The 72,089-nt window shown below is 38.4% G+C and overlaps 3 non-coding genes across 3 annotated transcripts; 2 read left to right on the plus strand and 1 right to left on the minus strand.

The window, feature by feature from the left end:
• Positions 1 to 31,245: 31,245 nt before the first annotated feature.
• Trnas-cga (transfer RNA serine (anticodon CGA)) lies at positions 31,246 to 31,320 on the minus strand. Its single transcript has one exon. It is a non-coding gene; the product is annotated as a tRNA-Ser (tRNA).
• Positions 31,321 to 31,634: 314 nt separating this feature from the next.
• On the plus strand, positions 31,635 to 31,709 carry Trnas-cga (transfer RNA serine (anticodon CGA)). Its single transcript has one exon. It is a non-coding gene; the product is annotated as a tRNA-Ser (tRNA).
• Positions 31,710 to 31,934: 225 nt separating this feature from the next.
• Trnas-cga (transfer RNA serine (anticodon CGA)) lies at positions 31,935 to 32,009 on the plus strand. Its single transcript has one exon. It is a non-coding gene; the product is annotated as a tRNA-Ser (tRNA).
• The last annotated feature ends 40,080 nt before the right edge of the window (positions 32,010 to 72,089 follow it).

Raw genomic sequence — 72,089 nt, forward strand, 5'->3', positions numbered from 1 at the left:
TTGCAGATAATATTAATAGTAAAATCAGGCTTTTTGCAGATAATGAAGTTATCTATAATGAAGTACTATCTCAATGAAGTTGCATAAATGTTCAGTCAGATCTTGATAAGATTTCAAAGTGGTGCAGAGATTGGAAACTTGTTCTAAATGCTGATAAATGTAAAATTTTGCACTTCACAAATTGAAAAAATGTAGTATTGTATGACCATAATATCAATGAGTCACTGTTGGAATTGGCAAACTTGTACAAATACATAGGTGTAACACTTTGTAGGGATATTAAATGGAATAATCACATAGGTTCAGTCATGGATAAAGCAGGTGGTAGACTTCGATTTATTGGTGGAATACTGGGGAAGTGCAATAAATATACAAAGGAGATTTCTTACAAATCACTCGTGCGGCTGGTTCTAGACTATTGCTCAAGTCTGTGGGAACCATACCAGATAGGGCTAACAGGTGATATTGAATATATACAGAGAAGGGCAGCATGAATGTTCACAGGACTGTTTAATCCATGGGAGAGTGTCACAGAGATACTGAAGGAACTGAACTGAAACACTCTTGAAGACAGATGTAAACTATCCTGAGAAAATCCATTAAAAATATTTCAAGAACTGGTGTTAAATGATTACTCTAGGAATATAATACAACCCCCTACATATTGCCCAAATGAGGATCATGAGGATAAGATTAGAATAATTACTGCACACATAGAGGCATTCAATCAGTTTGCAACCAGTACTGTTTCCATGATAGATCACCATGGCCACTACCACACCCCTGCAGCCACACTATGGGTGGTGAATTGCAGACTTCCTGACCACATTGCCTATTAGACCCACCTGTCACCATAGTGGCTGTACTCTCTTACAACTACAAGTAGTGAGGGAAGTGGTTGCTAACATCTCTGTTTTGTGAGCCACAACTTACAGCATCAACATGCAGTAAGGTGAGTGCACTGACCTTGTATTTACAGCAAATGGCATGGAAAATAACCTGGTTTTCTACCAGAGTTATATTGTGTTTTTGTGTGAAGTATGCAAAAGTAAACTAAGGTGGTGTGCTGAGGATTGTAAGAAAAAAAGTACGGTAATTTATTGTATTTGGTATTCTTTGCTGTTGTGAACAGGAGTATGATAGCTTGTTATTAAGTGTGTGAAGTTGTAATTATGAGAAGAGGAATTAATAAGAAGTATTATATGGTATTACTTTTAAATGTATTTTCTGTTGTATTTTGTTCTCTTGATATTCTTTGTTTTTGTGTACTTGATACAAGATGCACCAAGTCTGAGACAGAAACACAAATAGTTACTCTTGAGAAAATGACGTGGAATTTAGCAATTTTATTAAATGAGTATACAATACAAACATGCATGACCAGATGAATGCTATGGAATGTAACAGGCCTGTGTGCAGTGAACCTGTTCCTGCTTAAAGATGAGACAAAAAATGGGACGAGTAGTTTACTGGACACAAAGAATAACTTGTTGATCAAGGGATAAGAAATATTAAGCATGTACAGAGGCTTGAAAGATTAAATCATAGCAATATCTTTGTGGAAGCAGAAAGTCAGGGGAAATACGTCAATAGTGTGAATTTAATTGATGCAGAGATAGTAAGATTATGAAGATTGTGGGATTATCAGCTTCAGTATCTTGCAAATATTCACAGTCTGAATCAGCTGTAGTGCCAAATGATGTAAATGAGTGCCATACTAAAGTAAATGACAGTGTGAGTAGCAACAGGGGTGGTACTGATTTAGGTTCAGTAGTACCTATCCCATTAAGGGATAATGGATACTATATACATGCCACATGTGAACTTGGTTTGGCATCTACAAGAAATTATATGTGCTAAATGTACTAATGATTTCTGTGCTATACAGAGTGTAGTTGCAGAGAGAAATTTTCCTGTAGATACTATTAAGGATGCACAGGAAATTTTTGATGATGTTAATTATGTTACAAATACTGTGGATGATAAATTGGTACAGGTGCATTTATTCCTAATGGATACTGATTTGTTGCCAACTGTCATGATGTCATTCCTTCTGAAAGGGAGAGGGGGTAAGACAAGAAAGAAGAAAAGTGCTTGAAAGACTAGTGATCAGTCTGAAAAGGATAAATCATTTCAGGAATGTGTGCTAGCAGAAAGTTGATGATACTTGCAACATATGAGGCACAGTCAAATGAAAACCAACAACCACCACAACAGTACCATGGAAAGGTTACATTCACCACACACGTTAAGACATTTATCCCAATGGAAGATGAGATGATCAATTCCTGTTTCATAGAATACAATCAGGCATTGACAGATTCACAACTCCACCCTCTCTTCCTCTTTGTCATCCAACTGAAACTGATGTCTGCACATGTCTTACTTCAGGTTGTCAAAGATGTGAAAATCACATGTGGAGGATGTGTGGAGGATGTTGCAATGTTTCCCAAACAAACTGCTAATGTGCAGCTTCTGTCTGATTGGCAGACTGGGGATAGGCATTATTGACAACAGGATGATTTTGTCCACCAGCATTCCAACAGCCTAAGGTCAAATGGCCAATGATGGACACTTTCCACATTTCCCCCACCAAAGAAAGTCAAAGCTATGCACACAAGTTCCAGTAAGGTCTTGATGACCTTCTTCTTTCACTGCAAGTGCCTCTACTCATTGAGTTCCTTGAGCATGGAACCATAATCAGTGCACATTGCTTTGAAAAAGCAGAAGATGTGATGCAACATGAAGTCAGAATACCTAATGCTGTTGGATTTAATCACAATAATAATGCCCACCCCCACACTACTAATCAGGCAAAGGCTACACTCCAGTGATTTGATTGGGAAACAATGCAACATTCTCTTACAGCCCAGGTCTTTCTCGATGCAATTTTCACATATTCGGTGACTTGAAGAAAGACATACATGGACATCAGTTTCAGTTGGACAAGGAAATACAAGAGTGGGTACAGTTTTGGATCCATCAGCAGCTAACAGTGTACTGTGAAAGATTGATTGATCATCTTATCTCAAAATGAGATAAATGTCCTAACATATGTGGTGATTACTTTTGAATGGGATGTCCTGTAGTGGTGGGTGTTCAGTTTTCATATGACCACCTTTATTATACGAGAACATAAGAGCAAATGTGTTGTGAAAATTGATTTTTCTCAGTGTCTAGTGGAACTTAGTGGGACATTCTTCTGCCTGGGGAGACAGCTGCCAATGATGTACTGTCACAAGCTTCTCCTATCAAGAGGGATGAAACAATTAACCTTTGTACAAAGTCTTTAACAATTAATTTGTGTGATGCAATGCTGGAAGGGACAAAGAAGTACAGCATTGTAAGAAGGATTCAATCTGTAATAAGCTCTGAAGTAAGGGGAATAAGCAGAACCACTGGTAAAATTTTGTATGTGGTAACATAACGGGCAGTCAAATGGAAATGACACAGATGGAGAAAAGTAAGAGATCAGTTTATTTTTCCAAAAGTTTTCACAGTAACTGTTAATACATTTAGATAGTTAATGTCATCATGGAAAAATGTTTGCAGCTGACAAGAGAAAGAAGCTTGCACTTAGGTGTGCACCTCTTCATCTGATGCGAATTGACAGCCATTAATGTCTTTATTTGGACCTCCAAAAACATGGAATTCAAATGACGAATGTATGGAGGATGTGTGAGGGCTTCCCCACAAAACTTCTGCAGGCATAGCTGAAACAACCTTGTTGATGTGAGGACCCACCTACATCTCGCCAAGGTTGTTTTGAGTATGCTGCAGAAGTTTGATGGAAGGCCCTTACACGCGCTCCATTAAGTCTCAGTATCTCCTCAGGTAATTTACATTGTTTAGAGCCTTGAAGAAAGAACATTCAGTCTTCAGCACTCATACCTGAAAAATTAGGTGGTAAGTGATAAGATAGAAAATGAGGAAGTTCTCCAAAAAATCAGTGAGAAGATGTTCATGTGGAATGACAAGAAGATGGGAGAGGGTGATAGGGCGTATGTTAGGATATCAGGAAATAGAACTGGAAGGAGTTACAGAGAGGGTAAAAATTGTGGAGGAAGACACAGGTTGGAATACATATGTGACAAATTAAAATTTGTACCAAGGCTGGTATTTGAACCTGGGTTTCCTGCTCATTAGGCAGATGTGTTAACTACTGCACCACCTTAGCACAGTCGCTTTTGACAACTAAACAAACTGCCCTAACATGCCCCCCTCCTCAAACCAAATTCCCTTTCAAGCCTTGGACCACTCAGTATTCCATCTGAACTTGAATAGGACTACAGAGGCTCTTCAACTGTGTTGGAACAGCACTGCAGCATTTAACAAGATAGGGGATCCTATCTGAAACCCAGGCATAGTTGCTTTAATAAAATGGAACCATAAGGGTCATGAGACCCTTTAAAGTCTCAAACATCTATGATGTATATATGCAGACTGAAGTGACAAATGAAAATTTGTATCAAGGCTGGGATTCAAACCTACCTCTGCTGACTAGGCAGGTGTACTAAACACTAAGCCACCCTGGCTCAATGGCTTTGCACAACTAGATGGACTACACTGTAAAGCCTCCCTCCTCAGTCCAAGTTCCCATTCATGCCTCTGTCCATTTGATATTTCCCCTAAACAATTGGAGAGCCTCTGCAGTGCTGTTTGAGTTTAGGAGGAATACCCAGTGGGCTGAGGCATGAATGGGAATTTTGGTTGAGTAGGGAGATGTGCTATGGTAGTCCATTGTAGTTGTGTAAAGCCGCTGACCAGGGTGGCTTAGTAGTCTGTGCATCTCCCATGTCAGCAGGAGACCTGGGTTCTAATCCTGGCCTTTGTACAAATTCTCATTCATTGCACCAGTCTGCACATACACATCATAGATGTTTGAGACTTATAAAGATCCCTGGAACTATATAGTTTCATTGATTAAAGCACCTATGCCTGGGTTTCAGCCAGGTTTCCCCATTTTGTTTGAGGTCAAGGTGCTATTCCAATATAGCTCGAGAGCCTCTGCAATCCAGTTGAAGTTTAAGGGGAATACCAAATGGGCTGAGGTGTGAATGGGAAGTTGGATAGAGCAAGGAGGCATGCTAGGATAGTCCATGTAGTTGTGCGATGCTACTGTGCCAGGGAGGCGAATTGGTTAGTGCATCTGCCTAGTGAGAAGAAGATCCGGGTTCTAATCCTGCCTTTAGTACAAATTTTTGTTCATTACTTCAATCTTCATATACAGGGTGGTCCATTGATAGTGACCAGGCCAAATATCTCATGAAATAAGCATCAAACGAAAAAACTACAAAGAACAAAACTCTTCTAGCTTGAAGGGGGAAACCAGATGGTGCTATGGTTGGCCGCACGAGATGGCACTGCCATAGGTCAAATGGATATCACCTGCGCTTTTTAAGTAGGAACCCCCATTTTTATTTTACATATTCATTTAGTATGTAAATAAATATGAATGTTTTGGTTGGACCACTTTTTTTCGCTTTGTGATTGATAGCACTGTAATAGCCACAAACATTTAAGTACATGTATCGTGTAACATTCCGCCAGTGTGGACAGTATTTGCTTTGTGATACATTATCCATGTTAAAATGGACCGTTTACCAATTGCAGAAAAGGTTGATATCGTGTTGCTGTATGGCTATTGTGATCAAAATGCCCAATGGACGTGTGCTGTGTATGATGCTCTGTATCCTGGATGACATCATTATTTAAGGAAACAGGAAGTGTTCAGCACCATGTGAAATGTTAACCATGACTTACAACAAATGGTGATGCCCAAATAGGTGTTTTAGCGGCCGTTGCAGCTAATCCTCACATCAGTAGCACAAAATTGCATGAGAATCAGGAATCTCAAAAATATCAGTGTTGAGAATGCTACATCAACATCGATTGCACCTGTACCATATTTCTATGCACCAGGAATTGCATGGCGATGACTTTGAATATCATGTAGAGTTCTGCCACTGGGCACAAGAGAAATTACGGGACAATGACAGATTTTTTGCATGCGTTCTATTTAGTGGTGAAGCGTCATTCACCAACAGCGGTAAAGTAAACTGACATAATATGCACTATTGGGCAACGGAAAATCCACGATGGCTGCAACAAGTGGAACATCAGCAACCTTGGCAGGTTAATGTGTGGTGCACCATTATGGGAGGAAAGATAATTGGCCCCCACTTTATTGATGGAAATCGAAATGGTGCAATGTATGCTGATTTCCTACGTAATATTCTACCAATGTTACTACAAGATGTTGCACTACATGACAGAAAGGTGATGTACTTCCAACATGATGGATGTCTGGCACATAGCTTGCATGTGGTTGAAGCGGTATATAATAGCATATTTCATGACAGGTGGATTGCTCGTCGAAGCACCATACCATGGCCCACATGTTCACTGGATCTGACATCCCCGGATTTCTTTCTGTGGGGAAAGGTGAAGGATATTTGCTATCGTGATCCACCGACAGTGCCTGACAACATGCATCAGCACATTTCAATTCATGTGTGAACATTACAGAAGGCAAACTACTCACTGTTGAGAGGAATGTCATTACACGTATTGCTAAATGCATTGAGGTTGATGGACATCATTTTGAGCATTTATTGCATTAATGTGGCATTTACAGGTAGTCACGCTGTAACAGCATGCATTCTCAGTAATGATACGTTCACAAAGGTACAAGTATCACACTGGAACAACCAAAATAAAGTGTTCAAATTTACCTATGTTCTGCATTTTAATTTATAAAACCTACCTGTTACCAACTATTCTACTAAAATTGTGAGCCATATGTTTGTGACTCTTACAGCGCCATCTATCTCAAAGCGAAAAAAGTGGTCCAACTAAAACATTCATATTTCTGTATGTACTCAATGAATATGTAATAAAAATGGGGGTTCCTATTTAAAAAAACACAGCTGATATCCGTTTGACCTAAGGCAGTGCCATCTAGCGGGCCAACCATAGCGCCATCTGGTTTCCCCCTTCAAGCTAGACAATTTTCGCTCTTTTTAGTTTTTTCGTTTGACACTTACTTTGTTAGATATTTGACCTGGTCATGATCAATGGACCACCCTGTATACATCATTGACTATAGTCAACATATAATTGAATATGTAGGGAACACGTGCTACAATGAGATGAAGAGGAGACACAGGTTATGCAAAAAAAGAGTATAAGTTTTTTCCCATTTTTTTATCTCCAGCCAAGATTTTACGTCACTATATTTACATTTAATTTGGTAGTACTATTGGTTATTAACATCCTCAGTCTATGAGAAATATGGCATGCAAATTATTTTTAAACTTCCCTCTTCAATAGAGTCATGACTCTTTAAAGTACTCTTTTATTACAGAAATCTGTGTAACTTTTCAGTCATTCGTGGAAAATGTATATTTCTAACCATATGTATTTGGTACCCTGTCTTTCATAATAAGAGACAATTTTTCAGTTTATCTTTTGTGATTCAATAATAGTAAGTTTTTTGTATTTAATTCATCTTACAAGAAGTTAAGACTTACCTGTAAAGTTTGTATTGATGTAAACAATTCTGAGTCATCATGCTGATAAGGACTTGTCCAGCCAACAGGGCCATATGAGCTTCTCTCCTGCAATACCACATGAAAAAAGCACAGTGCATACAACAACCTGCTGAACTCTTTGTACCGACCACCAGAACTCTCAAAAACATGTGGGTCTCTTAACATTTCTGACATATATAAGTGATAAAGATTTCGTTTAACACCCACTGGAGGATCATATGTGAGTTTAATTCCATTCTGCAAAACAGATTCTGGGAACTGAAACAGATATTTCATGTTTATATAATTAATAAGCATTTAGCACAAGATTGGAAAAGAGTATGAGTTATTTTACAGTGTAAGTATATGTAAATGCTAGTAGTGTTTCATTTATTACAAGTGCAACCTTGACACAAGTAGGAACATCATATGCAAGCACGTATCTTGTGAGAGTCAAAACAATGATTTTTAGGCAATCTAAAATTTTCTAATTCTGCAGTGTGTTAATAAAATACTTGAGATACTGTGATTACTTGTTCTATTGTATGACATGCATTCCAAATAACCAAAATAACAAAATAAATTATCTCAATCTTTGTGAATACACCCCAATATTTCCTCGTAGATTTTTCTTATAGTAAACTTAGCGTGTAAATAATGCTTTTTATGGATGTTGTAAAAATTAATGTTGACTTTCAATTTATGCTGTGTTCTGAATTTCTAAAAACTGTAAATAAATTAATACACTGGGACTTTTCAGGACACAGAACTGTGAAATAATGTTTTTTAGGAATGTATGGTGATTCATAGTTAGATGCACCCAGATAGCCACATACATTACCACACTGTTTCTGAAAATTGGGAAGATATGTCACCCCCGATCAAGTCTGATGGGCAGATTAACGAGGGCTGGTGTGCTGGCCAGCCTTGGTGTGGTTTCAGGCAATTTACCACATATGACTATGTGAATACTGGGATGATACCCATGTCCCATCGCTGTTAAACATTTTGACAATGTTCTCACACTTTCATATGGGGTAACTCTACACACAAACAGATGGGGTACAGGAATTCCATCCCGGGGGCAAAGGGGTGATGACGAGAAGAGTATCTCAACACCCTCTACAACTAACATTGCCAAATCTTGATTAACAAGCTGACCCCATTGAGATACAAGGTAAGGCCAGGAAAAAGAATAAAAATGTGGTTCATAGTTAATTGGAAACTGAAGAAAATGGCCACATGAAACTTACTACAATACTCTTTCCTGTTGATTCGGAAGAAGCGGGATGTAGATACATGGTGCTCACCACTGAGGAGGGTAAGATGCTCTAGAATAATTGCAAATCAGTTAATACTAGTGAACCCACTGTCAACCCCCACCTGGATTCCTTACAGAACTGAACTCCCACACACAAAACACTATCAAATGACTGACTGCTTTGATTTTTCCTTTTATTATAACTTTTTCATGTATTGTGGGCAAGGGGGTGGGGGGTGGGGGTGAGTAGGGGGGGGGGGGGGGGGGGGGAGAGAGGTGCTAGTGAGAAAACGTTTTGAAAACGCTTGTGAAGTTTGATGCAAGTCACTATGTGCTCTTACTTTTAAATACTGACTGAATATAGACTAGGTAATTTGCACTCAATGAGTTACATTGCCTCAAGACATGCACACCATTTTTAACATAAATATTTGACTTAATGTGTAAAACCTTTAATGTAAGATTATAGATCTTTATGTGCAGATAATGAGAGTATTTAATTTTTTTAAAATTCAATCAATTATTATATGAAATACTTGGAAGCCATTAGATAGACAACCTGAAACTGGGGCTAGATGTTTTTAGTTGTTTAATGATATAAATATGTAAGATTAGACATGTCTGTGGACAGCAGTTAGCCAGGTGCTAGCAGGCATGAGTTTCAGGCATAATTACCCATTTATGATAGAAATGTGTTGGATCTAAGAGCAAGAAACAGACCTGACCACTTTGATGATTTCCTTGTTGAAAATGATCTAAGTGGCCATGAGGCTCTTGTAGCAAGAGTGATTAGCAATTTGTCCAGCAAACTAGATAAAGAGGCAGTAATTTTACATCTTATTGAGCAACTTATAACACTTGGTTCAGGACAGGAGCAAAGAGAAGAACTGTGACTCAGGTTTAAAAAAATGTGACCATACACTGGTTAGATATCAACATTGTAGAACAGTTCATGAGAGGAGGGAGCATCCGTGATATACTATCACTTGAAGAAACTCCTAACAAGAGACAGCTTTCTGCGTAGTAGGTGCAAAACAGAATGTGAGGCTATAGATCCATAGTGCTCACCACTGAGGGTAAGACACTCTGGAATAATTGTGAATCAGTGTGATTCAGTAGGTGTAAGACAGAATATAAGGCTATAGACATAGAGATGATGACTGAAACATGTTTAGGTGTCAAGAGGGCAATATGTGACAATATATCAATGATTACTGCAGCAGACTATAATTCAAGATCCCTAACAAAAACCGAGCGAGGTGGCGCAGTGGTTAGCACACTGGACTCGCATTCGGGAGGACGACGGTTCAATCCCGTCTCCGGCCATCCTGATTTAGGTTTTCCGTGATTTCCCTAAATCGCTTCAGGCAAATGCCGGGATGGTTCCTTTGAAAGGGCACGGCCGATTTCCTGCGCCATCCTTCCCTCACCCGAGCTTGCGCTCCGTCTCTAATGACCTCGTTGTCGACGGGACGTTAAACACTAAGATCCTCCTCCTCCTCCCTAACAAAAACAAAAAATTCAGGTCACAACTATAGGTTGTTAGTGGCACCAAAGTTAGTGTCATGGATGAGAGAGGAAGGAGGAGCAAAGCAAAATCAGAAATTATGAGCTCCATTTTCAAATGTTCCTTTACAATGGAAAACCTGGAGCACTACCACAGTATAATTTCCAGCCTACTATGTAGGTGAATGATATAGATGTTAATATCAGTGGCATTGAGAAAGAAGTAAAATCAATAACGTTGAACAAAGATCCTGTCACTGATGGAATCCCTTTCAGATTCTTTGCAGAATTTGCAGGGCTGAGTTAGACCATCCTTTAACTATAAAGTATCATTGATGTTTTCAACAAAAACTGTGACCCATGGTTTGAAGAAAGCATAGGTCCCACTTGTCTACAAACAGTACAGCAGAAGTGATCCACAAAGTTACCATTAAGTCTCCTACAGATCAGTCTCTTGCAAAAACTCAGAAAATATTTTGAGCTCAAATGTAATGAGGTATCTTGAGCAGAATAACCTCCTCCACACCTCTGAGCATGGATACCAAAAACACTGGCCATACAAAACCCAATTTAAGTTATTTTGATTTATGAAATGAAAATGACTCAGTATCACACATATGGTATTAATGTAACTATGATCCTATGCAATATCAAGTGAAATTTGTGACTGGATTGAGGACTTCTTGGTAGAGAGGACATAGTATGTTATCTTGGGTGGAAATTCATCAACAAATGTAGAAGTAACTTCAGGAGTATCCCATGGGACAGTGTTGAGACCCTTGCTGTTCGCCTTGTATATAATGAAGAACCCCAAAATCATAGGCATGGAAATGGAGCAGCATTTTTCACACCTTCCATTGGTAACATAATCAGGGCAATACACAACCACTGATTGGAAAGCTAACTAGGAAGGACTGCTTATGTGTGTGTAATGTGGCCACAAGATGGAGGTAATTGCTCCACATTATAAGACTTAGGTATCCAGAAACCCAGTACTGCAGAATGACATCATAGGTAAGGCTGGATGCTTCCATTGTGTTGACAACACAGAGTTAAGTAATGAACCATAAGAGGGACACAGAATGATTATTCACAGAACTGATGTTGCAGAATATGTCCAACACTGCATCTCACAGGAGAAATTAAGACATCTTTCAGCTACAGTCAAAGCATCCAGAAAGCCAAACAGTCAAGACAAACAGGGCAAGTTAAATCACACACCTTACAATAGCAACACAGGTGAGTCAGTTCCAGTACAAATATTAATCCTATCCAGTGGCTTTATCTACTTGTACTCATTTTGCAACTGATCAACCTGAGGGTAGGACCTGTGTCGGTCCATCCCATATTTGTGTAGGCCATCTTTGAATTCTGATGGAGTGGTGAATCCTGTCAAGAGGGCATTGCCACTGCTAGCTACAGTGCTGCCATTCAAGTCAAGACTGACGTGTAGCTTTGGGCAACATTCACCGTTAGGCCTTATGGACGCCTAACTGAGGGCCATGGAGCAGGCAAAATCATCAACATGGAGGGATGTGCTACAACTGCCACCTGCCTTCCATTCCTGTAGACATACTCCAATGCTGTGGGCCTTACTCCATCTCGGAAGCCACAGTGTGATCCAGTCCAAAGTCATACACTTTGAGCAGGACAAATGGGTGCGTATTTGCTACGAGGTCAACAAGAGTGCTCTGATAACTCACTGCACAACACTGATAACACCAAACAATGCAGACACTATTAGCTCAGCTGTGGCCAATGTGCCACATAGTAGTATGGTGCTGAGAGAACAAGCCCCCCACAATTGCAACAACCGAGAGGATGGGGAATGTGTGTGTGTCAGCACATTCCAGCATGGCTAGCAGACTGCTGTTTGCCTCCATTGCATGAAGAAACAGCGTACTTTGGAACAATAAATGCTTGTTTGTCAACAGTGTTTTATCAGCAGCTTTAAGTGCAGAGCAGACCATCTCCCACCAAGCCACAGCTCACTCATGCCCGAGAAGTGGCAGTCTAGCCTGTTCCTGTATTGACATCCTAACACCTTCACCTAATTCACTGGGTGGTTACAGTTAATAACCAAGCAGGCAATATTAATAGTAAACACGGACTTTTGCAGGTATGCAGTTGTCAACAAAGAGATACTGTCTGATAAAAGTTGCACAAATATTCATTTAGATTTCAATAAGATTTCAGTGATTTCAGTGATTCAAACATTCATAAAGGTAAAACAGTGCACTTCAAAATATGAAAAAAAAAATTGTATTCTATGCCTGGACTAAGAATGAGTCCCAATTGGGTTTGCTCAACTCATACAAATACCTGGGTATAGCTTTTCTTTCTTTTTTTTTGTTTTGGGATCCATGTTGGAGTGACAACACAGGCTAAGTTGTAGTAAAGCAGGTGGCACATTTTTCATCACTGGTGGGATACTTGGAAAATATAATTCAAATATGAAAGAGATTACTCATACAACATATGTGGAACCCTTTCTAGAAAACTTCTCACATAGGAGAATATTACACAGATGCTGATAACCTCAGCTGGCTAATGCTTGAAGACAGGCACCAATTATTTTTGAAAACCTACTCACAAAGTTTCAAGAAACATTTTTAAGCAGAGAATAAAGGCATATAGTGTAGCCCCTAACATATTGTTCCTGAGAGATCATGAAGACAAGATTAGGCTGATTACAGTTCACACAATGCATTTAAGCAGTCATTCTGCCTGGACTCAATACATGAATAGAATGTATGAGGACCTACGGTACTAACTGGTACATTTGGAAGTGTCCTATACTATGCACTTCAGAGTAGTTTGCACAGTATATATGTTGATGTAGATATCAATTACCTTATTCCATGTGCACAATCCTGAGAAATGTATAAGGAACTCCATTGGATTAGTGAAGACCTTGTTGTCCCAAACCATTATAATCAAAAAGTCAATAACTTGTGAGGAAAATCAGCTAGACATGTAAAAAGCAGTTCCAGCACAAGTTTTATTTAAGTGTGACAATACATTTACGTTATTGTGGCCATAGTATTCTAGTTAAGTTGTGTCACTGTCCTCTTGTCATTATTACCCAAGATATGGTCCCTTACCTATTCATAATTGCAACACACATGTCATTGGGTTAATGGAACAATCAGTAGGATTATTTTCCTACTGCCTCGCTCTATTTGTTTGCAATATTGATGAAATTTACAGCAACCAAAAATTAACTTTGTTACTCATTAAACTGGTTAAACAATTAAAATCCTTACTACAGATATTCAGCCTTAAAATAAAAAAGTTACCAATGCCACCTGAATAATCTGGATAAATTCTTGATGGGAAAACAGAAGGGCCAGATAGTATGCATTCTCAGTCCCTTGAATTGTTTGATGAAGAACAGGTAGAATTCTTGACAAAACTTTTCAATGAAATTTATAATTAGGTTACTATTCCTCAAAAATGACATCGGGTCAGAGGCTGTAATCATGTTAAAAAGCAGGAAGAGCTGAAAACATAGTGATTTCAAAAGAATAAGTCTGATGAATGATCTGAAACTATTTTTGTAACACTGTGTACAAAATTTGTGAAGACCAACCTACACAGTTTGGTTTAAGTGATTTCACTACTCAAGAGTCTCTATTATACTTTCAAATCTTATTCCAGCAGTGTAAAGACATGAACTGATATGCCTATGTGATTCTTGAGTTTCTCCCGGCGTATTTGATAATCAAAATATCCATGGGTGTACTGCCGGTCTATTGTGTCCAACGGGCCCGTTGGACACTATAGACCGGCACTACACCCGTGGATATTTTGATGATGATATGTCTATGGTTGTTTTATTGGATATCAAAAAGTTTTTGTTATTGTGTAACATTACAAGATCGCTGCAGTACTAAAAACATATGGTGGGTGACAAAGGCCTCTGGATCATAATTAATCTATATTGAAATCAATATGTTTCTGTGAAAGTAGAAAATGAGAAACCTGAGACATTGAAGATATGCCAAGGAGTGAGACTCTGCTGTATGTAATCTCTATTTTGACCTTAAAAGAAGTCCTTGAAAATGTGAAAGAAGGACTCATCTTGAACTGAGTGAAGCTGAACAATATCTGCTACAATGGTGATACTGTAATATTTGCTGAGAGCTTAAATAGTCTTCATCATCTTGTATCCTGCATCAGCAAAAGTACTGAGCTGTATGTTTGAGAAATCAAAACAAGTGAAACAATATACACATATCTGGATAGTAACATTAACAAACAATGGGAACATTTGCAAGAAATTAATTTTCCCATTGAGGAAACCATAGCTGCAAATTATAAAATGGCTAAAGTGTTCAAGTGCCATTTTATTTGTTTATTTATTGTTCCTTGGGACCAAATTAAGGAGAAGTCTCCATGCTGATGGAACAAGTCAATACATGAAATTATAACATGATATTAGAAACAGATAAAATGAAATATAAAAAACATATTCAGGTGACAAGTAAGTTTAAATAAAGAAAATCAATAGTGTAACACTGGAATTTGCTTAATTTTTTAGATCTTCCAGGAGCTCCTCAACAGAATAGAAGGAGTGAGCCATGAGGAAACTCTTCAGTTTAGACTTAAAAGAGTTTGGGCTACTGCTAAGATTTTTGAGTTCTTGTGGTAGCTTATTGAAAATGGATGCAGCAGAATACTGCACTCCTTTCTGCACAAGAGTCAAGGAAGTGCATTCCACATGCAGATTGGATTTCTGCCTAGTATTAACTGAGTGAAAGCTGCTAACTCTTGGGAATAGGCTAATATTGCAAACAACAAATGACATTAAAGAAAATATATACTGTGAGGGCAATGTCAGAATTCCCAGACTATTGAATAGGGGTCGACAAGACGTTCTCGAACTTACACCACATATAGCTCGAACAGCCCATTTTGAGCCAAATATACCCTCTTTGAATCAGAAGAAATACCCCAAAAAATAATACCATATGACATAAGCGGATGAAAATATGCGAAGTAGACTACTTTTCGTGTTGCAGTGTCACTTATTTCAGATACTGTTCTAATGGTAAATAAAGCAGCATTTAGTTTTTGAACAAGATCCTGGACATGGGATTTCCACAACAGCTTACTCTCTATCCGAACGCCTAGGAACTTGAACTGTTCCATCTCACTTATAATATGCCCATTCTGTCTGATCAAAATATCGGTTCTTGTTGAATTGTGAGTTAGAAACTGTAAAAACTGAGTCTTACTGTGATTTAACATCAAATTATTTTCCACAAGCCACGAACTTATTTCATGAACTACATTATTTGATACTGTTTCAATATTACACACAAGATCCTTCACTACCAAGCTGGTGTCATCAGCAAACAGAAATATTTTTGAATCACCTGTAATGCTAGAAGGCATATCGTTTATATAAATAAGAAACAGCCTTGGAACCAGCACCGACCCTTGGGGAATGCCCCACTTAACAGTGCCCCGTTGGGACTGAACATCACTACCACTCTCAATATTGCGGAGAATTACCTACTGCTTTCTATTCTTAAAGTAAGAGGTGAACCAATTGTAAGCTACTTCCCTTACTCCATAATGGTCCAACTTCTGCAGTAATATTATGTGGTCAACACATTCAAAAGCCTTCGTTAAATCAAAGAAAACTCCTAGCATTCACAACCTTTTATTTAATCCAACCAAAACCTCACAGAGAAAAGAGAATATAGCATTTTCAGTTGTTAAACCATTTCTAAAACCGAACTGAACATTTGACAGCAAATTATGTGAATTTAAATGCTCCAGTAACCTTGTATATACAACCTTCTCAATAACTTTAGCAAACACTGATGACATAGAAAATAGGTCTATAATTGTCAATATTGTTCCTGTCTCCCTCTTTATAAAGTGGCTTCTCTACCGAGTACTTTAATCGGTCAGGAAACCGACCACTCCTAAAGGAAAAGTTACAGATATGGCTAAGTACTGGGGTAACATGCATAGAACAATACTTCAGTATTCTGCTATATACCCCATCATATCCATGATAGTTCTTGGTCTTTAGTGATTTAATTATTAACTCAATCTCCCTCTTGTCAGTATCATGGAGGAGCATTTCAGGTAACAGTCTCGGAACACTTTTTTCTAAGAGCGCTATATGATTCCCTGTTGGGAGTAGGTTTCTATTTAGTTCACCTGCTATATTCAGAAAGTGATTATTAAATACTGTACATATATGTGATTTATCAGTAACATGGACATTCCCACTACGCACTGATTCTATATCCTCAACCTGTCTCTGCAGACCAGCCACTTCCTTTACGACTGACCATATGGTTTTAATTTTATCTTGAGACTTAGCTATTCTATCTGCATACCACATACTTTTTGCCTTCCTAATAACATTTTTAAGCACCTTACAAAACTGTTTGTAATGGGCTGCTGCATTTAGATTCTGACTGTTTCTAACGTATTGATATAATTGCCACTTTGTTCTACAAGATATTCTTATCCCTCTAGTCAGCCACCCAGACTGCCTGTTTGTGCAAGTACCCTGTTTTGAACGTTCTAATGGAAAGCAACTTTCAAAGAGCACGAGAAAAGTCTTGAGGAAAGCATTATATTTATCGTCTACTGTATCAGCGCTATAAACATCTTGCCACTCTTGTTCCTTGATAAGGTTTACAAAGGTCTCTACAGCAACTGGATCAGCTTTCCTAAACAGCTGATGACTATATTTAACACGTGTTGCAGCACAAAAATCTTTTAGAGTTAAAATTTGTGCATCATGATCTGAAAGGCCATTCACCTTTTTGCTAACAGAATGCCCTTCTAGTAATGAGGAATAAACAAAAATGTTGTCTACGGTTGTTCTACTGTTCCCTTGCACTCTTGTTGGAAAGAATAGGGTTTGCATAAGATTATATGAATTAAGGAGGTCTACCAGCATCCTCTTCCTTGCACAATCACTTATACAATTAATATTGAAGTCGCCACATATAACTAACTTTTTGTATTTCCTATAAAGTGAACCAAGAACCTCCTCTAGCTTTAGCAAAAATGTTGTGAAATCAGAGTCAGGGGGTCTATTAATAACAACAATTAGAAGTTTAGTTCCTTTAAATTTAACCACACCTGCACAAGATTCAAACACCTTTTCAGTGCAGTACTTTGAAACATCAATTGACTCAAATGGGATTCCGTTTTTCACATACATGGCTACTCCCCCACACCGCAAAGAGCGCCTCAAAAAGCTGCTAGCCAACCTGTATCCTGGTAAAGGAAGCCTCTGAATTATCTCCTTATTTAAGAAGTGTTCAGATACACCAATAATTTCAGAGTCAACATCTATAAGCAATTCACTAACTTTATCTCTAATACCTCGTATATTTTGATGAAATTTACTAATTCCCTCATTACTTGGATACCTAAGCTTTGTCAAAAGTGGTTCCTTTGTAAGAGAGACTTCCCTTAAGCAGGAATACCTATCAGCTGACTTCAATCTAAAAAAAGGTGCAGCTCTAACACCCATTACTGCAGGAATTTTCCCATGAGCGATCCCACCGACCCCACCTATGCTGTCACCTATAAGCTTTGCTAACCTTCCCTTCCCATACCTGTTGAGGTGCAGGCCATGTCTAGTGAAACCCATCCTGCTGATAGACTCCACCGACACCACTGAAATGTGACCCATGCTTTCTGTCATCAGCGCACCCCCAAGTCTCATGTCACCTGACGGCTGTAGTAAGATGAGGCCAATCGTGACGCTCAAACAGTTCCACGAAATGCACATTCGTGTTGCCAGTGTGAGTGGCTATCTTTTCAAGGTCACCATCTATGTCATACTCCCAATCCCTATCAATACTATTACCAGCCCCACCCACAACCACTACCTGATCCTCTTTAGTAAAATTCCTTCATAACCCCCCTATGTTAACAGTCACCTGAGCCAATCCTGCATTAGGCTTCACAACGCTGGTGACCTGATACTCACTCCCCAGCACTTCCTGCAACTGCTGGCCTACACCTCTGCCATGAGAACTACCTAATAGCAGAACATTCTTTTTCCTCTTCAACTTTGCAACTGTTCTAATCACCGTAACTACTGAGGTGTGCTGCATACTTCCTACGTCTACAGCTACTAGAGATTCCTCTCCACTACACTCTGACAGTTGGTCATATCTATTGTAAACACCAATAGTAAAACTATCTGAAAATCTTCTTCTCCTAGCAGATCTCTTGCCAACAGCCAGCTCCCATTCACAAACCCCCTTCTCGCTCCTCATCCTATCTACCTCCTCCTGTACATTTTTCAACTGACCTGAAGGGCACAGATCTTACGCTCCTGCTCCTCTATCAACTTACTCCTGATACATAACCTACAGTTCCAGGAGAGGATCTCACCAGAATGTCCACTGGCTTCCCCACTGCACAGTGAAAATACTTCAAACAAGTCTCACACCGCAATCCACTACTCACAAACCTCCGGCAAAGCCCACACTTCTCACTTATGTTAAAATTTTACTTTTTTTAAGTTCCGCTACTATAATATTAAGAGGTTAAAACCTGACTACAATAATCACAAACTTACTCTACAAGGGAAGTAACTACTATTATTAACAGTATTAATAAACAACAAATGTGGATATAACGAAAGACTAATACAGAAAGAGAATCAAACGTCTAATGACACAGTAACGAAGCTGAAAACAGTTGCCAAAAGGTTCTTCTGAAATTATTTCACGAGAAAACACAAAAACGCCTGCTGAAGACTACTAAAGTTCCTAAATAAACCTCTATACCCAAAGAATTAATCAGTACTTAGGTTTCAATGCGCAGCTACAGCTGCAACTGATCAGCTCGGAATGTAAACACAGCTAAGAGGTTACGTTGCTCAATACAAAACACTCACAAATATCACATCACAACACAAGAAAGGCAGAGGCTAATGAAGAAACCACTAATAAGTCACTTATATAGTAAATATTATCACAAAAACCGTTAAAATATGTATCTGAAATGTAAAAATATATAAAAACTTAGAGAGCGATCACAAACTTACTCTACAAGGGAAGTAACTACTATTATTAACAGTATTAATAAACAACAAATGTGAATATAACAAAAGACTAATACAGAAAGAGAATCAAACGTCTAATGATGGGTAAACAATTTGAGGCGTTTAATATGTGGCTGCACAGGAGAATGCTAGGAGTGCCATGGACACATGAAATACACATAACAGTGGCACTCTACAAAAATGGAAGAAAGAAAAGGAAGCCCTAAACACAGAAACATGCAGAAAACAACAATATCTTGACCATTGAATGGAAACAAATATAATAAACTGTTGCAGAACATTCTTTAAGGAAAAATATTGGGTAAAAGAGGACAAGGAAGAAGAACAACATCTTTGCTCAGAAACGTAAGAACATAGAATTCACACAAATGTGAAGAACTTTTCCAAGCAAGCAAAAGTATGGTCATAAAGATCTGGAATGGCTAGGTACTAGAATAAGAAGAAGAGGAAGAAAATTATGTGAACCACTATTTGTATAATTATGTAGTTATACAGTGAATTTGTCTGTAGTACATTTTAAGCCAATAGAGTTCACACCCCCCCCCCCCCCCCCCCCCCAAATTTTTTTATGATGTAAAATGATTATTTGGTATTACTCACATAATGGTTATACCTACAGTTTCTATTTTAAATTAAGTGCTTTACCAGCATCTATGATAGCAATATAAACATTTCCTTTGTGGAGCTACAGTCAGAAATCCTTACATTCTCTACATAATTGATGTCCATAAATCATTAATGTATAAATGAAAAATAGTTACCCCCTCTGAAGGTTCAGTTGTGAGCCAGAGCCTAAATCCAGGACTAGAATTGTTGTTGTCTATTGTTTCCCATATCCTCTGCAGTGTTGGCATCCAGGAGCATGCAAGATGACAATTTTGTAAGCAGACCCAGCTGCCATCAGCTTGTGCTGCTCGTATTGTATTCTGAGCAATTTCACCCTGGAACAAACGACAGCTATCTTTATCTTTCCTAATAATTCTAATGAACTTATCCTGATAATTAAAGTAATTGATGAAGCTTTCAGTAGCTGTGGACATACCATTCATGAAGGGGAGAGAGAGAGAGAGAGAGAGAGAGAGAGAGAGAGAGAGAGAGAGAGAGAGAGAGAGAGAGAGAGAAATAGTTTATTTTTTAAAGTGATTCATAGTTATGTGATTCACACACCTGTACCATCAGTACTACATTTAAAGATATTCTGCTGAAAACACATGGCAAATCTTCACTTTGCAACGACCTTTATGCTATGAGATATTAAATAAAGATCTAATAAGGTTGTTTAGTATGCTACAATATGACACTGAATGTGTGAAAGCATTTGAAACACATCTTTATTCAATGGTGTATTAATAAAACAAATGAAAACACTAAAAATAAATTGACCCTGTTTAATGAAGTACAAATGGCGATGTTCTCTCAATTAAGTAGACTCTTCTGAGAAGTGGACTGAAAGGAGAGACTCCATAATACAGAAACATAATTGTCATTTTATTCATCTGTATCTCTATGGGCAGCTGTTCCCTCTTTTTACAATGAGCATAAACATATATCTTGCTCAGCACACTGAATTAGCAAAAACTGCCGAAAAATAACTAATTTTCACGTCATGGTGAACTGTTGTTGTTTATCTAACAGTGAATACTGCACACATCTGTCAAAGGAAAATTCAATGTATCATGGCTCATGCTAGATTGTCTTATATTACCCAACATGATATCAAAAACAAAGATTCCAAGACTTACCAAGCGGGAAAGCGCCGGCAGACAGGCACATGAACAAAACACACAAACACACACACAGAATTACGAGCTTTCGCAACTGGCAGTTGCTTCGTCAGGAAGGAAGGAAGGAGAGGGAAAAATGAAAGGATGTGGGTTTTAAGGGAGAGGGTAAGGAGTCATTCCAATCCCGGGAGCGGAAAGACTTCCCTTAGGGGAAAAAAAGGACAGGTGTACACTCGCACACACACACACACACACACACACACATATCCATCTGCACATACACAGACACAAGCAGACATATTTAAAGGCCTTTAAATATGTCTGCTTGTGTCTGTGTATGTGCAGATGGATATGTGTGTGTGTGTGTGTGTGTGTGTGTGCGAGTGTACACCTGTCCTTTTTTTCCCCTAAGGGAAGTCTTTCCGCTCCCGGGATTGGAATGACTCCTTACCCTCTCCCTTAAAACCCACATCCTTTCATTTTTCCCTCTCCTTCCTTCCTTCCTGACGAAGCAACTGCCAGTTGCGAAAGCTCGTAATTCTGTGTGTGTGTTTGTGTGTTTTGTTCATGTGCCTGTCTGCCGGCGCTTTCCCGCTTGGTAAGTCTTGGAATCTTTGTTTTTAATATATTTTTCCCATGTGGAAGTTTCTTTCTGTTTTATTTACACCAACATGATATCAGGGATACAGGGATCCAAGATACATATGTACAAAGAGTTTAGAGAGGTATCACCCAATAAAGTATAATTTTAATTTATCTTACAATTTTGGTGATTCCTGGTTTCCTATTTTTTTTTTTTTTTTTTTTTTTTTTTTTTTTTTTTTTTTTTTTTTTTGGGGGGGGGGGGGGGGCAGACAGTTAGTCTGAGGATAAATGTTGCAGTGTATGACTCTCACAACAAAAGTGTGCTCGAAGATGTTTTTTCATTCTTTAATTGACTTAATTTCAATGAAATACACATTATCACTAAAAATAACACCAATCAACAAAAACAAATTGTTCTTGATATTTTGTTTCCAGTATTGATGTCAGTAAAATATAAAATATCACTAAGTGGAAAGCCAGCTGTCCTATTTGCTTTATTTAGTTAACCAATGTGTAGAATCCAATTTTTGTTTGTTCTTTATCTGGATGTAACAGAAAAGTTCCACATAAAGTTTCAGGTAATATATAAATATTGCTGCTTATTTCAGGAAAAGCCAGTACCATTTGCTCCGAATTTTCTACTGGAACTCTTTCTAAGACCAAAATTTGTTTGTTGGCATATTACAAAAGGCAAACCTGTTCAGCTGCAGCTACCCTGACATACAGAAGTCTTTATGTGTGTTGGTTTCTTGATCTTGAACTTTGCTATTGCACTTTGACTAGTTTAATGAAAATCAATCATCATAGTGGCAGTGTTCACAGAACTTGTATTGTATTGTATTGTATTGTATTGATCCAGGCAATCATAGTATTGTACAGCTGTACATATGATATTGGACAGGTCAAGAGAGCTATTTACAAGTAATTTTTACAAATCGATTTTACATTATTTTGTAGCAAGGAAATTATCTATATTAAACAAAACAGTTAATACAAATCATAGAATTGTACGTTTGTACATATGATATTGGACAGGTCAAGAGAAGATATTTGCAAGTAATTTTTAACAAATTGATTTTACATTATTATGTAATGAGGAAGTTAGCTATCTTTAACAAAACAGTAAATACAAATGTGGAAAGTAAAATATAAACAGCCAATACAAATGTAATAGTAAAATAATCCAGTATATTTCATAGACATGCACAGTAAATAATAATCCAGTATATTTCATAGGGATGCACAGTATATAATTTTCAGACCTAATTGAACATTTATCATAAAATTGTTTACAATTTTAACCCCTTTCAAAAAAATGATCAACTGCATAAAAGCAATGGTCCAGGGGATATTTTTTTAATTTATGTGTGAAGGCTCTTGGGTTCTTTGTTGCTTTAATTTCATTTGGTAAATTATTATACATTTGTATCCCAACATTTAAAACACTTTTTTGGTACCAGGTAGTTCTGGACTGAGTCATATGTAGGTCAGATTGCTGCCTTGTTGCATAGTTATGAATATCTCCATTGAATTTTAATGTGCAGTCATTGTTTAACAGGTATGACTTGACAAACGAGACAATATTATAAATGTAAGCTGAGGGCAGTGTCATAATGCCATCTGTTTTGAAATGTTGCCTTCATGATTCGTTATGTCTTAGGTTACATATTATGCGTATTGCCTTTTTTTGCATTTTGAAAATATATCTACTTCCAGGTGAGTTCCTCCAAAATATGATTACATACTGTAACGTAGAGTGGAAGTAAGCATAATATACATGTATGAGAACAGATTTTGTGACTGATTTTTGAGTGTCCTCAAAATTTAACACATAGTTGATAACTTTTTTAAGATATAATTTGTGTGAGTCTCCCACTTACGATTTTCTTCAAGCCATATGCCAAGAAATTTGACAGAGTCCAGACACATAAGCTCTTGGTTATTTAGAATCACATTGGGCATTTCTTGTATTTGGGATGAGAGTCTGAAGCTGATGTACATCGTTTTCTGTATGTTTATAATCAGTTTGTTCTCATTGAACCATTTGCTGAGTGACGACATAAGCGATTTAATTTTTTCGTTGTGGTCCTCTGTATCAGTACCTGTTATTAGTATATTTGTATTATCGGCAAATAGTGAGGTATGTCCTGTAGCAAGCTTCATGTTAATGTCATGAATGTATAGCAGAAACAGTATGGGTCCCAGGATTGAGACTTGTGGCACACCATATCTAATAGGCATTGTGTCAGAGGGGTGGACAGTAGATTGATGGGTGGTTGTATTCTTGTTTTCAAAATTTATTTCAGCTTTTAGAAATCTGTTTGACAGGTAAGATTCTAACCATTTGTTTGCAATTCCTCTTATACCTTTATTTGCTAACTTCTTAAGAAGTATGGTATGGCCAGTTACTTCAAATGCTTTGGATGAATCTAAAAAGATACCAGTAGTGATTTCCTTATTATACAGTGCTTTTAAGGTTTTGTTGAGATACTCATAAATAGCTGTGGTAGTTGTCTTTTGCTCTATAAAACCATGCTGGTGTTTTGTTAATAAGGACAGTTTATTAGTAAAGTCTTCCAATCTGGCGTAAAATAATTTTTCAAATGTTTTTGAGAATGAGCTGAGTTGTGTTAAGGGCCTGTAATTGGCTACATCATTTTGGGGCCCTTTTTGTGAAGTGGGATAATTTTAGAAGTCCTTTGTAGGTCAGGGAAAACTCCATTTGTAAAGGACGCATTTATTATGTGGGTTAGGGGTTCTACTTACTACAGACATGTTATTGCTCTCCACCAGAAAACAAAAATAGCATATTTTATCAGTCTCATGGAAAACAATATGTAAAAATGATTTAACATTTGAAAATTCAGGATGGAATAATGATAATATTATAAAAAGTGTAGATTGCTATTCACCATATAGAGGAGGTGTTGAGTCACAGATAGGCACAACAAAAAAGATTGTCAAACAAGTAAGCTTTCAACAAAAAGGCCTTCTCCTGAACTAGACAACGTACACACACACATAAACACTGTCATGCAAATGCAGCTGACACACACATGACCAGTGTTTCTGGCTGCTCAACCTCGTTGTTAATGACTTTCGTGGTGAACCAACTATAGTTGTGTATATGTGATCACCACAATGCAGACATATGTGAACTTAAATGGGTCCTAATTTAAAAACAACCAAAGTTACTAAACATATTTAATAAGTAGACAACTTTGCAAATTCAATGTTTTTTCTTTTGTTTAAAAAATAATAAATAGACCCATTTTCCAATAGAGTGGTATAACACATTACAGGCAAGCAGTTCAAGATTGAAGATAGTCATGCAGTAATATACTATCACCAATAGCTACATAATAAAGGAAGTAAATTGATTTCTTTTTCATAAAAGTAACATTTTATGGTCTGGAATTATTATTTACAGATCCTTTATTAGAATATTAGTATCACCAATGAATTCTTTTTTTGCAGTTAACCATTACATATACTAAAAGAACCTAAGACTTTGGAGATCACATGTTTTTTGTCCCCAACTTCCAGTTTAATATGACACTTGAAAAACATGAGGGGATTAAAAACTTTGGAACCACTCACTATATAGCACAGTTACTGATTAGGACATAGGTACAGAAACATTTTATTTATTTTTATGTGCTTCCTTTGCAGTGCCATTTATACAGCGAGTGCTGAATCAGGACTTGTTTCAGGCTTCTCGAACATCACACAGAGCAATGTGATTAGCACACTGGCCTCGTATTTGGCAGGACAATGCTTCAAATCCCCATCCAGATTCAAATTATCCACGATTTCCCTACACTGCTCAAAGCAAATGCTGGGATGGTTCCTTTGAAAGGGCACCGATGATCTCCTCCCCCATCCTTCCCTAATCTGAACTTGTTCTCCATCTCCAATGACCTCATTGCTGATGAGATATAAACACTAATCTTCCTTCTTTCCAGTTTCATTTCAAACCAATGATTGTTGTATATACAATATTACTACAATGGAGCTGCCACTCACAAAGACAATTTAAAGCTACAGCTAGTTTCCCATGGAGGAGAATCCTTGTACCCCTTCTGTCTATTGCTAGTGTGCACTGCATGGGCAAATGTGGCAAAGTTTTCAAACTATAAGCATATACTGTAACTGAGGTGCAATGTGAAAACCAGCCTAGTACTTACCTTCAATTATGTGGAAAACCCTCTGCTAACCACATCCAGGCTGGTCAGCATGCTAGTCCATAACTTACCCTGCAAAGCAGGGGTGATGTGGGGCTAGCACACCTCCCCATTTACCAGAAGTGAGTGCTCTAATATGTCTGACTCTCCAAATGGGTTTATTTTTATGTACACAGCATTAATTGCACAATTTATTTTGTTTGAGAACCATTTTAAGAAGGTTGACACATGTTGACGCATCATCCTCTTATCTGTGCTGTGGTAGCTGTACCATCTGCCACTACTGCCCTTACAATATGATGATCCTGCTGGGCATCTGTTCTGTGTGTACTCCAGAAACTCATCTACGAGTCTGATACTAGAATTGTTGCACAACTGATGCAGCATGTCCAACTTGTGTGGCAATTCTGAAAAGGATATCCTGCCACTCAGAAGGTTACAATTTGAACCCTTTCGAACTTTCTCAGTTGGCTGTAGGAAACATGAGCATGTCTCCATGGCATGGTTACCAGCTTGCTTCACATGACTGCACCATACTGAGCTTTCTGGCTGTGAGCATTCCCTATTAAAGGGTAGACACAGATGATGCTCTGGTAGCTATGCCACTAAGCTATATTTTGCCAAATGACGTTGAATTGCAGAGTGCCTGTCATCAACATGAAATATCCAGTGCTGAGGGTGAAGGTTTGGAGCACAAATGGAAACAAATTCAAAAGCATCATGCAATATGCCTTAGACAAATATGTTTTGAGGAAGGTCTTAAGGATGAGGAAGACCCACAATGGTTCAATCCTCAAGTTATGAGATGTGGTCTCTCAGACTGCGCATAAATTTCTGATCTCACTCTCCAATGTAAATTTTGGTGGAGTGTTTCTGTACTCAAACTACCCTCCTTAAATCACCAACTACATAACATTTTATTGGCGGCTCACTATAACATTTTTCATATGTTGCCAACTTGCACTTCTGACACATGTTGGGATCTCTTAGACCATGTTTTGTGAAGTGTGTACCTGTTTTCTTAGTAGCACAAAATGTATTTATAGAGATGTGTCGATTTTAATGATCTTAAGTTTGATGAAGTTATTAGTTGCTGAATAACAACAGACATCAGTCATATAGATGAAGAATTAGATAAAAAAGACAATAGCTACTGATCACAATTCTGCTGATGAATGGGAGTATCATATCATTCAGAGGAAGAACTTCAAGGGCAATGGTGTTGGGAACCTTGTTTTTCCAATATAATACCTACAGTGTTAATTAACATCAAATGTGCACTGAGTAGTGTAAAAGAAAACATACATCCCATCAGAGAATGTCAGTTTTGCAGACTTTCTTTTTGTCCTATCGAGTGTAATGTTTATGTGCAAATTTAAACCCTGGAATTTAGGTTTATGCACAAATTTACGTGCTGTAGAGATACTCTAATTTTTAAAACTGTAAAATACAGTTCTCTAACAGTCACGTTCACTGAATGTGAAGGGACATTAAAAGTGGTTTGCAGTGGATATTTCTACTGCGTATAACTTATGAATGTTTGTATATGTATCGGTATCAGAAAAATGTGGTGGACAATCACTCAACTTGAACATTATATTGCATGTTAAGCAAATCAAGTGTCTTTAATATAAGTCTCTCAGGTGAGTAATAAAGGAGTAACAGAAGGACTGATCAATTTTTCTATTTATTTAAATGCACTGCTATTGTAGTTATAATTTATTGTGAGAAAGAAAACAGAACTGCATATATTTACAGCAGAGCATGGCACAGCATTTTCTTTTTTGCAGTTGGTTTTAACAGAAAACCTGTATTTTTTTGACAAGTAAAAACCTGAAGCAAATCAGTCATGAAATTTTTGGCACCAACATTTCCCCTTTGTATCCTACATACATATTTATGTATTATATATACACTGCCAGAAAAAAATCAGTAAACCTTGAAAGACAACATCAGTTTATATCTGATGATGGCATAAGTGTAGCGCCTCAAGAATTTCAGTGTAAATTCTAGAGACACTTGGCTTTCCCCTGTCTCGAACACCCAGTATCTTAAGTATGAGGGTGAGAGAATGTAGATGTGTCTACCTTGCCGCCAGTTTCTGTGTGTGCAAGATGTAGGTGTATTGGGAGAATACGGCAATAGTGATGGTCGATCGGTGCGGACAAGTGTTTGCAGCACGCGCCTGAGAAGCTGTATGTTCAGTACACAAGCATGCTCTGTTCCTTGATGATGTAACAGCTGTATTGTTGTGAACAAATGAATTACGTATTGAAAAAAAGACTTTTACGTTTGACTTTTGGGTGTTGGACTTGCTAGCAGCAAGAACTGGTTTTATACTGGTTATTAAACCAGACACGTTATAATTGTATCTGTTAGTTTCTAATGGCCCAAGACAGGGCTGACTCATGAGAGTTTAATGCTTATGTGAAATTTGTGAAGTTGTTTTATTGTGGAGATGAAAATATAACAGAATTGAACAAAAGTACCCTGAGAGTACAGAATCATTTCAAGTGTAGAAAAGAAGTCTATTTTGAAATTCCCTTAACCAGCTAGAGTCTTAAGAGAAGAAGAGTTTGTGAAGATCGATGCAGCCGTCTGACCCGAGAAGAGGATCAGCTGCACACAATACGTGAGTCAACTGCGAGAAATGTGTCAGTCTTTCACCCCAGTACCACACAGTCTCTTGTCGTTCAAAGACCTTTAGAACATGGTGACCTAAGTGACAGGACCAGAAGAAAATGGGAATTTTCTTCACAGAAACGGGAAGAAGATATTACAAGTTGCCATAGATACCGGACATAACAAGTTACGAGAACTGTTTCCAATAGTTGTATTGAGTCCAATAAACCAGTGGAAGAAAGTTGCAGGTACATTCCAGTAAAAAATTTGAGAAAGTAATAGTGAAGAAAACTGGAGAGAAAGCCTCAATTTTTCAACTAAGAAGATCGGGTGTGGAAAATAAGCATTATTCACATATGTACATCGCACTGATGCTGACACAGTTAGCAGTCACCAACGCTGACTGCACCAGCTGCTGCTCACCAGTGCTGACTCCGTGTCTGCTTGCTGATGTCACATAAACCAATGTTCAATGCTGCTGGTGCCAGCGATGTCCACCAGCGCTGATTACACATTCGCTCACCTACGCAGTGAGAAGTCTACACTGGGTGAGCGTGAAATAAAAACTTTATTATTTCTAGTAAGACATGTGACAAAATATGGGGGGAGGGGGGGGGGCTTTTACTGTGTAATTGGTATAATTGAAATTAGCATTAGATGCTCACAAGAGCTAAAGTCTATAGAAGCATGGACAGTATACAACAAGTTTGAGAGACATCAGAACCAGCCATGGCTATGAGAATTGCTAAAGAAGGGCCTGACTGGTTTGAAGTAGTGAATTTAATCAAAGCTTAAAATGCCCACATGGTAACCTTGAGACAAGAATTAAATGTTAGATTAGAAGAGCAAAGTGCTAAGTTTGATGACAGAAGGCTTATTCAGCCACTCTAAGTAAAATATTAGATGCTCAGAGTGAAATTTTAAGTAATCAAAGTGAAACCTTGAACAGTCAAGCAGCCAATATAGTTTTATTAAAGACTGAATTTGACTCTTTAAATAATAAGGTAGAAGATATGAAATTAGATTTAAAGACTTAAATCACTAATTCTTTGAATACTCATGTTAATCAACTATTTACTAAATTTAACCAGAGACTGGATGAGTGATTTCAGAATTTAGCTAAAAAACTGGGATTTGATATTGAGGATAAATGTAATAAAGTAGAATCAGAATTGAGTGAAAAATTAAAATTTTGTGAAAATGTATGTAATCTTAAATCTCATTCTGTAAGACAGGAAATTGATATTTTGCAAGAGAGCACAGTTCGACCTAAGGAATTAATATTGATTATTCAATCATTAGTATACAAGCTGTTACTACATGAGATGTCAGTTTGCGAGTAAATATTCAGAAAAAAATTTCAAAGAAAAAATAGTCAACCTTGACATAAATGTAAGAAGTCCGGAGGAACCTTTTGAGTTAATTATAGATCGAGAAATTACTGAGAGTACAACCTCCAGAAATGTTGCAACTGTTTCTTTTCTCAAGCCTAAGGACAGTAGCAAGGCTATAGAGAACTCATGGAGAAAATTCAAACCTGTCCAGAACAGATTAGAACATAAAATAAATTTACTTAATGTAGTGCTTCCTAGTAGGATGGTAATTGTTTTGTTGGGTGGGGGTGGGGGGGGGGCTTTTCACATAAAATTTAACGAGATCTATTGGTCTGTAAGCAATCAAGTGTGTCATATCCATGGGATCTGGGTGGAGTCACATGTTCCCCCCAGGTACGTTAACATTCTGTGTTAATGGGCGGAGTGACAACTGCTGGCTCCTGAGTTGTTTTTGGTGTTCCTTCCAAGATTAGATTTCCTGCACTGAATTCCCTTCAATTCTTAAACTATTCTGTAATCTGTTCTTGAATTCTTAAACTATCCTATAACGTTAGTAGTTAGGAAACCAGATATGACTACAAGATTGGGACCAATTTAAGAGAATCACAGACGAACAGTGATCTCTAGACATGAAATGAGTCAAATAGAATATAGTACTAGTATAAAGATAATATCAGGGACTATTCAAACAAAACAATATCTAGATATCAGAAACTGAACAGAATATTTTATGTGTGTATAATATTAGTAAAGTGATTAGCTAAACCACTATTTGATTGTTGTGTATAATTTTGTATTTGTACAGAATATTTTATACCTTTTATGAGATGTAATGTAAATAGAAGGGCTTTTATCACTTTTGGGAAGGGGTGGATGGTGCAAGTACAAACATGACTAACACTAATCACACACCCCACCTTTCAGACAACCCTCACAGACAAGTGTAACTGATTCTTCACCATTTTGCATTCCATAGGTGTTGCTAAGTTTTTTCTTTGAGGGCTTCGAAGGTGAAGGTGAGAATGTCCATCTGTAGGAGACATTTAACATCATACCTCCTCTGGCTTCTCTCTCAAGTACCGGCGAAGTAGGGATCCTGGGGAAAGAGGGTGGGAAGGGTTTCCTGTCTTTGGGGGCTATCTTCTTTCACGTCTTCAATCATAGCAACCATCTCTACTTTTTACTTTCTTACTTCTTACTTCTATCTTTCCCTCTTTCCATATGTACATACTTCTAGCACTGAAGGCCTTCTTTTTTCCGTGGTTTCCAATAGCCTTCAACTTATATAAGTAGGCTGAAGAATCAGGATACATGAACACACATCTACATACATGCAAAGATACTTAAACACAAACAGGAGAATTACAGAATGAGATTTTCACTCTGCAGCGGAGTGTGCGCTGATATGAAACTTCCTGGCAGATTAAAACTTTGTGCCCGACCGAGACTCGAACTCGGGACCTTTGCCTTTCGCGGGCAAGTGCTCTACCAACTGAGCTACCGAAGCACGACTCACGTCCGGTACTCACAGCTTTACTTCTGCCAGTATCCGCCTCCTACCTTCCAAACTTTACAAAAGCTCTTCTGCGAAACTTGCAGAACTAGCAATCCAGAAAGAAAGGATATTGCGGAGACATGGCTTAGCCACAGCCTGGGGGATGTTTCCAGAATGAGATTTTCACTCTGCAGCGGAGTGTGTGCTGATATGAAACTTCCTGGCAGATTAAAACTGTGTGCCCGACCGAGACTCGAACTCGGGACCTTTGCCTTTCGCGGGCAAGTGCTCTACCAACTGAGCTACACGAGTACCGGTCATGAGTCGTGCTTCGGTAGCTCAGTTGGTAGAGCACTTGCCCGCGAAAGGCAAAGGTCCCGAGTTCGAGTCTCGGTCGGGCACACAGTTTTAATCTGCCAGGAAGTTTCATATCAGCGCACACTCCACTGCAGAGTGAAAATCTCATTCTGGAAACATCCCCCAGGCTGTGGCTAAGCCATGTCTCCATAGTATCCTTTCTTTCAGGAGTGCTAGTTCTGCATGTTTCGCAGAAGAGCTTCTGTAAAGTTTGGAATGTAGGAGACGGATACTGGCAGAAGTAAAGCTGTGAGTACCGGTTGTGAGTCGTGCTTCGGTAGCTCAGTTGGTAGAGCACTTGCCCGCGAAAGGCAAAGGTCCCGAGTTCGAGTCTCGGTCGGGCACACAGTTTTAATCTGCCAGGAAGTTTCATATCAGCGCACACTCCGCTGCAGAGTGAAAATCTCATTCTGGAAACATCCCCCAGGCTGTGGCTAAGCCATGTCTCCGCAATATCCTTTCTTTCAGGAGTGCTAGTTCTGCAAGTTTCGCAGAAGAGCTTCTGTAAAGTTTGGAAGGTAGGAGACGGATACTGGCAGAAGTAAAGCTTTGAGTACCGGATGTGAGTTGTGCTTCGGTAGCTCAGTTGGTAGAGCACTTTCCCGCGAAAGGCAAAGGTCCCGAGTTCGAGTCTCGGTCGGGCACACAGTTTTAATCTGCCAGGAAGTTTCAGGAGAATTACAAATTAGGAACCTACAGATGAAGAGGAAGGTAATGCTTTTGATGATCAAACAAGTAAGTCAGTGACTCTCGAACCTAAGTTGTCAGTGTCCATTCAATCTAAATCATCAGTGTCCCTGGAACCTAACCCTTCCAAGATCAGTGTTAAGCTTACCGGAAAAATTAGAAAATACACTCCTGGAAATTGAAATAAGAACACCGTGAATTCATTGTCCCAGGAAGGGGAAACTTTATTGACACATTCCTGGGGTCAGATACATCACATGATCACACTGACAGAACCACAGGCACATAGACACAGGCAACAGAGCATGCACAATGTCGGCACTAGTACAGTGTATATCCACCTTTCGCAGCAATGCAGGCTGCTATTCTCCCATGGAGACGATCGTAGAGATGCTGGATGTAGTCCTGTGGAACGGCTTGCCATGCCATTTCCACCTGGCACCTCAGTTGGTCCAGCGTTCGTGCTGGACGTGCAGACCGTGTGAGACGACGCTTCATCCAGTCCCAAACATGCTCAATGGGGGACAGTTCCGGAGATCTTGCTGGCCAGGGTAGTTGACTTACACCTTCTAGAGCACGTTGGGTGGCACGGGATACATGCGGACGTGCATTGTCCTGTTGGAACAGCAAGTTCCCTTGCCGGTCTAGGAATGGTAGAACGATGGGTTCGATGATGGTTTGGATGTACCGTGCACTATTCAGTGTCCCCTCGACGATCACCAGATATGTACGACCAGTGTAGGAGATCGCTCCCCACACCATGATGCCGGGTGTTGGCACTGTGTGCCTCGGTCGTATGCAGTCCTGATTGTGGCGCTCACCTGCACGGCGCCAAACACGCATACGACCATCATTGGCACCAAGGCAGAAGCAACTCTCATCGCTGAAGACGACACGTCTCCATTTGTCCCTCCATTCACGCCTGTCGCGACACCACTGGAGGCGGGCTGCACGATGTTGGGGCGTGAGCGGAAGATGGCCTAACGGTGTGCGGGACCGTAGCCCAGCTTCATGGAGATGGTTGCGAATGGTCCTCGCCGATACCCCAGGAGCAACAGTGTCCCTAATTTGCTGGGAAGTGGCAGTGCGGTCCCCTACGGCACTGCGTAAGATCCTACGGTCTTGGCGTGCATCCGTGCGTCGCTGCGGTCTGGTCCCAGGTCGATGGGCACGTGCACCTTCCGCCAACCACTGGCAACAACATCGATGTACTGTGGAGACCTCACGCCCCACGTGTTGAGCAATTCGGCGGTACGTCCACCTGGCCTCCCGCATGCCCACTATACGCTCTCACTCAAAGTCCGTCAACTGCACATACGGTTCACGTCCACGCTGTCGCGGCATGCTACCAGTGTTAAAGTCTGCGATGGAGCTCTGTATGCCACAGCAAACTGGCTGACACTGACGGCGACGGTGCACAAATGCTGTGCAGCTAGCGCCATTCGACGGCCAACACCGTGGTTCCTGGTGTGTCCGCTGTGCCGTGCGTGTGATCATTTCTTGTACAGCCCTCTCGCAGTGTCCGGAGCAAGTATGGTGGGTCTGACACACCGGTGTCAATGTGTTCTTTTTTCCATTTCCAGGAGTGTATAACTCTGATTACTTGGAAATGCAATCTCAAGTATAGTATACTTGAAAAACCAATACACTTAGTTTTTCTAATAATTTCCGGGTATGCAGCTGGATCCCGTCGACATTCTGCCACGATATTTCGGCCCAGAGACGTCCGGCCATCATCAGGTGAGTACACAACTACTGAAGAGCCCAGGTGCAGTCGCGGTATTTATAACGATTCTCGTGCATGTGTTGACATGCGCGGCATAGTCGAGTTGTACGTGCTGCCCTCGGTGGTGAAAGTAAAAGATCATCTAGTCATTGAGTATCGAATGACGCTGTCTATTCCGCTGTGAATGTATAATTTTAATAACAGGATTCCAAGTTTTATCCAGTTGAAAGTCGTTGTCACGATTTATAAGATTATCGGCAAGACGTATTTCCACTGATTCCTTGATTACGGAATCCCAAAATCCGGAAACCGGAGCTAAAATTTTTGTTCCATTGTATTCCATTGAATGTCCCAATGAAATACAGTGTTCTGCTACTGCCGATTTTGACGGTTGCCACGGACGGGTGTATCTTCCATGTTCTGTACATCGTTCATGGACAGTTCTTGTCGTCTGGCCAATATATGCAGAGCCACATTCACAGGGAATTTTGTAGACGCCTGCTTTCTTCAGCTGTAAATCGTCTTTAACGGATCCAGCCAGGAGCCGGTTCTCTGCTGGTGGACGGAAGATAACCTTGATTTTATTCTTCTTCAGTAATCGGCCTATTTTCAACGACACATTCCCGGCGTATGGAAGAAACGCAGTTGATTTAAAGTCGTCATCAGCAACACTTACCCACCATATACGTAATTCCGAGGATTTTGTCAGCCGCTTGAAGGAAGTTAAGCTTAGCAGTTCGGATTTATTAGTCAGCTTTGATGTGTTCTCACTATTTACCAAAGTGCCTTTAATGGAATCGTTACATCTTATTGGTAACTTATTCAGTGCAGAAATGACGGCCTTGTTTGAACATATACTCTCCTCAACGTACTTTCTATTCAATGACGAATTCTTTGAACAAACAGACGGCGTCGCCATGGGGAGCCCTTTGTCCCCTGTGGTAGCTAATTTCTTTATGGAGGACTTTGAGGAGAAAGCACTTGAGTCTGCTGCCTTAAAGCCTACGGTCTTCTGGCGGTACGTAGATGATACTTTTGTTGTATGGCCTCATGGCAGACAGGAACTGGAGAAATTCCTTCATCATTTAAACTCTTTACATGAGAACATCAAATTCACGATGGAGATTGAAAAAGATGGCACTTTACCATTTCTAGACGTGCTAGTATGCCGTAAAAATGATGGGTCATTAGGACATTCTGTGTACAGGAAACCGACTCACACAGATCTGTATCTCCAGGCGTCAAGCTGCCACCACCCAGCACAAACAGCCAGTGTTCTCAGTACCTTAATACATCGAGCGCATGTAATATCGGACGATGAAAACCTCCACGCAGAATTAGAACACTTGGAGAAGGTTTTTAAAGAGAATGGCTACACTTCACGCCAAATAAGAAAGGCCATGCGCAACTGTCATAACAAGAAGCAGCGCACTGAGGACGCTGATGACGACTTTAAATCTACTGCGTTTCTTCCATACGCCGGGAATGTGTCGTTGAAAATAGGCCGATTACTGAAGAAGAATAAAATCAAGGTTATCTTCCGTCCACCAGCAGAGAACCGGCTCCTGGCTGGATCCGTTAAAGACGATTTACAGCTGAAGAAAGCAGGCGTCTACAAAATTCCCTGTGAATGTGGCTCTGCATATATTGGCCAGACGACAAGAACTGTCCATGAACGATGTACAGAACATGGAAGATACACCCGTCCGTGGCAACCGTCAAAATCGGCAGTAGCAGAACACTGTATTTCATTGGGACATTCAATGGAATACAATGGAACAAAAATTTTAGCTCCGGTTTCCGGATTTTGGGATTCCGTAATCAAGGAATCAGTGGAAATACGTCTTGCCGATAATCTTATAAATCGTGACAACGACTTTCAACTGGATAAAACTTGGAATCCTGTTATTAAAATTATACATTCACAGCGGAATAGACAGCGTCATTCGATACTCAATGACTAGATGATCTTTTACTTTCACCACCGAGGGCAGCACGTACAACTCGACTATGCCGCGCATGTCAACACATGCACGAGAATCGTTATAAATACCGCGACTGCACCTGGGCTCTTCAGTAGTTGTGTACTCACCTGATGATGGCCGGACGTCTCTGGGCCGAAATATCGTGGCAGAATGTCGACGGGATCCGGCTGCATACCCGGAAATTATTAGAAGAACAAATACGCCGGGAAAATTTCAGAAGTCACACTTAGTTTTAATTTTTTCCTGCTAGTTTCAGTTCATAGTCAATTTTCATTTTTTTAAAGAGTTTATTATACTAAACACCCAGATTTGAAGTCAAAGATTTTGAGCAATAATCAAAAATTTAACAATAACAATGATGGCTAAATTGAAAAAGTTTTAAACTCAATATTTTTTCAATAATGAATATGTCAATGTTTTTTTATAAGTACCAAAAATAGAAAACGTATAAAAAGATTATTAATTTGGCTTTTTTAGGTACTTGATACTGTGATATGACAAGGTACCAATCATGCTTGATGAGTGGGACCTCTAGGGTATTAGATGGAGTATTGGAAAATTGATTTAAGGTGTAAAGTAGAGTGTAATTTTACCAAAAGATATATAAGTATAGTTTACATAAAGATGTAGGCTACGGCAATGAACCAGGAGGCCTACTCAAGAAGGATATGGAGGGCACACTCAACATTTAGTGTATGAGAAAAAGGGTGGATAGGCAGACCTGTGAAAAGCTGACCTATACTAGGCGGACAGGGGCACCAAGAAGGGGATTGACCTGTACCATAGGGAGATAGGAATAAGAAAGGGGCACACCTAACAAAACAGAAGGAGAAAGGGTACTCCTAGGACCAAGCCATGTAAGATATGGGTACTGTTCCTAAAAGGAAAAAGGGCAGTATCATGACAGAAGTTACACGTTTAAAGGGATGAGTCTGGTAAGTTTGAATTCTATGCATAAATAGCCTCATTAAGTTTGAGTTTACAAATATCCAAGAAGGGAACACACAGTACAGATGCCAGCAGGACCATCATATTGTAAGGGCTGTAGTGGCAGATCGTACAGCTACCACAGCAAAGATAAGAGGATGATGTGTCAACATGAACTGCTGCAACTGGATTATTAGCAGTGGGACTACAGGCACACAAAACATCTAGCTTGTCTTCCACTCAAACCACAGCATCAATGTGCATGGCCTGACTGGTGCCATCAGTGGATCACTTGGTAGATGGAATGGCATGACGTGATCTTCAGCAATCAAAGCAGATTCTACCTGTATGCAAGTGATAGTCGTTTGCACTTATGGCATAGACCTGGTGAATGCTACCTCATAGAGTGTATTTGTCCAAGACAAACTGGTCCCATCACAGGCCTTTGACCTGGGGTGTAATAATCTACCACTCTCATTCACCTTTGGTATTTCCAGAGGGGGCACTAATCAGCAATCAGTATGTACAGAATGTTGTTAGACTTTTTCTTTTGCCATCCTTGCAGGAAGGTGATGTGTTGTTCCAACAGGATAATGCTAGCCCACACACTGAGCTTGAAACCCAACATGCTCTGCAAGATGTGCAGCAACTTCCATGGCCAGTATGATCTTCAAACTTGCCTCCTATCAAGCACATGTAGGATATAATGGGATGAGATGTGACTCCTGTGACTTATCAACTGACAACTCTTGCAGAACTACGTGAACAGGTCATGGCATAATGTATCCCAGGACAGAATTTGCCATCTGTGTGATTGACTGGATGCCAGATCCTGTGCTTGCACTGACTCCATGGTGGTCACACTAATATGGATTTTTCAGCATGGGTCGCTATCTGGTACCTCAGAACCACTAATGCTACTGATCAATAAATGCAGTCATTTCATATGTTCCATATGCACTGTTGCAACAATAAATCTTGAGTGAACTGTAAAACCCTAAAAGAATGTACTAATTTTTTTTCTTGGAAAGTATTAAATAAATATGTCACTTATGCCCATCTAAATGCACATTAGAATCCCATGCAAAAATCTAAAGCAAATTAGTCAAGAACTTTTTGCGATTTTTGATAACAATATTCCCTCTTTATATATTCTACATGTATTTATACAATATAAGGTGGCACTCCAGGAGGTATGTAAAAACACCAGCGTATTCAATTGTGTCAAAATTTCAAAGTAATCGGTGAAGAACTTCTAGAGATTTAACATAGTGTACAAATGAACATTTATGTTTTTATTTATATATATGAGTCATTAAGAATTTTGAACATTATTCAATAATTTTCGATATGGCACTTGCACTTATAAGTAATGTATCCCCATTGTGGATGCATAAAACGGTTCCACAAACTTTTCTTAATTCCTTGAGTACTACATTTTTCATAAACAAAATTTTATCAATGCTGAATAGCAAAAATTTAACCTAGCTATTTTTCAAATGATTGAGTAGTTTCTGAAATAACAAGTTGTTCATATGCCTCTTCTTTAAACAGTTGGATGTCACTCACATTCGGCTTGAGGGAATAAGATATAGCTGTAGGTAAACAACTAGAATTCTCTCAGATACAGATTTATTAGCTCTTCACTTCTACACAGATACAAGTCCGGAGGCTAACTGCCGTTAGCGTCTAACATCCTGCCAAAAGCCCTCTCCTCAAAGATAGCACACTTATACACTGAACAAATATCCAAATTTATGGCGCTCTACGCCACAGGCTGTCTGCGCCCTGTCCTGGGTGAGCTAACAAGTGTGTAATACCTATACTCCTGATATCTGCACATGCACTTGCACTGAACCTAATCTCAGGTACCAACACAACAAGCAGGTGAGCAGCAACAAACAATAAAATAATGAAAATTAATATGAAAGCAGAGTTCCCTGATAAGTTCCAAAGTGGTGAATTGGCTGGTATGCAAATTGTGTGGAGTAGATATGTATCAGAAATCACAGTAGTTTTGAAATGTAGGGTGCCACACTTGAATTAACAGTGTAGGAACTTGCTTGAAGATTTAAACTGTACATGTTGAGATGCCTCTTACAGGTAACATTAATATAACTCCAGTAGAAAATAATATGCATTTTGTGGTTAGATTGACATTGAGAAATGCTTTGTAAGTTGAGCAGCAGGGCTCTTGGAAATATCTGCAAAAAAATGAAACTATTTAATAGGACAGAAGCAAGAAGTGGATGAAGGGAAAAACAGATAGAGAATGCCCACAGAAAAAAAGTTTCTCAGCAGGGCAAGTGTGTCCCCCATATCTTTGCTGTTGTGGGGGGCAGCTTGGTTCACAGTCATTGCAAAATGTCTATGTCTTTTCAAGGCATCTGGTGACATACAGCAAAACTGCACACTGCAAAGTTCCAACAAAGATAAGAGAATATATTTTATTGCAGCTGCTAGCCAAATTTATAATATTGCAGAATATTATATTATATATATAAGCCAGACCACGTTCATCCTTTGGCATAAATGTTGAACATATTTCACATAGCATAAGTACTGGAATTCTGTGTATGATATTGATGTCACTAGTACTGAAGCATTCACCACTGACACAGCTTCCATACATTTAATGAGTGAGGTAATGGAAGCAGATTTAGTTCACAGTGTAGAACACACCGAGTATGAGAAACAAGAGCATCCAGAGATTGAAGTGAGTGAGCCAATACTTTGTAACATTGATGGTGTTCAAGTTATGACAGAAAATGTAAGGAGAAAAATTTCTCTGAGTGCAAAATGTTTTGATATTGTCATTAATGGCTGGTAATCCAAAACTGGTATTACAAGAAGGTAATTTTCATATTGCAGAAAGCATATCAGAAATGAAGGAAGCCAATTAAAAGCAGTTTGCTGAAGAAAAGGCTAAAGTGAAAGAATATGTGTGAGCTGATGTTGAAAAGGTATTGTATTTATTGGTCCTGTTGTCTACAAAGGCATCTTTTGCATAAGACTTTCGACACATCAAGTTATAAATATGCTTGTCAAAATGATTTCCATGCTTACTTATTTAAGGTTACAATGAAGCACTTTATACATTAAGTATTTATATAAAATAAATATTCTTCCATGGAGTAAAAACTGCAATGCTGTAAATATGACTCTAGAGATTCTCCAAAGTAACAGCTTTATGTTTTCAGAAAGTTTGTTATGAACTTTTACTCCAATGTGGAAAGTATCTTTTTGACACAGAGATGTATTGATTTGGCTTATATGTATTTTTTTTTAGCTAAAGTAATTATGTATATTACAGATCTTTGTGGTCTGCAGTCCTTACCTATTACATTTATTTCAAGAATATAATAATTTCTATAAAGTTGTCACATGGTAATGGAGGAATACCAGGTATCTTAAACAGAGATTTGCAAGAGTCTCTAGGTGACTAATGAGAGAAATAAATAGCTGATGGTAACAATCCATTCTATAAAATACTTTATGGCATGTCAAATGAATTTCCTTTGGTCAGCTCTACAAAAAACTAGGAGAGACAGGGATAGGAATGATTATGCAAGGAGAAACCTGCAGGAGACATTGACTACAGAGGAGAGGATGAGTGCTTTGAGATTGATGTGGTTTGGTCATGTGAAGCAATTGCACCTGACTCGAAATCCACACCAGTATTTGGAGATGGAGGTGCCAGGAAGAAGACGAATTGGGTGGCCTAGAAAGAGATGGACAGATCAGGTTAAGGAAGATCCCAAGAGGAGAAGAGCAACATGGGGTGTAGTGGAGAGGGAACAGCTATACCAGGACAGAAATGAATGGAGGCATATTGTTCACAAAGTTCCTACCTGGCTTGCTGGAAGGAAATCCTGATGATGATGATGACTTTATGGCTGTAGAACTTCACCTTGTGGAAACACTATTCCATATTTTAGGCAAATGCTGAAGTAGGCATGATAAGCATTCATTACTGTTTTTCACTACAGCCTGATTTTAGTGAGGAAAGAAGGTAACTTGTCTTGCCCAGTTCTGCATCAAGGTAATCAGTAATCTTTATCTATTTAGCACTGCTCACAGCCAGCATCTTGGAAATCTGGTTTCAGTACTGTTATTAACTAGTTCATTATTGATAGAGACCAATGGGATAAACATGTCCATGTTTGGAGCATTGTGGAATTTTAGTGCAATGGTTTTTTTACTATTTATTACAAGTTGATTATTTTGTGCCCAGCTGCTAAGTCGTTTTGTGGCATTGTTTACTGATTGCTGTAGTTATTATTTGCTGTCTCCTTTTAGTACGGCTGTGGTGTCATCTGTAAATATGACAGTTTTATGTGCATCCAATTTTAAGTTCCGATCATTTACACACATCAAAAAAACATTTGCATCACCACAGTTACAGAGTCTGTAAAAAAATTGGAATAGAGATCAACATAAACATTATTTCTGCCCTTTTTATTGATCATGAAAACCACACATTGCATGTTGTATCACCTTAGACTGAGACCTTCAGAGGTTGTGGTGCAGACCACTGACACACCAGTACCTCTAATACCCAGTAGCATGCTCTCTTGCATTGATGCATCCATAAACAGCCCTTTTCAATCTATCCCAGGCATGTTTGATAGGGGTCATGTCTGGAGAATATGCTGGCCACTCTAGTCAATATCCTGAAGGAAGTCATTCACAAGATGTGCACAATGGGGGTGTGAATTGTCATCATCCATGAAGATGAATGCCTTGCCAATTTGCTGACAATATTGTTTCACTATCGGTTGGAGAATGGCATTCATGTATTGTACAGTCATTATGGCATCTTCCATACCCACCAGCAGCGTATGTCAGCCCCAAATAATGCCATCCAAAAACAGCAGGGAACCTCCACCTTGCTGCACTTGCTGCACAGTGTGTCTAAGGCATTCAGCCTGACTGGGATGCCTCTAAAAATGTCTGAAAAATTTGTCTGGCTGGAAGCATATGCGACACTCAATGGTGGAGAGAACATGCTGCCAGTCCTGAGCGGTCCATTCGGCATGTTGTTTGGCCCATCTGTACTGCACTGCATGGTGTCATGGTAGCAGAGATGGAGCTCACCATGGACGTCAGGAGTGAAGTTGCACATCATTCAGCCTATTGCTCACAGTTTGAGTCATAACACGATGTTCTGTGTCGCACAAAAAGCATTCTTCAACATGGTGGTGTTGCTGTCAGGGTTCCTCCAAGCCATAATCCATAGGTAGCTGTCATCCACTGCAGTTGTAGCCCTTGGGCAACCTGAGCAAGGCAAGTAATTGACAGTTCCTGTCTCTCCGTATCTCCTCCATGTCCGAACAATGTCGCTTTGGTTCTCTCTGAGATGCCTGGGCACTTCCCTTTTTGAGAGCCCTTCCTGGCACAAAGTAACAATGTGGATGTGATCAAACAGCAGTAATTATGGTCTAGGCATAGTTCAACTACAGAAAACCTGAGCCGTGTACCTCCGCCCCGGTGAAATAACCAGAACAGATAGACTGTTAGACCCCGTCATCTAATAGGTGCTGCTCATTCATGGTTGTTTACATCTTTGGGCAGGCTTTCTGCCATCTCTGAGTGGTCAAAGGGGCTGTGTCTGTAATACAACACAATCAACATCCATATTCAGGAGTTCTGGGAACAGGAGTGATGCAAAACTATTTTTGATATGTTTATATACAGGGGTCCCATTGCTGATCCTTGGGGTACATCATATTTAATTTGTTTATAGTCTGATAAGTGTTCAGATAGAGTTTTTAGGTGAATATTTGTGTGCTTGAAGCTCACTCCCTGCTTACAGTTGCTGAGGAAGAAACTGATCCAGTTGTTGGACAGACCTTGAATACCATATTTTTCAAGCTTTGACAGCAGAATCTTATGGTCTACCATGTCAAAAGCTTTCGACAGATCAATAAATACTTCAATTAATTCCTGTTTCTCCTTCTATCAGGCTTAATATGGAATTGATGCACTCATAAATAGCAGTTGTTGTTGACCTCTTATTTCTGAATACCTGTTGGGTATTGCTTTTATATACAAATTTCCTTCTCATCCTGTACAGTAAGTCCCTTGGCCCAGTGTTCTGGGTGACTTTTCTAAACTGTACCCCTTTCCCTAAACCTCTCCAGTCCCTTTTCCTTCCCTTCAACTCATTTGTCATAAGAAGAGGCCACTGGCTCCAAAATCTTGTGAAAGTTCAATCCTTTTGTGTGTGTGTTTCCATGGTGCCACTTGGTGAGTAGATTTTTTTATGGGTCCACTTAAATTAAATTTCATAAGTTTGTGATACATAACTTTTTCTAATACTTTTGAAATGCTGGAGGAAAATGTGATAGGTCTGTAGCTGTTTACATTACCTTTCTCACATTTTTTATATATTGCAATGGCTTTAGATGTTTTCAATAAATCAATGAAAGTGCCCACCAGAAGTGAGCAGTCACATGAGTTTGTATGTATTTCACTTAGGTTTGATGCACTCTTCTTTAAGATTGTTGCAGGGTCTCCACTGTAAGTTTGATAGTACCGTATTATCCTAAACACCCATGAAAACATTGTTAAAAGTGTAGGCTACTTTTAAAGGATTTGTCACTTTTTTATTTTTTTTGTGATAGTGTTGTATTTTTGCAGGACGGACAGTGTTCACCAGATTCTTTTTCTTATAACATTCCACATAGCCTTTGCTTTATTATCTGAATTATAAATGTTTCATCATTCATTATTTTTGCTGCACTTATTACTTTTCTTATTATTTTGAAGTATTTTTATAGTGTATGTGTATCTCACTCGAGGAATTTTTTGATATACATGATTCATGAAGTAGTCTGGCATGAAACCCTTATTCTTCTTGTGATCCATCTGTTTGTTCCGTGACTCAGGGCCTTATGGTACAGTTTTCAGTGGAATGACAATTTGAAAGAAGTCCTTGGTGTTGATGTACTGCATTGTTATACTGGCTAAAAAAGGGGAGGGGGGGGGGTTGGGGGTGGCAGTTCAATACTGATTACTGATGCAGCCTTCAGTTACACAGTTACATTTGCACTCCTTTATTTTCACTGTTCACACCCTCCCTTGCCCCCCCCCCTCTCCCCCCCAATAATACACAGTTATATGGCCTCTTAACTCTTGGCAAATTTTGATAAGCCTCATTAATACATTGCAGGCAAACATCAGCATACTGCTACAATAGTTTACTGTGTCATCTATGAGCAGTAAAAACCTAACCACACAGTTTACAGTTCTCTTGGTTAAACTGATGCATTGTTGTTCTAATCAGTACAGATTCCTCGGCTGAAAGTCGGCCGTGGACTGACTGTCGCGGGGCCAAAAATCTGGCCTTTACATGTCCTCACAATAACAGGTATTAAAATTATACATTGTTTGATGTTTAATTGACAGAAATTACAATTAAAACATAACTCATTCAATTAACTAAATATGTTGGAAAAATTGGTACTTTTTAACAGTTTCTTCTACCACAAGGGTTAAGCCAAATTATTTGTTTAAATCATGAAATTAACAGATATAGTTATACAAACTATTGACAAACCTGGTAATTATCTTGGAATTAATTAAGGGCTGGCTTTGCTAATATATTTTCGAATAGAGCCAAATAAATACTTTAAGAAAACTAGTGATTTTTCTTACAAATGTTTATAATTAGTGCAGAATTTTTAGATGTTTATGAGTCAACAATAGAATTTAAGTTATGAAACAAATACTGATTTCACCCTATAACAAAAGCTATTAACTAGGAATAGTCAAAATAAATTAGAAAATCAATTACATACATAAAACTAAGTGCAAAATTAGATCTGGTGCTATATTGTTTAAAAATGAGGGCTAACCATTCTCTTTTATGAAAATGCAGATTATGCTCATGTATGTTAATGATAATTAGTCAAAAATGGAAAAAATGAATTTAAGGAGTCAGATGGCAAAACAAGAGGGGAAGTAAACATATTCAAGCTTGCTTCGTCACAAAGTTTTAGATCAGTTGTATTCATGACTTGGTAACTGGGAATCATATTTAGAGCACCAATGATTAATCTCCAAAGTCAAAGATGTTAATGTCTATTGTTACAAATGTGAAAATGTTTTCTTATAAACAGTATGGGAAAAAATGGAATGTAAAGTAATACTTAATAAACCTTCATGTATGATATAGAAATGGGCAAGCATGGCACAAAGAATTCATAGTCAAACAAATAATGTGTTACATGAAATTGTGTTGCATGAAAGAAGCCACTATTTTGAAAGTTTTGCAGAAGATATGAATTGATCAACTGTTGCAGAAAGAAAAGCATGTGGTTTTTAAGTACAAATAACTTGCTTTTAAAAATGATGTATTTACTAGAATTACTAATTTGTCTAGTACCCCTAGTTTTGAGTCAGTTCTCAAACAAGGTTGCTCAGCAATTGCATAATGATAAAGCTGACAAAGCATTTTAAAAAGAAGGAAATTTAGTCATTTTGTCCACAAGTATCTGTACACTCAAAGTATTTATACAGGAGTTTTGTCTGATTTATGGACCACACATGGAAAATCATCTTTTATTTGTGTTAAGTTATGTGTGAATACTGTCTGCTAAAATATGCAACAGTGTTGATGAATTTAAATAGATTTCTTATCTGTATATTGGTCAAAAGAAATTCAGATGTATTAACTGATTTATGGTGTGGTAGTAAGTATCATCCAAATTGTGATTTCTTGAAACATTTTTCAGAATATTGGTGAATATGTTTCAAGTATTGAGATACAGTTATGGATCATTAAATTCTGATGATTTGCAAGTAATTTCACATGTGCTGTATGATGCCAGCAACCCTCAGGGATAGTAATGACCATTTAGTGTATGTAGAAATGTTACAGAGAGAAAATGGTGTCAGACTGGAAACATACCAGCAGAAAGATGAGATATGTTATATTTATGTGATGCTTGGACAGATAGATCACAGAGTAAAGATGTGTCAGAGCCAATGCTATATGCAGAATAGCCACATTGATAACCAGGATGATGAGTATGAAGGTCAGTGCTCACAACAAAATGATGAGTTGGTAAAGTAATGAATGTCTCAGTGAGGCATCAGCTAAGGCCACAAACCAGCTAGTAACTTTTGAACAATCTAATGTTGAAAATAACATAAATGAGGTAGGCCAAGATGGTGCTGGTATTGATGCATGTAATGTGTTGGGGTAAGGGTGCAGTAACACACTTCTACCATGTTTTGTCCACAGAACTTCTCAAAGGACGGTGCTGGCAAGTTTGACACTAATACTGAATTGAAAACAAAACAAAAAAAATGCTGGTAGTATATCCAGTTCGACTAAGAAACTTGGGATGATAACGAACAGGAAAAATATTGTACAAATTTGGGTTGGAAGCTTTGGCAGTTCCATTCAATGGAAAATGATAGTACAAACTTAGTCTTGTGAAGTACACTCCAGGGGACAGAAATATAAGATGCCCCTTTCAAACCTTCCACATTTCAAAGACCCAGGAAAAAAAAACTGCAGTAGATATGATACTGAAATTGCACCATATGCTACAACATCTAAAAGAGTTTGTTTAATAATCATCAGCACACCTCTACATGTGAACCATTTGCAGCATGAAGAATATTAGATCTGCATTCAATTTTTCCTATGTTCTTCATAACATGTTCTCAGCTGCTGTTGCAGTTGCGTCAGTAATACAATATCTTAACATATGAATATTGCCCACTTTGGTCACATATGTATGGTCTCTCATGAAACCCCACCCCACAAGAAGAAATTTGGCAGGGTAATGTCAGGAGAATACGGTGACCAGGCAGTGAGTCCTCCACATCTGAAACAGTAATTGGGAACTTTCATATCTAGGAACTCACGAGCAGCCACAGGCCAGTGTGGCACACCTCCATCTAGTTGAAAGATGATGTTGGACCGCAAGTATTATATCTGAGTATATTCAAAGTGCCCCCATATGTTAAGATACACTGACCTATTTATCATCTTTTCTGCAAAGAAGGACAGTTGAACTATCAAATCATGCATTATTCCACACCAGACATTCAGTTTAGAGCTGTCATGAACATGTTCAGTGGTAGCATGTGATTTTTACAAGCCCAATAACTGACTGTCATGCTGATTGGCCATTCCTGATACATGAAAGGTTGTCTCATCTCAAAATAAACATCTTTCCAGGGAGATGGAATTCGTGTTAATACGTTGCAGCTATTTGTAGCAAATATTTGTGGGCTTGTTTCTTCATCCAGCATCAGATACAATTTGCACTTTGTAGGTATATAAATGAAAATGCTGTTGTATGACCCAATTCACTGTTGCTTGGGATACACTAAGTCACATAGATGTCTGCCAAACTGATTTCAACTGACGTCTGAGAAATGCTTGTCTGATGTCCTCCACTGTCTCTTCCAAAACATTATGATGTATGCCACTAGAATGTTTTAGAACACTTACAATTCCGAGAAACATATGATACCATTCCATAATTGTTTTCCCATCAGGTGAATCAGATTCATACAACCTACAATAATTTCTTTGCACAGCAATCAGGATTTTGTTTCTGTGAACTACACTACTGCTTGTGCACTATTGTGAAAAGGAAAGTTGTCACTCACAATATAGCAAAGATGCTGAGTAAAGATAGGCACAACTAAAAGACTGTCACAAATAATAGTGTTGGGCCAGTAAGGTCTTTGTGAAAATTAGATGACAGACACACATACACACTCATGGAAATGCAACTCACACACACATGACTGCAGTCTTAGGTAACTGAGGCTGGCAGTGTGGCCTCAGTTGCCTGAGACTGCAGTCATGAGGATGTGAGCTGCATTTGTGTGAGTGTGTGTTCATTGTCTAATTTTGATGAAGGCTGGACCTGTGAGGATAGGAGCTTTAATGACAGTGTTTCACATGGTTTCATTCTACAAACATGTAGTATTATAAAGTTAGCCATAAAAACAACTTTCCTGTTTTCTGTTAAAAATGATAGTGAAAAGGAAAACAAAACAGCATATTTTCACAGCTCAGCTTAGCATGTTCATTGTCACACCTGGTTTAACAGAAAGTGTTTACTGTATAACAAGTCTGTATCTCAATTGGTTTACATGGTGCAGTATCAGTCACTGAGCTGGTTGAGAAGGGATTCATATGACTGTATCTTTCTTTGAATTTATGTGAATAGACACAAAGCCATTTCAGTAAGATCATGACTGTATTTAAATGATGAAATAAATCAGAATTGTTTCAGAGTCATAATGGCTTGTGCTTGAGAAATTTTTATTTGGTTTGCTGGCAAATGCTGTCTATGATCTTCATCAGTCTCATTGACTCAATGATCATGTTATTGGCCTGCACTGCATGTATTCTGAGCAATATTTTGATGCCTCACCAGTGGTATTTTTTCAAAGAAATAAACCATGAACTGAAATCAATTGAATGTTTGCAACATTGCAAATAAGATGAGCTGACTCAATTGATTCTTTGCAACATATGAAAGATGTTATCACTGCCAATAACACACTGAAATATCACTTTAAATTGTATTTTTTTTGCAAAATATCAATATTCAATGTCAAAATTGTTGTTTTTATAAAACATGTGGCAGCAGAACTCTGTAACTGAATGTCAAAATTTTTTGGTGTTGTGAAAACATGTGACTGCAGAATTGCCAAACCAACCATCACATTTCTTTTACTGATATTTTCATACAAAAGTACAATCAAAATTTCCACATTTTCTGGTGGGTTTTTCATACATTTTCTTTGATACGAACCTTGCTTTAACAAAAAAAAGGCACAGTCAAATTGGTCATGCCATTTTCAAGTGATGATCTTTCATACATGCAGCAATAGATTTTTATTTATGTAGATTTACTGCAGTTTGTTTTTCTCCTGGGAAGTTGGAAAGGGACGCCTTGTAGTTTGGAAAGCAATGTGCAAGAATTTAGCAAGGTTGAAATGCTGCACAAAATAAGAGGTAGTGTTTTAAGGTTAGTATTCAAAGGGGAAACTGAGTACAGAGGAACCTACACGATGTCTCAGAAGTAAACACTTAAACTAGGTACATACGATATGCCTCATGCGAGACAGGGATTGTATAACTTGTCATTCAATGACAAGTTACTACAAGACTACCTATGTTTACTCCTAGTGAAGTCAAAAGATAAATGTACTGGATGTATCAGTGGTTTCAATCAGAAAGCCATAACTGATGCTTTGTTAAGGGAGAACAACAATATTTTTGTTGCAGAACACACTAAACTTGTGTTACAGGAAAGTGAAGGAGGTATTGAACATCAGCTGACAGATAAAACCTGTTATGTAATGTATGCATCAAAGACAAAATGAAAGGAAAGCCTTTCTCAAAATAAACTGCAAGCAGAGTGAAGGAACTGCTACATTTTATATATCATGACACAGTATGGGTCTGAGGCCCACAATCACTCAGTGAAGCAAAATACATTGTCAAATTTGTTGACAATCATTCAGAATATGCAGTGATACCCAAAAGTGAAGTGTTTCAGTCATTCAAAACTATAAAGTATACACAGAAAATTTTCAATGAAAACTGTAGGATTGGTACGTCCAAACAATGGAATGGGGGCAAATATATGAATAAATAAAGACGTTGAAGAATTTCTGCAAGATGAAGGAATTCAGAGTACAAGGACTGTATCTATCACACCTTAACAAAAAGCTGTTGCTGGACAGTCTAGCAAAACCCTTGTAAATATTGTGTGATGTATGATTATAGTGAGTTAGATGCCTGACAACAGCAAATGATAAGAGAAAATCCCTGCAAACAGTGTCATAGGCGAGGAGCAGATATTAATCATTTGCAGTGATTCTGATGTTTTGCATAACAAAAATGAGAGTCAGACCTGTTAAATTTAAAACAAAAGAACACACTGTAATGTGGCAGGATTGCACAATGTATCTGGAATGCATTGATACTGTTTCAACAGTAAATTACAGTACCCACATTGATCACTGTGTGTGTTCATTACAGTGTATTATGTTTTACATATCAGCACATCAGTGCAAAATACAGTATAGTTAGCTGAATTCCATTGTAATTTCGGTATGCACTATATGTCACAAGTTGTTACCATGAATGGAATATAAACAGATGCAACTATTTTCAGACAAAAAAGAAGTTTGTTGTATCTACCACAATATTGTCAAAAACACGTTAGCAACATGTGAGTATTATGAAAAGTATAGAGTGTTACTCATCACATAGAAGAGGCGCTGAGTCACAGAGAGACAAGATGAAAAGACTTCTAAACATGTAATCTTCTAGGCAAAATGCCTCCTTCAGAAACAGAAAGCACACACTTATTCACACAAGCACAACTCATCCATACATGGCCACTATTTCTGACTGCTGTCACTTGACTGTCGACTGAATCAGCATACGATGTAAGCAGCAATCTGTGGTGGGTTGTTGGGGTGACGTGGAGGCAGAGCACAGGGAGGGGGAGGGTCAGCAGGATACATATGGCTGACGTGTTATACTGCCTGTGAGAGCAAGCAGCGAGATGGTGAGGACAGGATAGTTGCAGAGCTGGGTCCCTTTGCTTAGTGAAGGGTAGGAAGGGGGGATGGGTTGGAGGAGCAAGGGGGAGGACAGGGAGCTGAAAAAGAAGAAGGGAGAGGAGAGGAGTAGAGAAGGGACAGCACTAATGGGTGCATTGGCAGAATGGAGGCAAGAATAGTGGGAACAGCGCACACTCCGCTGCAGAGTGAAAATCTCATTCTGTCAACATCCCCCAGGCTGTGGCTAAGCCATGTCTCTGCAATATACTTTCTTTCAGGAGTGCTAGTTCTGCAAGGTTCGCAGGAGAGCTTCTGTTAAGTCTGGAAGGTAGGAGATGAGGTACTGGCAGAAGTAAAGCTATGAGGACGGGGCATGAGTCGTGCTTGGGTAGCTCAGTTGGTAGAGCACTTGCCCGTGAAAGGCAAAGGTCTCGAGTTCGAGTCTCAGTCTGGCACACAGTTTTAATCTACCATGAAGTTTCATATCAGCGCACACTCTGCTGCAGAGTGAAAATCTCATTCTGGAAGGGGTTAGGTAGGCGGATGAATGGGACTAACAAAGTTTGAATCTAGGAGGGATTGCAGGAATGAAGAATGTGTTGTAGAGAGACTTCTCACATGTGCAGTTCAGAAGAGCTGGTGTTTTTGGGTAGAATCCAGATGGCACAGGCTGTAAAGCTTTCATTGAAGTGAACCACATAATGCTGGGCACCATGTTCAGCAACTGAGTGGCACAGCTTGTTGTTAGCCACAGTCTGAAGTTAGCCTTTCATGTGGACCGACAGCTTATCACTTGTCTTGCCCATGTAAAAAACACCTCAGTGTTGGGAAAGGTAATGTTTAATAGTGGCAAGGCCATGGGCATTGTGAATGTTAATGTAGAGGGAGGTGGCATCAACAGTAATGAGCAGGATGGAACAGGAACTGGTACTGTATAACCCTTTGGTTCTTTTCAGAGTATGCTGTTGCAATAGCTACATATTTAACAATCATATAAAACAGCTCACTCAACAATAGATCCATACCCAAAGAAAGCAATTGGAATAATTTACTAAATTAGAGGCCTATATCATTCAAACATTATGAATTACCTTGAAGAGAATGATCTGTTGACACACAGTCAACATGGATTTAGAAGACATTGTTCTTGTGAAACACAACTATTTCTTTATTTACAGAAAGTGTTGAGTGCTATTGACAAGGAATTTGAAAATGTTTCCATATTTTTAGATTAATGCAAATCTTTCGAAAGCATATCTCACAAGTAGCTTGTAATCAATCTGCATGGTTATAGAATGTTGTCGCAGTTATGCGAGTGGATTTGATCTTACCTGTCAGAGAGGTCATAGTTCATAGTAATTGTTGGAAAGCCATTAAGTAAAACAGAAATGATTTCTGGTGTTCACCAACGTAGTGTTATATGCCCTCTGTTGTTTCTTATCCATATAAACAATTTAGGAGACAATTTGAGGAGACATCTTACATTGTCTGCAGACGATGCTGTCATTTATCATCTAGTAAATTCATCAGAAGATCAAAACAACTTAGAAAAGATACCTGTATAATGCCAAAATTGGCAGTTGAGGCTAAATAATGAAAATTGTGAGGTCAGCCACATGAGTGCCTAAAGAAATCTGTCAAACTTCTGTTAAATGATAAATCAATCAAATTTGAAGGCTGTAAATTCAACTAAATACCTAGGAATTACAATTATGAACAACTTAAATTGGAAAGAACACATAGAAATGTTGTGGCAAACAAAAGACTCCCTTTTATTGGCACAGCACATAGAAGATGCAACAGATCTACTAATGATCAAAAAATTAGAAACTCCAGGTAGGAACATCAACAATGTAGGAAAAGACAGATTGCTACTTACTGTAAAGAAGACATGTCAACTTGCAGACAGGCGCAATTAAAAGATACTTACATACAGCTTTTTGCCACAGCCTCCATTGTTAAAAGAGAGACAGTCATCGTTCCACACATGCACAAGTGAGCCAACCCCAGCATCTCAGGGCAGAATGCAACTATCATGTGGGACACAAGCAGCAATCTGGTGGGGGCAGGGAAGGGAAGGGGATAGCAATGTTTGGGTGTGGAGAGAGACGAATTCTTTCTGGTGGAGTATGCAGGGAATAGACTGTCAATAGGCCCAGTGTCAGTTGGTTGTGGGGGAGGGAGGTGGGGAAAAAAAGGAGCAAAAAAGGAGACAGGTGGGCAAAGACAGGAGGGTGTATTGGCAGAGGGCTGCATATAAACAGGGTGGGAGATGATAACGGGAAGGTGATGATAGGACAGTCGGGTTGGAAATTGTCTTCTTTATGTAAGTGTCTGTTAACTGTGCCTCTCTGCAGCTTTGATGTGTCCTGTTTACGGTAAGTAGCAATCTGTCTTTTTCTACACTGTTGATACATCTACTAAAGAGACTGCCTACACTACACTTCAACATCATCTTTAGGAGTACTGCTGCATGGCGGGGGATCCTTACCATATAGGATTAACTGAGTACATCAAGAAAGTTCAAAGAGGTGCAGCATGTTTTCTATTATTGAGAAATATGGGCGAAATTGTTGTGGACATGATATATCATTTGAGGTGGACATCATTAACACAAAGACATTTCTTGTTGTGGTGACATCTCATAAAATTTCAATCACCAACTTTCTCCTTTGAAAGCAAAAATATTTTGTTGACGCTGTCATAGGGAGAAATGATCATAATAATAAAATAAGGGAAATCAGAGCTCTCAAGAAAAGATAGTGTAAGGACTGCGAAGATAAGATACAAGAAATTAGGGCTCATATGGAGGCATACAGACAGTTGTTTTTCCCTTGCTCTATTTGTGAATGGCACAGGAAAGGAAATGACTAGTAGTTGTCCACCACACAGCTTACAGTGGATTGCTGAATGTTGATGTGGATGTAAATGTAGAATATTACAGTGCCTAAATACTCTTAATAAATAATTTTGATACACAATGATTTGTAATATGTATATTTTTTTTAGATGAACTAGCTAAACATTCTAATTATATGTGAACTTCTGTGCAAAACAAACATGGAGAGCAAATACTCTTATCAGAAGTTGAGTCTTGACCCAGATGAACTGATAATGTATATACACTTATATATATATAGATTAACACACATTACTTTTTGCTTTTACTTACTAGTAGATATAATAAGTATCTTTCTTTTTGTGTATACCATGGGACATATCTACCATATACTGATACATGTGCTTCTCCATTGCTAGGACAAAATTTTGTAATGTTATGATATGATGTCCTATTAGAGGATTACTAGTATTGGTCATTTGCCAATGACTTATTTTACTAGAGACCTGCACAATTTTGTTGTATACGTTTTTATTACCTGAATCTATTTAGTTACAATGATAGTCAAAAGTGCATACTTTTTGTGTTACTAAATTACCTAAATACTTAGTGATCAGTAACTATTATTTTGTATTACTGACAGACACAAGTGTGTATTGTGTCGTTTCTCATAAATACTAATTTTGTATTCTTGATGAGTTTAAATTTATGTAGCTATCAGACACACATTATGTTCAGTTTAGATCTATAAAAAGAAGTGGTAAGGTTAGCTGTGAGCATCAGTCATTAGGCAGGGTTTTATCTAAACTTTTTATTGTGCTCTGACTAGAAATTTCATACCGAAGACACTGCATCATTTCAGAGATTAGCTGTTGTGTTGAGGCATGAAGCGCCAGATTCAATTAATGAGAACTGGGACCACAACAACGTAATGCCTTGTGTGTAGGAGCTTTGGACATGGTTGCAAAACTACGCAATGAAAAGAGGACCTCTGTGAGGCATTCCAAACATTTTTATATTAAAACAAATACTTATAACCAGACCCTAATTCACTTATGAAAATCAACACCAAATTGTATAACTTATTAAAAAAGTATTGTCACATACACAGCAACATGTGTAATTGGACTGATGCTGTCTGTACAATTTTTTAATATTCCTTGCTGATTGCAATTATCATATCTGCATCAATTTTCTTTTAATGTAAACACATATCACACTTAACTTATTGATTTTATTTTACAATCCACTGAATGATAAGACTTTCCTATGAAACTCCACTTTAATAAGTAATGATTATCTCTGTTCTCAAAATGTATAAATTGATAGTTAGTTTACTTATTGTCACTATTTGGTCACACATCCAGAAAAAAACTGAAATTTAGATTTTTGGAATATATCTCCCAGTTCCGCTTGATGTATGGCCTGGAAGAGTCTTGCACATAAATTTCATGTGCGGTACTGCAGGGGGTACGTAATCTGGCAGAATGAGACAACATATTCAGAATATGTTAAGAACATGTCGACAGTAAATTATTATACCCACATTATCCATTGTGTATGGTCATTATGTTCAATTATCTGCCTTACGTGTCAATGTCCATGTACAAAACAAACACCTTGTAATATAGATAGCTGATTTCCACTGTAACCACAATATGTAGTATTAATTAATGCTCATCACAATAATAGGAATGTGAGCAGACACAAAATTTTGACTTCTCAGATTGTAATATTTAACATAACATTGTAAAAAATGTGTTAGTAATATCTGAATCAGCATAATTTCAAAGTAATGAACATCTTCCTGTAATGCCTTGTTTAGTCAATTGGAATTGTATGTTTGTGGGAGATAACATTTGTAAATAAGCAAAACTATTGCTCTATATGGAAATTTGAATTAGAAGCAAGCTTTATTCATCACTAAATTATTCAGCTTTAATTTTAATCCATAAAATGTACCTGCTTCTTTACATTTATAGGAGAACTTAAATTGTGTTTGCCAGTTGAACTTTTCTAGTGCTATCACCTGTCAAGTGTAACGTTGGACATTTTCTTGATCTGGTAACAAGTGTTACAACAAATGCAAATTGCAGTGAAGTGATGCACTATTCCAGTTGTTTCCTATCTCTGCATGTAATATTTAATTGTTTAATATAAGACTGATTACGCCTTTGTTGAAATATTGGAGGGAGGTGCATGTGTGTCTAGCCAGAGGGTGCCGTGGTGTTGTTGCAGCGGGCTGCCTGCCGTTTTCGTGGGGGAGCACCGGTCAGCAGGAAGAACTCTAATTGTAGACGTCTGGGAGCATACAGGAGACCACACCATTTTGTTGATGTTTGGTGTGACTCGTGTCAGGTGTGATGCATCGTTAAGGCCGTGATAGCAGCCAATGTTAGTGTCTTGGTTGCAGATGGATCAAAGGGGATGAGGCCTGGTTGTCCATTGAAACTCCTAGCCTACAGATGTCAGCAGACTAAAAGTAAGACGTTTTGACCATTATTCTGTGTTACTTGCTTGCAAATGGTCATTCCAGGGTATACAGTAATTTGGTGAAGATTATCCATTTTGTTGGCGTGTAAGTGACTGAACAAGGAGCAGTTTATTTAATGTTCTCATTATGGTCGTGTTCTGTGTGTGCTGTTTGCAGGTGTAAACTTGACCCTCACCTTTGTCTGTCAATTTTGAGCGCATCATCAGATACTGGATCCAAGTAGTGACATTCCATTAATTATCTGGATTCTTCGTTTTCCTCGTCATGACTCGTGTTAAATGGCAAAGTAGAATTGTAGACCTTAACTTGCTACCTCATTTGCATGGCTTCAATAATGGGGCCTAACCAGTTAACTAATTAAGGCTTGTGGTAAACAAAGGTACTTAAATATGTTGTTTTAAAATATTATCTGTGACAATGATTTATGTTGCACTACTTGATACTTGGGTATGTTTCAAATGGCTCTAAGCACTATGGGATTTAACATCTGAGGTCATCAGTCCCCTAGATGTAGAACTACTTAAACCTAACTAACCTAAGGACATCACACACATCCATGCCGGAGGCAGGATTTGAACCTGTGACCATAGCAGCAGTATGGTTCCGGACTGAAATGCCTAGAACCGGTCGGCCACAGCGGCTGGCAATACTGGGGTATGAATGGATGTTTTGGCACATCTACCATGTAAGGGTATCCTGCTAGTTTTGATTACCTTCTAACCAGGTCCTTGCTCGATGCTTGTCTTTAAATACACCGCTGACCTGGTTAGGGTATGTTATGGCTATTTTAAATTAATCACTGCTCAATAGCCCAGCACAGCCAGTCACAAGCCGTGTATGTGTTATTTATTCCTTTATTCTAGTCAACCTATAAGCATGCTATTCTTAATTTGTTACTTTAGGCAGCCATTAGGTTGCCATTTTTGGGGTGTTTGGATGGAGTGTGGCTCCTTTGAGTATAGATTGGTCAATTTCCAATTTATTGTTTTTCCACCAGTTTTTAATTGCGCTTATGTGTGTATATGTATTTATATATATTTGGGTGGAATCAATTTTTTTTTATTACTATTGAGCTGTACTTAATGTCATATTGTAAAGAAAGGAACTTATTGGAGGTTAACTGTCGCCGTAAGGTGTTGTGGATGGTGCACTTTCCTGTTATTCATTTCAAGGTTCTAGTCAATATGAAAGCTTGCTAATTATTTTCTCTTTACATGGAGTGTGCCTGCCTTGATGTTATAAGTGACAATTTCATAACCATTTCTTTAATACGCCTACACACATTTATGGGAGTACTTAAAGTGTCCCCCCCCCCCGGGTTGAACTTCAACTTCAACTGAATCAGGTGTTTATTATTGTTCTAGTGATATTATCTGTCAAGTGTAACATGCGAAATTCTCTTGGTCTGTTATCAAGTTTTACAATACACACAAATTGCTGTGATGCGATGCACTATTTCAGTTGTTTCTGTGATTTCCTATCTGTGCATTGGTTAATCTAAACTCATAATATTTCATTGTTTAAATAGTGGAGGGAGGTGTGTGTGTCTCAATGGTAGCAGAGCGTGGTTGTTTCCCTTAGTTAGTGGAGGAGGTTTAGATTTGCTTCACTGTCTTGCATTTACTGTATAGATTTTCAATTTCATACATTTTTCTATTTGCTTCATATTGTGTTTTACAGTCACTTGTAAATTTGATGTATGTCATGATGGGGCAACATGATTGCCCTGTCTGGACTTCTTAAAGAAGGATAAATTAGTTTACAAGTTGTTCATTCATGAGCAGCATACACAGGGTATGGTTGCGGACTTGGTCATTAGGTTGCTTAGTGCATTGAACAATACAATGGTTGGGCAAATGTCTATAAGGTACAATACATATGTAGAATTGTAGATAGTTGGGAATGTGAGTCTCACAGGAAGCGTGCAAGGGATAAGTCCCTGCAGTCGCGCTACTCATCTGTGTCCTAGGTGGCTCAGATGGAGAGAGCATCTGCCATGTAAGCAGGAGATTCCGGGTTCGAGTCCTGGTCGGGGCACACATTTTCAGCTGTCCAAATTGAGGTATATCAACAACACCTGTCATCAGCTGAGGTTTTCAGTTAGTCATCAATCCAGCAGTCAATTACAGTGAACTCATCAGGCAGGTCAGCGATGCCCTACATGTCATTAGTAGGACTGTCAATGAATTAAATCAGAATATTATCTTTCTTGACGGAACTTGTGTTACATCGAGACAGGGGGAATGGGTGCATGCCCCTCTTGTGCCATTAGCACTCTCGTTTACACGACTTACAATTATTGTCTTTGAATGAAGAACAGCAGGGAAGCCGGCCGCGATGGTCTCGCGGTTCTAGGTGCGCAGTCTGGAACCGTGCGACTGCTACGGTCGCAGGTTCGAATCCTGCCTCGGGCTTGGATGTGTGTGATGTCCTTAGGTTAGTTAGGTTTAAGTAGTTCTAAGTTCTAGGGGACTAATGACCACAGCAGTTGAGTCCCATAGTGCTCAGAGCCATTTGAACCATTTTTTGAACAGCAGGGATCGGTTAGCCAACTTAACCAAAGAGTGAAGGAACTGCAGGTTAAGGCCAGTGTATTAGGATTGGAAGATGTTCATGATGAAGATGATGAGAGTTTGGCTTTCCTGGGTAACAATAATCAGGGTTTTAGTAGTCAAGTGTTTAAGGGTCAGGGATTGGAGGTGTTTGCCAAATTGCCCAATCCTGTTATGTATTTATTGCAAGGGATTTCATAGGTAATGACAGATGACTGAAGTCAAGTTCAAACAGTTTTGTGGCTTACAGTTTTGTGGCTTACGGTTAGTGTCGAAATACATACAAGTGCCTTGCAGTTTTCCCAGGCTGTTGTGCTACGTCTTTTGTATCTGTTATGTAAGGGGCTTCTTAGTGAAATTGTTTCTGAGGCCTTGCATGGACTGGCTCCCTTAGGTGAATTAAGAGACTTGATCATTAAGTATAAACTTTCACCAAGGGTTCGGCAACATTTAGAAAGCCAATATTATTGGCAAGTGCAGGGGTTTAATGAGAAACTCTCCCAATATACAGAACAGGTTCAAATGGCAGTAAGGGCTCTTGATATGAAGGTTAATGAATGTGATTCCATCCTAATCATAGTCCAAGGGACGAGACCCAAGGATCGATCATGGACTTAGTTTGTTCGTGAGCCGATCTCATATACCAAGTTGAGTCAACTTGTTAGTTCTATTGAGGCACTTAGTTTTGCCAATGAACACCATTGTGCAAGCTCATTGGATGAAAGATCAAAATCTGTAGTAATGAAGCATAAGCGAGGAGTTCTTCCTTTCCCTGCCCAGCCTTAATGTTTTAGGTGTGGGGTTACCAGTCATTTGGTTCATGACTGTCCACATCAGCAAGCAGCTCGTTATAGTAAATGACATCAGAAGAGAATGGGCAAGGGTTGCAAGGGTCCACCTAAGGGCTTTGCCAATATTAGAGTTGTATCAGGGTCTTGGCTTTCCCACTTGTGTGCCACACTGAATCACGAGCCTGTTTGTGCCCTGTTGGATTCTGCCAGTGCCATTTCCTTGCTTGATTATGATTGGTATCTTGAATATCATGCCCTATGCAGGTTTCCTCCTTTGTCTCCTTCCTAGCAGCGATGTTTGGCAGTGAATCAACAGAACATTGTGGTAGGCAATTTTTCTTAGCTTATTCATTTGCTTGTAACTAAGAACCTTTCAGTTAGTTTGTTGTTGGGCTGCAACTTTGGTTGCAAGGTCGGTCTGGTGCTCGATTTTGCGAGTAATATCTTTAGCTTTGCTTTTCATTCTGCAGAGAAATTTGGATTCTGTTCTTGTTGTAAATCTGTTCCACTTGAGACCATTAATAATACTGTTTAACAGTTTGATGTTGACCATCTGTCTGATGTCTAGGCATCTTGTTTGTTCCAATTATTACAATGTTATCCTAAGGTCGTCACTACTTGATTGGGGGTTGTGTATCGTATTTGTTACAAAATTCATTTGATGGATGATGTTCCAGTCTGGTAGGCCCCTTACCACCTGTCACCTCCCAAGATGCAGATATTATATTGTAAAATTGATGAGATGTTGAATAATTGGGTTATCAGACCATCACCATCCCCATATGCTTCGCCCATTTTCTTGGTCTCTATGGAGCATGGTAAAGACTATTGACCTGTCGTCAATTACTGCCATCTTAACCAGAAGGGTATATTGGAGTCAGTACCGATGCCTGATCTTCACAATTGTTTCACTTGGTTCACTGGAGCACTCTGCTTTTCTGTTCTGGATTTAAATCAGGCCTATTACCAGATACCACTTACTGAGGATTCTAAGCCTGTTACTGCATTTGAAACGGATTGGAATCTCTTTGAGTTCAATTGTTTCCCCTATGGATTTGCAGTGCTCTCTCATCTTTTGGATAATGTGTTGGGTGATCTAAAATTTAACTGTGTTTATAATTGTTTAGACAACATTGTAGTGTACAGTCATAGCTTTGATCAATACTTACAACATCTGGTGTTGGTTGTAGATTGCTTGAGTAAGGCAGGATTAACTGTCAAACATGATAAAATTATGTCGTGGAGAGATTTCCTTCCTTGGGCACTTGGTCTTGGTGGATGGCATTAGGATCAACCAGGAGTGTACTGTGAGGTTAAGACATTATTGCCTGCCACTTAATAAGAAAGAGATCACTAGATTTGTTGGAATGGCCAATTATTTTCCTAAATTTGTACATAATTTTGCTCAGTTAACCACTCCCCTTAATTGTCTGCATAGCAAGAACCAAGCATTTCAATGGGGTGAGAGTCATCAGGCAGCATTTAAAGGAATTAAAACTGCTCTTCCCAATGCTCTGGTTCTTGTTGTTCCTGCCTTTATTCAAGGTTTTATTGTGCAAACCAATGCATCCAGAGCATGGGATTGCCGCTGTTCTCATGCAGGAATTCAATGGTGATAGGCAACCTGTTGGTTATGCCTCAAGGTGTTTGTCTGAGGTGGAAGTAAAGTATTCAATTTATGAATGTGAAGCCTCAATTGTTTTGTTTGCCCTTTAAAAGATCAAATTTTATCTAGAACATCTGGAATTTTTACTGTGCTGGGTTTTGGCCTGTCCCAGGAAAACTGGTAGGGTGGCTCGCTGGGTGATCCATATATTGGCATTTTGTTTCAAAGTTCACCATATACTTTGCACTGACAATCAGGTCACTGATGCCCTCAGTCAGATGATTTCTGAGGTGGAACAGGAACCTCTCCATTCTGAGGAAGTTATTGTTTCTAATGTCCTCTTTGAGACCCGAGAATTATTTAACAACATCAAGGAGAAGCAGGAAGAGGATCCCAGAAGGAGTGCCATTAGGGAAGCTGTTCTTTCCAGAGAGCAGATACCTGGATATATTATAAAAAGAGGCATCTTGTGTAAATGGGTTGAGAAGACTGGTCAGTTTCACATTTGTCTCCCTCAATGGTTGGTACATCTGGTTTTTGCTTATTTCCTTGATTCGCTTGTGGGAGGTCACTTTGGGGTTGCTAAAACCATTGCCAAGGTTAGTGAACAGTTAACTTGGCCCTCTATGAGTCGGGATATTAGGAAGTTGGTTAGGGCTAACCATAATTTGAAGGCAGCTCTTGTTATTTATCATTCCCAACCTTCAACTAAGTGGGATCAATCTTTGCCATGGTTAAGCTTTGCTTTTAATTCTGTCTGGCATGAGTCTTCTATGGCTACTCCTGTTTCATTGATGTTAACCTATCCTTTGAATTGTCTGCTCACCAATTTATGGCATATCAACAATCTTTTGCCTGAAGTCATACACACTCACTCGATCAAGAACAATTGGGAGAGTGCTAGAGCCCATATTCATCGCGCTCATCATCGGGAGGCCCTCCGTTACAATTGTGGCTGATGGTCTTTTCAGGGAAAGGCTGGGGATACAGATTTTGTTAAGAATTTTAAACTTGGAAAGCGCTTCCACGCCCAGGCCAGTGGGAAGTTTGCACTACCCTTCACCAGACTGTATTGTATATACTGGTAAAGTGCTTAAGGTGCATGTAAATCAGATTAAGCCTTAAGTTGGGTAATCTCCTGTTACTGTCTGTTGTATGGTTTTGGTGGGAGGTTCAACCATGATGAAATATCATGGTTCGTTCTCTGTATTTCCTTCTTGACTGTAGTGCATTCCTTTCTAAATTCCCACTTTGCGCTCTGTTGTTTCCTTACCCTAGGCAGAGGGCACTGTGGCATTGCTGCGCCTGGCTGCCTGCCATTTTTTGTGTGAGAGCATCGGTCTGCAGGAGGAACTCTAATTGCGGATGTCTGGGAGTGTACAGGAGACCAGGCTATTTTGTTGATGTTTGGCATGACTTGTGTCAGGTGCAATGCACTATTAAGGCCGTGATAGCAGCCAATGTTACCATCTTTGTTGCAGACAGATCAAAGGGGGTGAGGCCCGGTTGTCCATTGAAACTTCTATCCTTCAGATGTTGTCAGAGTTAAAGTAAATGTTTTGACCATTCTTCTGAATTATTTGCAAGCAACTGGTCATTCCAGTGTCTACAGTAATTTGGCAAAGATTATCTATTTTGTAGGTATGTAAATGACTGAACAAGGAGCAATTTATTTAATGTACAGCTTATGTTCGTATTCTGCATGTGCTGTTTGCGAGTGTAAAATTGACTCTCACCTTTGTCTGTTGATTTAGAGCACATTGTCAAATACTCTATCCAAGTAGTGACTTTCAATTAATTAGCTGGAATCTTAGTTTTCCTTGTCATGACATGTATTAAGTGGCAAATTAGAATTGTAGACTTTAAATTGCTACCTCATTTGCATGGCTTTCATAATGAGGCCTAACCGGTTAACTAATTAAGGCTTGTGGTAAACAAAGGTATTTAAGTATTTTTTTAAAAATGTTATCTGAAATGTGTCAATGAATTATGCTTACTCTAGTTGATCCTGGGGTATGAATGGATGCGTTGGCATGTCTGCCGTGTAAGGGAATCCTGCTAGTTTTGATTACCTTCTGACCAGGGTCCTTGGTCGTTGTTTGTCTTAAAATATGCCTCTAACATGGTTAGCATATGTTGTGGCTATTTTAAATTAATTACTGCTCAATAGCCCAATACAGTTTATCTGCTGTCAGAAGCCATGCCTGTGTTATTTATTCCTTTATTCTCATCAATCTATAAGCATGCCATTCTTGATTTGTTACTCTAGGTAGCTATTAAGTTGTCATTTTTGGGGTGTTTAGATGGAGTGCGGCTCCTTTGCATATAGATTGGTCAATTTCCAATTTATTGTTTTTCCACCAGTTTTTAATTGTGCTTATGTGCATTGTTGTTGTTGTGGTCTTCAGTCCAGAGACTGGTTCAGCTCTCCATTCTACTCTATCCTGTGCAAGCTTCTTCATCTCCCAATACCTACTGCAACCTACATCCTTCTGAATCTGTTTAGTGTATTCATCTCTTGGTCTACCTCTATGATTTTTACCCTCCACGCTGCCATCCCATACTAAATTGGTGATCCCTTGATGCCTCAGAATATGCCCTACCAACTGGTCCCATCTTCTAGTCAAGTTGTGCCACAGATTTCTCTACTCTCCAATTCTGTTCAATACCTCCTCATTAGTTACGTGATCTACCCATCGAATCTCCTTCATTCTTCTGTAGCACTACAATTCGAAAGTTTCTATTCTCTTCTTGTCTAAACTATTTATCATCCATGTTTCAGTTCCATACAAGGCTACACTCCATACAAAAACTTTCAGAAACGACTTCCTGACACTTAAATCTATACAACATTGTCAAAAAATTAATCTTCTTCAGAAAAGCTTTCCTTGCTATTGCCAGTCTACAGTTTATATCCTCTCTACTTTGACCATCATCAGTTATTTTGCTCCCCAAATAGCAAAACTCATTTACTACTTTAAGCATCTAACTTCCTAATGTAATTCCCGCAGCAGCACCAGATTTAATTCGACTACATTCCATTATCCTTGTTTTGCTTTTGTTGATATTCATGGTATATCCTCCTTTCAAGACACTGTCCATTCCGTTCAGTTGGTCTTACAGGTCCTTTGCTGTCTCTGACAGAATTACAATGTCATTGGTGAACCTTAAAGTTTTTATTTCTTCTCCATGGATTTTAATTCCTATTCTGAATTTTTCTTTTATTTTCTTTACTGCTTGCTCCTCAATATACAGATTGAATAACATCAGGGATAGGCTACAACTCTGTCTTACTCCCTTCCCAACCACCGATTCCCTTTCATGCCCCTCAACTCTTATAACTGCCATCTGGTTTCTGTACAAATTGTAAATATACTTTCGATCCCTGTATTTTACTCCTGCCGCCTTCAGCATTCGAAAGAGAGTATTCCAGTCAACATTGTCAAAAGCTTTCTCTAAGTCTACAAATGCTAGAAACGTAGGTTTGCCTTTCCTTAATCTATTTTCTAAGATAAGTACGAATCCAAACTGATGCACCCCGAGCTTGGCACCTACCAGGTTTTCCATTATCTGTAAAGGATTCGTGTTAGTATTCTGCAGCCATGGCTTATTAAACTGATAGTTTGGTAATTTTCATATCCATCAACACCTGCTTTCTTTGGGATTGGAATTATTATATTTTTCTTGAAGTCTGAGGTATTTCGCCGGTCTCATACATCTTACTCACAAGGTGGTAGAGTTTTCTTAGGCCTGGCTCTCCCAAGGCTCCCATTTCATCTTCATCTACATCCTGTTCCATTTCCATAATATTGTTCTCAAGTACATCGCCCCTGTATAGACCCTCTATATACTCCTTCCACCTTTCTGCTTTCCCTTCTTTGCTTAGAACTGGGTTTCCATCTGAGCTCTTGATATTCATGCAAGTGGTTCTATTTTCGCCAAAGGTCTCTTAAATTATCCTGTAGGTAGTATCTATCTTACCCCTGGTGATATGCACCTCTACATCCTTACATTTGTCCTCTAGCCATCCCTGCTTAGTCATTTTACACTTTCTGTCAATCTCATTTTTGAGACGTCTGTATTCCTTTTTGCCTGCTTCATTTACTGCATTTTTATATTTTATCCTTTCATCAATTATATTCAATATTTCTTCTGTTACCCAAGGATTTTTACCTACTTGATCCTCTGCTGCCTTCACTACTTCATCCTTCAGAGCTACCCATTCTTCTTCTACTGTATTTATTTCTCCCATTCTTGTCAATTGTTCCCTAATGCTCTCCTTGAAGCTCTCTCCAACCTCTGATTCTTTCACTTTATCCAGGTCCCATCTCCTCAAAGTGCCACCTTTTTGCAGTTTCTTCAGTTTTAATCTACAGTTCACAGCCAATAGATTGTGGTCAGAGTCCACATCTGACCCTGGAAATGTCTTACAATTTACAACCTGGTTCCTGAATCTCTGTCTTACCATTATATAATCTGTCTGAGACCTTCCCATATCTCCAGGCTTCTTCCAAGTATACAACCTTCTTTTATGATTCTTGAACCAAGTTTTAGCTATGATAAAGAAAGACTTACCTTACGGGGGAAAAAGGACAGGTATACACACGCGCGCACACACACACACACACACACACACACACACACACACACACACACACACACACACACAGACACGGAGCTGATGACATACTCTAATGCTCTGATGTCTTAAAGTGTGAGTGTGGGTCAGGGTTATAATGAGTTATTTCTCCAAACCACACTCCACTTCTTACTTGGGGTTTGCAGCAAATCTTCTTTAATGGATAGCTGGCTGCTAGAAAGTCTCTTGACTTCTTCTCCATCGAATAATGCTACGAACAGGAACTTTCAAGCCTCTTTCTACTTGTGAAATAAGTAGCCATAAAAACTATACATTTCGTCAATCAGTGATGTATTTGACTTTCAAGCACAATAACAAATTCTCACTTTCAACAAAATATGTAACTTCCAGCAAGTCTCTCCTACAGTCACATGTTAGAAACATATTGTTTTACATTCAAAAGAATGTCTGCCTAGACACCATGACTTTCAGAAAAAGAGTCTGAAAATACATCTTGCCTGTAACAAGGCTGAGTCAAGAGTCTACAATAGTATTTTTTCAATTGTTATTGTTATAATTAACAATAGGCAATGACAAAATAAGCACAGAGTGGCACATAAACTCCATGGTTCTTCTTTAGACACTCATTAACCCATCTATGGATTGTCTGACAGGTACCTGCCGGTGCCGTTTGACCACCATATCTACCTTCTTCCCGCGACTGATTTTAAACCTCCACACACAGACATGTGACACACAATAGGTGGGAGTTTACCATCCCACACTCATATCCAGAATATGTGAGTCTGAGATGATAGAAGGTTGAGTGGTTATAGAATTTACACAGAAATTCTTGAATCACTACATATTCCCCCCCCCCCCCCCCGTTCAGATTGAACACACTTTATTTTATGCATAATCTTTAGGCAAGTAATACCACTCATAATAGCATTTTATATGTTAACAGTTCACATTTTTTTCAAACATATCCAAGCAGTAAAGGATACAAAAGAAAAATTTTGAGTAGGTATTAAAGTCCATGGAGAAGAAATAAAAACGTTGAGGTTGGCCAATGACATTGTAATTCTGTCAGAGACAGCAAAGGACTTGGAAGAGCCGTTGAACAGAATGGACAGTGTCTTGAAAGGACGGTATAAGATAAACATCAACAAAAGCAAAACGAGGATAATGGAATGTAGTCAAATTAAGTCAAGTGATGCTGAGGAAATTAGATTAGGAAATGAAACACTTAAAGTAGTAAAGGAGTTTTGCTATTTGGGGAGCAAAATAACTGATGATGGTTATAAAATGGATATAAAATGTAGACTGGCAATGGCAAGGAAAGCATTTCTGAAGAAGAGAAATTTGTTAACATCGAGTATATCAGAAAGTCATTTCTGAAAGTATTTGTATGAAGTGTAGCCATGTATGGAAGTGATACATGGACGATAAATAGTTTGGACAAGAAGAGAATAGATGCTTTCGAAATGTGGTGCTACAGAAGAATGCTGAAGATTAGATGGGTAGATCACGTAACTAATGAGGAGATATTGAATAGAATTGGGGAGAAGAGGAGTTTGTGGCACAACTTGACAAGAAGAAGGGACTGGTTGGTATGACATGTTCTGAGGCATCAAGGGATCACAAATTTAGCATTGGAGGGCAGCGTGGAGGGTAAAAATCGTAGAGGGAAACCAAGAGATGAATACATTAAGCAGATTCAGAAGGATGTAGGTTGCAGTAAGTACTGGGAGATGAAGAAACTTGCACAGGATAGAGTAGAATGGAGAGCTGCATCAAACCAGTCTCAGGACTGAAGACAACAACAACAACAAGCTTAGTCTCTTTCCACTGGTCATCCATACCTTTCCTGGTATCATTAGGTTCAGAAGAAGGAATAGTCGATACATCCCAGATGTTATTCTCTCGGTAACTTTTCGACCTATAATTTCCCCAAATTGTTCCTCCAAACTAATTTCATTTATATTATCAGAGTTAGCTATTTTCTCTTTGAAATTTCCTTTTACATTATCTACTTGTGTACTTGCACCTGTAATTTGCAATTGAATGGGTATTAACTTGTTCTGCTTATCTACACTCTCTTGCAAAGTATACAACCCATGTCTTACATCATTATACTTAATATTGCACATTTTCAAAAGATCCTAACTTTTCAGTAATTTTGGATTCTACATTATTATATTTGTTCTCAATGTTAAGTTATAACCTCTTCAGTAACTCTTTAAGAGACTCATTCTGTTTGTGACTAAGGTCAGTAAACATATGATTTTTATGTGTGGTTAAAGAATTTGTCAACTCGTTCTTTAAATCTATTTTAAAATTCTCTACTTTAGTACTTATAGCATCAAATTCAGTCTTCAAAGGACCCATGTCTTTGCATAGATTACTAAATTCCTTGCTTTGAGAGTCAACTTTGGTGTTTAACAAACCTAAATTAGTCGTTTGAATATTTAGAGTTTCCCTCTGATCATTTACTTGAGAATTTACCAAACCTGGTTCTTTACTTAGAGTTGCACTCTGAGCTTTGATGAAATTTATCAACTGAGCCCAGTCAGGCAGTTATTTGCTAATTTTCATGACCATAGCTGGGTCTTGAGTTTCTCCAACATGTTGTATATTTTCTGTACTCTTGTATGCTTTAGCTCTTGTACACATTTAAAACTAACTTTAAATATGATAACTACACAAATAAATTTCACTCAACAGTATCTTGTTCCACTTCATACTAAAGTAATGAAGTTTTGTTTCATGCTCTCCCAGTGGATTCTCATAGCATAGGTGACCCAGTGTAGAGGCAGGTCAGCACTGATGAACAGCAGCTGGTGTCAGCGGTATCAGATGTACGTTGGTTTTCGGGTCTGTGTCCCAGCAACATGTGTCAAAACTGTACACTCCCAACACTGGATCTTCTTGGTTGAAGTGTTCTATGTGTATTTCTTCTTAGACAAATATGATGAAATTTTCTTTGATGTTTTAATCATTGTAAATTTTTCATGTCTTCACCATTTTCCATTCAAACTTTGCTCCATTAGATACTTGAACATTTTCCAATGTCTCAGAGTAAATTCCTTGTTGTACTATATTAGGTTGCAATGGCAACACACAGCAGCTTCTTTTCTCATTTTTGATTGAAAATGTCTGTTTTTCAGTCTTTTCACAAAAATATGTTTTGCCGACATAAAGTGTGAAAGTAGACATACAAACTTTGCTTTTTGTCAATCAACGATGTATTTAACTTCATGCACAATATAATCTACGCTTTCAACATACCATCAAATGGGGTGATTTTGTACAGCTTTGTCGTTATTTTGATTGTAACTTTCTTATACATTGTTAGATTAAATTGATTGTTATGGAAATGGTATTGTATATGTGTAGCAAATAAAATATTCCAGACCAGAAAGTGTATGTGTAGCTATATTTATCTGAGAGAGTTAAATAAAGTGTCCAAAGTCACCCCATGGATTGGGATGATTTCGGATCCATCTGTTTTTTAAATCTCTGTCTGAAGTTACAGTATATAGAGGGCAAATTCGGTCAGTTACTGCCTTTTTTCAAAATTATACACGCTTTTTTTTTATTTTGATGGTATGTTACACATTTTAAGGCAGCCCTTTGTTATGAATAAGTGATATGGAATGATATAATAAATTTTATATGTTACAGATAAGTATTTGTTTTGCAAGAATTTAAATAAACAGTCTCTTTGTTTACTTCTGCACAAGCTCATTTAATATTTTCACTTAAGCAAATGGAAAGATCTTCTGACTGTTATTTGAGGAATAAATGCACCCATTCTTCTGCTGGCAAATTATTATGAAATTTCTTCTCTTTTCGACTAGATTTATCAAGGTAGCCTTTAACTAAATATCTAATACCAAATTTAGTGAAGGGAAATCCCCAATGTGCAGTCCTCAAGATACCTTCCTTCAACATTTCTTCTTCTTCTTTATTTAGCACTGGCTGTCCTCCCATTTTTTTCGGATGTGCTTCTTGCACTTTATTTTGTAGGGTTGATTTAGGTATACCATACAAATCACATGCTTTTCTGTACAATTATTTACCACTCTGAATATCATGAACAGCTTTATCTAAAAGTTACAGGTCATAATTACACCATACTGTAGCACTCCTACTGCTCTTATACATTCTTGGCATTGTCTGAAATCATCCCACACAGTACACAGTTTTACAAAAACCGTCGTTATTTTATAAACTTGCACGAGACAATCAACAAACTTGTTCAGAATTTGTCTCAATGCTATTACCTACTGAGCACATCAACAATTACGGTTACCATAACTTCCCACTCAGCGCAACAATAGAATGTTTTCACTTTATGATAATGCGTGGATTTTTAACACTGAGACTGTTCATCAGTTATTCACCTAGGGAAACAATTGACACAAAGTAAAAGTTGTGAAAAGCAATAAATGCAATCTTGTGCTTAAAATAAGTGGTGCACAGATGTTAAAATAAGTAACTCTTTGTTTCTATGCAGTAACAAAGAACAAATAAGACATTCTGTCCGAATTTGCCCCGCTGTCCAAAATCATCCCGTTTGATGGTACAAATGTAACTTTTGGTACCGTTGAACATTAGAAACAAAACGAGTTACAGTTAAAAGAAAGTTAGCTTGACTACCATGAATTTCTTAAAACAAATCAGAAAATACGTCTTGCCTCTAACAGGGCTAAGTCAAGAGTCTACAATAGCACTTTTTCAATTGTTCTTGTTATAATTAACAATATTCAGTGACACAATAAGCACAGAGTGGCATGTAAACTTCATGGTTCTTCATTACACATTCACTAACCCATCTATGGATTGTCTGACAGGTACTTGTTGGTGCTGTTCGTTTGGCACGTCTACCTTCTTCTCGCAACTGATTTGAAACCTTCTCACACAGACATGTGACATGCAGTAGGTATGATTTTACCATCCCAGACTCATATCTAGAATATCATGTGTTTAAGACAGCAGAAGGCTGAGTGGTTCTAGAATTTACACAGAAAATCTCGAATCACTACAATACTGCAATAGTCAACACATTTAACTTGAAACATTACCCATCTGAGGAGGGGTATGAATATGTGAAACTAGTTATCACTGTAAAATAAAAGAATTTATAATTACTTGTGGTTGGCTGAGTTATTCACCTACATTACATAGTATTTTTCAGATAAATGTATAACTGTTTTTTTAAAGTTGTAGTAAACAACTTAATAATCAGTTTCAGATTAAAACTTGCAACATGAAGTAAAAAGTTCAGATAGTGCCAATATGTCATAGAATAAATTACAATCCTTACTCTTTTTGAAAATATCAAATGCAACCAAATAAGAAATTTGTAATCATTATTTTACATAATTTTTAGAAAATTTCATTGGTCAACACTCAAAGATACCAAAAACGTTTCAGAGCTGGTGTTAGTTTTTTGGCCATCTTGTGTACATAGAGAATCCTGATGATCTGTGCAAATATAACATATTAATTTCAGACAAGGACTTTGTATGCAAGTGCAGTGTGTGTGTTAGCTTCACTTTACTAACATTGTTTTAAGTAAAACCATGACCAAAAACAATGCAAAAAATGCTACAAACTGGGGGGAAGATGCTTGATCTCCATGGCTGTAAATTATTAGTGTAATATCACTAAAAATATTTATGTGAAAGTACGTGTTTTTGCAAGAAATACACAGTATGTATTTTCGTTTTCTATACATAGACTGTTTGTTGTCAACCTAATGAAGAACCTGGCATCACAAGAAATTAACAATAATTTAGTTAATAGTAATAACAGCTGAAATAATGTTTAAGTGAGCGGTATGCCCGATGCCTGATGATGACTGCTGGTAACTCAAACATCTCACTAATAAATTAATGAGATTAATAAATCTAAAACTTGTGACTAACTGTAGTAAGTCACAGAAAATTGATCTGCCAGTACAGTTGATAATTAGTAAGGCTCTAAATCAATAATCCTCAAGATATGTGTTCTGAGATAACTTGAACAGAAATTAATTGTTACCACCCATACTGTAATAATATCTATGTGAAGAACATACCTGTCCTTCTCCAAGTGATATTGGGATAAATTTGGATCCATATTCTTTGCGCTGAGCAAATCTGTATAAGTCTATAATAGGATTATACTGTGGTTCTGAGATAAATATAAGAGGACACATCACATCAGAATCCTCATAAGCTTTTTCTATATCAAAATGTGGTGGTTTCACAAACTTCATCCCCATTTTAGACTGTATGAAGTCTCTCACAAAATATAACAACTGCAACAGAAAAAATAAGTGTTTAAATTGTTGTCATTTATACAAATGGGCTAATGGAGCCAGAGAACAAATTAAATGTCAGGGTGTAAAATAAGTCATGCTATAATAATATACAATTACATAATATAATTAAATAGATGAAAAATTGCATTTGTATGTGTGATTACAAAATCAGCAGCTTTTTGCTCATGTTAAAAATTAAGCCAACAGTATCAAGCAATTCTGCAACTATGAATCATTAAAATATATGTGATGATAACTAAAATGTATGTTCAAGTCACATTAAGAACTTATAAAGTATTTAACATATTATTTAATGATGGGACAACATAAAAGATACATAACAGCTATTTATATTCACCGAGGAGC

Source organism: Schistocerca gregaria, chromosome 4, assembly GCF_023897955.1.
Source record: "Schistocerca gregaria isolate iqSchGreg1 chromosome 4, iqSchGreg1.2, whole genome shotgun sequence".
NCBI classification, from domain to species: domain Eukaryota; kingdom Metazoa; phylum Arthropoda; class Insecta; order Orthoptera; family Acrididae; genus Schistocerca; species Schistocerca gregaria.